Here is a 60,948-nt window from a genome sequence, read left to right on the forward strand (position 1 = left end):
CTTGGTCCATCATTGATGAATAATTTCAAACCTAAGTTATTAGCATTTGAATGTTATTTCACAATAGAGAGAAATGTGTGTGATACACATAGGACCAATTAAGTTTTTATGTACTCCCACTAAACTTCTTATATATCTATAAGAGTCATGTACATTTTATGAAACTAAAATACTTATTAGCTTCACCAAAATACATTTCTAATTCCCAATTGCTTGCTTAAATCTGTACTTAGATTTCATAAGCTAGCTTTCCTTTTCAAGCATTTATTTGGATCCACAAATCCTATGACATACCATGCACATAGTTTATTCCAACATTTGATTGAGGAATACGTTTTGTCATCCAATTGCCATATTTACCAATATGCAATCATTGCTTGAATTATAGACTTGAGCATTACGATTATGTATGAGGTTTCAACACAATCCACGCCGTGAATTTGCTTGTAACCTTTAGCAACTAATCTAGCTTTGTGTTTGATGGTTTTTATCCTTAAAACCAATTTGCAACCAATTGGTGTAAACCATTCTTGCAAATCAACAAATTTCAATTTTGTCATCAAAACATTGGTTATGTTTTATGGCCTTTAACCATATAAAACATTTGAGTCTATATATGGCCTTTAACCATTTTAGGGAATCTAGGTTTCGTCATAGCTTTCTTACAGGTCACAAACTCATTAATCTACATGATAATAGTTTGACTGCAAGTTGTAGGTTTCTTCACTATCTAATAGAAGAATCGCATAGCTTCAGTGACCTGAACTCCATGATTCTTCACTATCTAATAGAAGAATCTCATAGTTTCAGTGACTTGAACTCTATGCCTACTTGGGTATAGAACATCGATCAAACAATAGAATATCAACAGCCACTTGAAAGTCCTTTGGATATTCTGTTCTCCTTGAAGCACTTATAAAGTCTTCTAAGAGATGTCTATTCTTTAAAAGCCACTTCTAAAGTCCTTAAAGAATACGTGTTCGAATTTTCTAAAGAACTTCGAAAAGCCTCCGGAATGTCCGTTTATGTTTGTTGTTCGCCTCGAAGACTTTCGAGGTCTATTTTCTCCCACTTGTCATTTTGGAAACGAATCTCCAAAATGACATCATTTCGAGCAAACAAACATTATGTTCTCAAAAATTCGTGGTAGAAACAATACCCTTGTGTCTCATTTGAATAAATCACAATGAAACATATATCTATACTTGGGCCTTTGTTTGTTGAATAACAAACACTAAGCTCCCACTGAGTTTTGCAACTCCTTAGATATATATTATGAAAAGATATTCTGAAATTACTTTTCAATAGCTTTGACGAATTTGGTTTAGTTTGGTGGTAGTTGAGCATTTTGTTTTGAAATTATAGGAAAATTATTTATGATTCATCATTGATCGAATCAAGTACTAATTGACTTCGATCATTCCAACTTAGATATGCAATATCTTATGGAGCTAGATCGTGAATTTACAACACACAATCTTTGATGATCATTCTTGGTCTTAAGTAATCATCAACATGATCTAACCTAGATCTTTATGATTTCTTGCCAAGTGGATTTTATACTTCTGAATCTTTGAACTAGCCAAACAGATTCAAACTTATATCACATTGAGTTAATAAACCAATATGCACTCAAAATCATGTGAAATAATAGAGTCATAAAATCTTTCTTTAGCTTTGAACTCTATTGTCTAGGCGTTCTAACAATAGTTCATATCTTTTGTTACTTTCAACAAGTAAGACTAGCTTGTCTTGAATGATCTAGAAATCAATCAACTTTCAAAAGTCCATCAAAATAGAGCTTCTGAATGTTAACTTGTTGATATGGTCTAAGCAACAATGCCAAAGATTAGTGGAACTCAAATCGAGATTGATTTGAACCTAGTAAAGTTCTTATTGTTAAAGAGTTGTTTGTTTTAATCAAGCATATTGACTCAATCCGTAATTGACCATTTCATTCAAATAAACAAACAAACATTGTTTTTGTTTTTCTTGAATGTGAGTCTTTCTGTGTTTGAAAACAGAAATTTAGGTATGCTGATTATGGAACAGAATAGCCATTAAGTTCCAGCCTTTGAAAGGACTTAAAACAAACCAGATGACCCTACAACTAATGTAGCATTGCCATGCTTCATTTCCCACTTGCAGGCCATTAGTGTATCCTAGCTTTCATTGTTTGAGTTATTACTGAAGTAAGAACCTCAAGCGGTATATGATACCAAGGAAGTTTGATTGCTAGGTTACTTTTCTTTAAACATAAACTTATAGGCAGAAACGGAATCGTAGATTCCTTTCGTTTGTTCCTTGTTTTCCTATTTCTTGTACCCTTTCTTATAGTCATAAGAATTGAATTCTTTAGTGTTGACTTTTATACTTTGTTAGACATGTCCAATGTCACTCCGACAAGGTTCTTACCATTTATATTGAACATTTTTGTTTCAACTAGATGATCTTACCAGAAGCATCTAAAGTTCTCTAAGCATCGATCTATTCGAATGTCTAGGGACTAGACTCATTCGAGAAATAAATGGACAAAGATATTAGGTTGTTAACCATTGGTAAAGTTGAGCGTTTAAACTCAATGCTTTATGATCTCAAAACTACATTGTATTTTGAATTCACAAGCACCAATTGGTTCGCAATTCGATTTTGATACTCGAAAAACAACCATACAAGTCGCTAAAAGAAACGTACATTTTAAATTGCTCATTTTCTCTCATTTCCGTGAATAGTTCTTGGATACATTACCAATCGAGGAAATTTACTGTTACCTTTCTAAAAGGATTTACTGCAGTCCAAGATATTTAATTATAAAAAATAATTAAAACATACATTGAAGCATGCAAAGTCTAAACATTTATCATGAGTAATAACTTGAAAATTAAAGCAATCATGCAATTTAAACAAGTTATTAGCATTTTATTCGAATTTATTGTTCCGGCAGGTGTGAATAAAATGATTCCAAGACCCTAAAACCATTAAAGAATTAAGCACATTATGTATTTTGACTCAATTCTAAAACATTTTAGGTAAGCAAAAGCCTTTTGCTAATAGTCTAGAAACTACTCTTGGTTGATAGGTAAGTCTAAGAACTTATTAGGTAAACCTATCGATTTTGCCACGACATAAAAGGGCTCCTTACTTATATCGTTGAATTTCACCAAAACTAACATGTACTCACAATTATTTGTGTACCTTACCCCTTTAGTATCGATAAGTAACACCTCGCTATGGCGGAAACCTATTACTAAGATCGATGCAAAGGATATCCAAGTAAGTGTTATTTTGGCATGGCACCTTTTAACTCAATTTTTAAGTTTGGAACTTAAGGCTCTTACTATGTTGGTTAGATTTTAAGTGAACTAAAATCCTTAATCATGCAACATAATCAAGCCACAATCTCATGCATATTTAAGACATATTTAAAAGCACTAAAAAACTTAAAGCATGCATAAGATAAAATGTGATCTAGTATGGCCCGACTTCATCTTGAAGCTTCAACTTCAAAGTCCGTCACGAAAATGGATTGGAAACTCCGTCTTGAATTTCATTGTGGGAGGCGCCATTTTCTTCAAATAGGATCAGCTATAATTAAACTAATTACAACTATTTGATGGTATGCAGACCATATTTGAATTGAAAAACAAATTTGGTGCTTTAGACCAATTACATTCAAATTAATGGTACGCATACCATATTTTCTATCCTATTTGGGCCATACTAGTCACTTCATAACCTGCAAAACAGTACATATACAATATATACCATTCACCCATTCATTATCATGAATGGCCCACATAGATGGTTAGTAAAAACACGTTGTATGCATCACATAAATATTTGCAGAAATTAATCAAGGGCACCAATAATCTACCAATTATTCTGTCCTTATTAATTCTAATCAAGTTGTTTAACCTTAAAGTATTTGTAGACCTAATCAAGAGTTTATGACTAAAAATGCTCCCACTTCAACCAATAACTTTATATGCTTTACTAATTTTAAACATAAAAATGTATTTCTAGTCTAACCGGAAACATACAAGTTTAATTAAAATTTAAAACTCATATAAAATTATAATCGAATCCATTAATTTAATTTATTTCAGTTGAATTAAACGAATTTAAATTAATTCAAGGTTTAATTTTAGTAAAATAATTAGTATAATTTAAAATTTATAATAATTATAATAATCAAAATTAAATCCCGAAAAAACAATTTAAATTATTAATTTTAACGTTAATTAAAATTATTTCCGAACTGAAAAATTCAAATTAAAATTTAAAACGAACCAATCGGGTCAAGACAAGGCCATGGGCTTGCGCCCATACCTCGTCAAGTCCAACAAGCAACAAACCCCTTGTCACTCGATTGATCGTACTGCAAAGCCCAAGCAACAACGCACCAATGCGTCAGGCCCAGCGAGCCACGCTTGCGCGCAGCCCACTCACCCATCGCCTTGGCGCGCTGCTAGACAGCGCTTGCTGGACAGGCCAGCCAACGCTGCCCGCGTGCACGTTGTGCTGCGCTTGTCGCTGCCTTGGCTACTGCCTTGGCGTGCTGCTGAGCGAGGCAACGCATGTGTGGCGCAACATCCATCGCTGCCCACGCGTGCTTGCCTTGCTCGCTGCACTTGCTCGCCCGTTGCCCCATCGCCCACACGCGTAGCACACGCCCCTTAGGCTCATAGCCTTGCGCATGTCACGCTCGTTGCTCGCTTCATTCGTACCGCACGGGCGACGAGCTCCCTTGCTCGTCGTCTCGTGCCCGCACTATACAACACCCCTTAAGGGTAACACGTAGCTTCCATTGCTTTGTGCGTGCAACATTGATGGGCGTTTTCATAAAAATTTAAAATTTTTAATTTAAAATTAATGAAAAATTAATAAAACATATTAATTTCATAATTTTTAGGGCGAAAAATCGAAAATTTATTAATCTATTAATTTCCGATTAACATGGATTCAAATCTAGGTCATAAAAATTAAAAATTTAACATAAATTAACAATTTTTATGGTGTATTTTAATCATGGATACCTAATTAAATTATTAATTAATTATGAAAAACTAATCAATTCTAAATTATTCGAATTTCAACAAATTAATCATAATTACAAATTAGGTTGTATAATTAACAAGTCTAGGCATTCAAATTTGTTAAACATATACTGTAGGTCAATCAAAAACTCAAGATTTATCAACAAGAATCGCAAATATTCAATTTAACATCTTCAATTTACAAACTTTTGCGTTCGAAAAACTAAAACCTCCGAAAAGTCATAGTTAGGCTTCGAATTTGGGAATTCTGAGTTCGGCATGAAATATTTTTTTGTCAAAATTTTAGAATGCCTTTTACATGCGGAATTGACACAAAAATCACTTGATTTGGATGAGTAACGAAGAAACTGCCGAAAAACTGCGTACATATAATTAAATAAACGCAATTTGCAATTAATTACGAAAATTAATCACCCCTTTAATTCATTGCAAATTTGTAAAATTTAACCATGTTCATGCAATTTAGATTATGAAAATAATAAGAGGCTCGTGATACCACTGTTAGGTTATGATACATATGAATAAACATAAATCATGCGGAAACACCATAAAGCCATGAAACATATTATTTACACATAATCATTTAGCATAATTCAGATGCATACACTTTGTAGCGTGCCCTCCCTAGTTGCGCCCGAACCGAACAAGAACAAGTCTTTAGGACTCCAAGTGTCGTCCCTCCGTAGATAGTCCACAGCACGTCCGGATCCGCCTTAAGATTGACCAACTAGAATCGCCCTTAAGGTACTATATATTTTCGGCTAATAGGGCAAGAATATGGCTGATTTTTCTACTTAAAAATCTTAGCCTTTTTTTGTTTGAATACTTGAAATTATCTATATAAATTATGAGCCCTTAACTCATATTTATAGTCCATGGAATAAGTAATCGAATCCTACTAGGATACGAATTAATTAAATTAGAATCCTAGTAGAACTCTTATTTAATTAATTTATCTTTTAGGATTAGGAATTTAATCATTAAACAAATTCTATACACTTTAGGTTTCGTATGTGAACACAAACTCTACACGCGCATGACCTGCAAGTGTGCAGGCCATGCCCGCGCACAGCCCACACGGCCGCTCAGCCCACGTGAGCTACAAGCCCACGCGAGCGCAGCAGCATTGCTCGCAGCCCACTGCTCGCAACTGCGCGCGCAGCCACGGCCTGCTGGGCCTGGCCTTGCGCTGGGCCTGGCGTGGCCTTGGTTGTTCGTGTGGCGCGCTGGCTTGCTGGACGCGGGTCTGGCTTCGTGCTGGGCCTTCGTCTCGCAAGCTCGTCCGATGTTAATTCGCACGATGCGCTTCCGATTAATTTCCCGATTCCGGAATTCATTTCCGATACGAACAATATTTAATATTTTCGATTCCGGAATTAATTTCCGTTTCGAACAAATATTTAATATTTCCGTTTCCGGAATTATTTTCCGATTCCGATAATATTTCCGATTCTGACAATATTTCCGTTTCCGGCAATATTTCCGATTCCGGCAATATTTCCATTTCCGATAATATTTTCCAATACGTACCATGTTTCCGTTTCCGGCAACATCTACGACTTGGATAATATATATATTTCCGATACGATCCATATTTCTGTTTCCGGCAATATCATCGTTTCCGGACTATTCATTTCTTGCCTTTGACGATCTCAGCTCCCACTGGAACCAAGATCCGTCGATTCCGAATATCCATAGATGGAGTATTTAATGCCATTAAATACTTGATCCGTTTACGTACTATTTGTGTGACCCTACGGGTTCAGTCAAGAGTAAGCTGTGGATTAATATAATTAATTCCACTTGAACTGAAGCGGCCTCTAGCTAGGCATTCAACTCACTTGATCTCACTGAATTATTAACTTGTTAATTAATACTGAACCGCATTTATTAGACTTAATATTATATGCATACTTGGACCAAGGGCATTATTTCCTTCACGCGGAGCATGTACCTGATTCTGAATCTGAACTTTCTGATACTGGGTCAACCCCTGTCATGCCGGATATACCTCTGCCTCACCCAACTTACACGCACTTGAGTCAAGCGCGCCCACGGGCCACCCGACTAAGTCTTCAAACTCGCCGTCGTGAGTCCTCTCGGCGGGAGCCATACTCAAGGTACCAGGATCCCGTGTATCACATTCAAGAGGGAGTGTCCAACATGGCCCTAGGACATTCCACTCCTTTTGCAGATAATATCATGAGAGCGCCGAAGGAACCTAATGTTAAGCCGCCGAACATTGACGCCTATGATGGAACTACAGATCCAGACATGCATCTCCTAGTTTACCGACATCATATGTATGTTCAAGGAACAACCAAATCAACTTGGTGTAAGTATTTCCCAGGTACGCTGAAAGGAGTGGCGTCTAAGTGGTTTGAGAGTCTTCCGGCTGGAACCATTCGTTCTTTTTCTGAGCTCGAGCTACTATTTTTCACTCGGTTCATGGCTCACAAAGAAGAAAAGAAGACGAGCATGCATCTGAGTCGAATCCAGCAAGGCAAAGATGAGTCTCTGAGGAGTTATGTGAAAAGATTCAACTTAGAAGAAGGGCAAATCCCAGATTTGCCGGATGGGGTTGCATTTGATAACTTTATTAGGGGACTTAAGAAAGGCTCATTCAAGTTTGACTTGGTAAAGTGTGTGAACCATGGCAGAGGTACTAGATGAGGCCGAGGCCTTTATCCACGCAACAGAAATTCGCAGCGTCTCAAAAGAACCTTGGGGAAGTGATATCGCTGAGCCGGCAGCTAAGAAAGAAAAATTTGAGAAAAAGAGTCGGCCTAATGGGACTTGGGCTATTACAAAAGAGTCAGACAGGGCTTCCGGGGCGGCAGGTCAGAAGAGGTCCAGAACTTATGACCAGGAGCAATTTGAGTATAACACAGTCATGTACACAATCCTGATGGATGTTGGGTCTAAGTATAATATTGATCGGCTATTTCCCATGAAGTCGCCGCCAGAAAGTAGGGACCCCAAGCTGTATTGTCACTTTCATAGTGACATTAGACATGACACCAAAGAGTGTAAGAGCCTGAAAAGGGCACTGGACGTCCTAGCCGCTAAGGGATTCCTAAAGAGTTATATCAGCAGGAACACTGGAGGTTCTGGAAAACCGTTTTACAAAAAGAACAAATCACCTCCCTTGGAAGAGGATGGAAACCGTACTGATCCAGAGTTTGTGGCCGTCATATCAGGAGGGTTGGCCGCCGGGGGTCCAACCATGAGAGGTCAGAAAGATTGCCAAGTGGTTAGGGCAAGTGATGTTGTCAGGAAAGGCCACAGCCCACCCGTTCCCAAAAGTAGAGATCGGCGAGGCCGACCGTGGAAAGATAGCCACCGCACATGACGATCCATTGGTAATTTAGTTGAAGGTCGCCAATCTGAGGGTTAGGCGTATCCTGGTTGATACAGGGAGTTCGTCAAATATAATTAGTCTTGAGTGTTTTAACCGACTGTAGCATGATTCCTCAAAAGTAGAGAAAATCGAAATGTGTTAAAAAGGGGCAAATTTTAGCAGATGGACAGGGGGGATACGCATTACACCACGATTTTGAATCCGAAACGCGAGATGGACTAACTATAGCATCTGTTTGGAGCAAGCCTGCGCTTTCAAATGTAACATATTTTTTTCGGCCCAAAATTCAAATTTTGCGGAGACAGGATTTGAACCCGTGACCTCGGTGACCATTGAATAAGTTTCTTCAGCTTGGGTTGCGGCATTTCTAACTATTCGGTTAGCGTCTTTCATTTAATGAATCACGCACCTCTTATCTCCTTCTACGACATGCTGTTGTCGTTGCCCGACCGTAGTAATGTTAATTGTGGTTACATTCATAAGTAGCTTGGTCCAATTACAGGGGGGATGTTCAGTACCGATTCTTATAGTACTGTTCTCGGAGGTAGTGTCATCCACCCAGTTGGCATCATTTCTCTCCCTCTGCGGATGGGAAATAAGAAAGAATCTCGTCAAATGGACGTCCGTTTCCTCATAGTGAAAGATCTGACTGACTATAATATTATTTTGGGGCGTCCTACTTTGAACAGGGCAAAGACTGTTATTGTTACTCACTTGATGCTTCTAAAGTTTGTATGTGATGATGGGAGCGTCGGCACCATACATGGTGATCAGCAGCAAGCTAGAGACTGCTATTTAACCACCTTGAGTCCAAAGGCATGGGGGTAAGGTGAAGAGAAAGATGTGTTAGGTAACAAACAAAAGTGCGGCGGCACACAATCCAAATCCCTGAAAGAAACACTAACTATATCAGCGGCGCATATGGAAGAACGACGACCAGAGCCTGTTGGGGCTCATTACAATGTGGTGTTGAATACAGACAAGCTAGACAGAGTAGTGCCCATTGGAATTCCTCTTGACGACCAGCTGGCGGCAGAGTTGGTCCACCTATTGAGAGAATTTGAAGATATCTTTGCTTTTACTGTTGAAGAAATGCCAGGCATTGACCCTGCTGTGGCCGTCCATAAGCTAAATGTGGACCCAAATTTCAAACCGGTCCGTCAGAAGAAAAGGAACCATGGGGAAGATAGAAATCAGGCGGCAGCGGCAGAAGTAAAGAAGTTGATGGATGCAGGGTTTGTTCGACCTAGCCAATATCCGGACTTGGTTGCTAATGTGGTCCTCGTCCCAAAACCAAACGGCACCTGGAGGATGTGTGTTGACTACACCAACCTCAACAAATCTTGTCCCAAAGACAGCTTCCCATTGCCAAAGATCGACCAGCTTGTTGACTCCACGGCGGGGCATGCCATGATGAGCTTCATGGATGCATACTCGAGGTTTCATCAAATTCCCCTGTGGCCTAACGACCAGGAAAAGACGTCATTTGTTACAGATAAGCTCTATACTGCTACAAAGTAATGCCGTTTGGGTTAAAGAACGCGTCAGCCACCTTTCAGCGTCTCATTAACACTGTGTTCAGCAAACAGCTAGGCAGAAACATTGAAGCTTACATTGATGATATGATAGTAAAAAGTAAGCAGCGGGCGACACATATAGTAGATTTGAGGGAAACATTTGAGACTATTCGAGCTTACAACATGAGGCTGAATCCTAAGAAGTGTGTGTTTGGGGTAACGTCGGGCAAATTCTTAGGTTTCTTGATTGACGAAAGAGGAATTGAAGCCAACCGAAACAAGATCCAGGCAGTAATTGATATGAGCCCACCAAAGACGGTAAAAGAAGTCCAGCGGCTCACAGGTTGTCTGGCCGCCCTGGTCAGATTCCTTTCCAGAGCCGGTGACAAATGTCACTACTTTTTTAGAGCAATCAGAATGAAGGCTAAGTTTGAATGGTCGGATGAAGCCGAGGCGGCACTGGTAATATTAAAAGATCATTTGTACACCTTACCTCGTCTTGTTAGCCCTTTGCAGGGAGAGACTTTATACATGTATCTTGCTGTATCTGAACACTCGCTGAGTGCCAATCTGCTGACAGAGAGGGAAGGAATACAGATGCCAGTGTACTTTGTTAGTCATGTACTTCAAAATGCTGAAATTAGATACCCAATAGTGGAAAAGTTTGGTTTAGCCTTGTTCATGGCCAGCAAAAAGCTTCGTCCTTATTTCCTAGCCCACAGGTTAGTGGTCTACACTGACCAACCGCTTAAACTACCTTTCACAAAGCTGGAGGAGTCAGGTCGAATGCTGAATTGGGCTATCGAGCTGAATGCCTTTGATATCACTTATGAACCCAGGAAAGCCGTCGAGGGGCAGACTTGTGCAGATTTTATTGTTGAAATGACGAGGCCTGCCTTTGCCAATAATACGAAGACGGTGTGGACACTGTATGTAGACGGTTCGTCCACGCAGAACGGATGTGGAGCTGGAATAATCTGTCAATCGCCAGAAGGGGATACTTTCGAGTATGCTATGCGGTTTGACTTTCAGGCGTCCAACAATGAGGCCGAGTATGAGGCCCTGCTTTGTGGAATTAAAATGTGTAAAGCGGCCGGCGCCGAGGAGATCTTAGCACTATCTGACTCTCAACTGATTGTGAGCCAAGTCAATGGAACCTACGAGGCTAGGTGTAGACACCTACTTTTGTCCCCATTCCCGAAAGGGAAAGGTTCGATGATGAAAGCGTAAATCTCCACTTGACAACGCATCTCCTATAAAATAACGAATCTCAATTCCCCTTTTCATTTCACCCGAAATCTGCTATTTATGGAAACCTGCTAAAAATAGTAACTGCCGTAAAGGGTAGCTTCTAAAAGTGGAAAGTCATAAAAGATAGAAACCTGTCAGAATTAGGTAAAGCACTCCAACATAAATCCTAAATGAGATAGAAAACTGCGAGAATCCTATTCCTAATATGATTCGGAAATAAGAGTCACGTATTGATTGAAATCCTAACTAACCTAGAGTTCGTAACGGGCCCAGACGCATTCCGTCATAAAATTAATACACACTAAAAGACTCGATTAAGTCTCATACACTCCAGATTCTAAGAGTCCGAATCTGACAAAGAAACGGCCCAAACATCAATTTCAACGCCCAGCCCTGGGCGCTGAAATTGCATGGATCCTATTTTCAACGCCCAGAGCTGGGCGCCGAAATCTTTGACGCCCAGGCCTTGGCGATGAAAATACCTGCGTACGTGTTTTTTTCCTAATTCTTTGTGGATTAGAACTCTGCAATTCTATCTTTCCACGAACTCTTCCCTATAAATACAGCCCCAAATTCGACGTGAAAAGAACACACACAATTATATTCTGAGTATTGACTCCAACCCTTAGCCTAAGCCTCACGCTGCGAAACTGTTCACGCGTTCTGTCGCAATCGATCCATAAATCGAACAGAACGTATCCTGTCCCACAATTTGAGATTCGTTAAATAAAAAGGAGAAATAGCAAAGTCAAAGTGGTTAGTTTTCTGAGAACCGTGACGCACCTCTCAAGGGTGCGTCGTAATGTGTCCCTTTGCGATGATTTAATTGCTTTCCTCGCCCTTTTTATGAATTGATAAACTAACTAAATCTGATTGTTCTACCACGCCTAACAAATATAATATTTTTGGGAAATTGGATTATCATGCTAGGTCCCTTAATGCAATCTAAATCAGATAATCGCGATCGATCTAGTATTATATGTTGCATATTGCTAAAATCAACTCAGATTAGTTTAATAGTTAACGCATGTCCCTTCAATTATTTATGCTGAGCTAGTAAGGATATCCTGCCTCTGGAGTTATCGACGAGCGAGTACTCCTCTCGGTAGTTACAGTCCCCCGAACCCTCAATCTCTACCTTGCGGGTGTATATTGAGAGATCCCCACACCAGGGATCACAAGGGAACCTACGGCCGTCGTGGTCAAACATAATTGCACTCCCTTTATGTCACGATAACCGGGTTTTGTCAGTTTTTCTCATTGTTGTTAAAAACTGAATGGCGACTCCTATATTACTAGTCAGTTGGGTGTAAACTCACAGGAAATCCAATTACACTTGATTGAATAAAAAAGAACCGTCACACCCACGAGGGACGAGGTCACGCATTAGCCTCGCGCTTTTTCGACCCCCTCACACTAGGGATCCGACGATGATTAAGTATATGTTGGCCGTCCACCAAGAGGTGGAGCAACTGAAAAGCTTTAAAGTAAGGCAAGTCCCTCGCTCAGAAAACAATCAAGCCGATGCCTTGTCAAAATTGGCCAGTTCTGCATCTTGTGATACCCCTCGTCACGTGTTCTGGGAGGTAAAGGAGCATAAAAGCGTTGAGCAAGTGGAGGTAGCAACTCTGGACAGGACCTCCACGTGGATGGATGACATAATTAACTTCAAAATGAATGGAGTCTTGCCAGAAGACTCAAGGCAAGCGGCAAAACTTCAGAAAAAATGCACCTGGTTTGAAATGTGGAACGACACACTTTACAAAAAGGCCTACTCCCGCCCTTTGTTGAGATGTGTGACGCCTGAGAAGGGGTAGGAAATTCTAGAAGACCTTCATCAGGGACTATGTAGCTTGCATATTGGGGGAAGGGCTTTGGCAGAAAAGGCACTTCGAACAGGCTACTACTAGCCGACCCTTAAGGATGATGCAATCTCATTGGTGAAGAAGTGTGACAAATGTCAACGCTTTGCTCACTTAATACATCGACCGGCTCGAATTCTGACACCCATCACGAGTCCAATTCCTTTTTCTAAGTGGGGAATGGATCTCCTAGGCCCGTATACTGCCGCTCCCGGAGGGAGGCGTTATGTCATTGTTGCTGTAGATTACTTCACTAAGTGGGTGGAAGCAGAAGCACTCAAGAATATAAGGGCCAGCGATGTAAGAGTGTTCATTTGGAAAAATATCATGACTCGTTTCGGAATCCCCCAGGCTATCGTCTTTGATAATGGGCCTCAGTTTGAGACACTTAAGCTGAAAGAATGGTTAGCATACCATGGCATACACAGCTGTTTTGCCTCTGTCGGACGTCCCCAAGCCAATGGCCAGGTTGAGGAGTTCAACAAAATAATCTCTGAAGGGATTAAAAAGAAACTTGACGAAGCCAAGGGTCTGTGGGCTGATGAATTGCCAAATGTCTTATGGTCAATCCGCACCACGGCTAAGAACTCCACCGGCGAAACCCCCTTCCTACTAGCTTATGGTGCCGAGGCCGTCCTACCCATAGAGATGTGTGAACCGACCTTGAGGGTCATGCTATACGACGAGAATGCTAATTGGGAAATGATGAAGGTGGCCTTGGATTTCTTGCCTGAGGTTAAAGGAAATGCAGCCCTAAGGCAACAGTTGTACAAGATAAGAATGGCGAGGGAATACAACAAGAGAGTCTCTAACAGAGTGCTCAAAGTGGGAGATTTTATCCTCCGAAAAATGGAATCCACAGGCCGAGCCAATGAGCAGGGTAAGTTGACGCCCACCTGGGAAGGACCCTATGAGATCTATGATGAAGTCAGGGATGGAACTTACCGCATCAAAGACATGCAAGGCCGACCTATTCTGCGCATATGTGAAGGAAATATGTCCTTCACCCAAGGTGCATTAAGTCTAATACCAAGGTTCAGATTAATTGCGAACAATTAATTCAGTAAGATCAAGTGATCGGAACAGCTAGCTGGAGCAATGCTTCCGATCAGTGAGTTCTAATGCATATTTGAACTCACAACTTACTCTTGACTGAACCTACAAGGTCACACCAATGACACGTAACAGATCACCAGATTAAATGAATCGGAAATTCATTTAATAGCTTTTCGGGAATTAGTTGGAAAACGTATTATACGATACGACCTTGCATCGGAATCGTATATCGTATCGCGAATATTCGCAAGCTAGGCGAAACGGATAAATCGTATCGTACGACGGTGATTCGTCGTACACGAAACGATAAATAATATATCGGAAATATATAATTAATCGCGGATACGGAAAGGGGCAACGCTGCCAGCCCAACGAGCCAAGGCGCGCAAGCGCGCAAGGCCCACTGGGTGTAGCAGCGAGCCAGCGCGCAAGGCCCAAGCCTTGGCTGGGCGCGCGCGCGCATGCGAGGAACAGCAGCAGCAGCGCACACAGCGCGGCCCAAGGCCCAGCGCCTGTGTGGCTGTGCGCGTGTGGGCTTGCACGGACGGGGCTGGCTGGCGCATGGCCTATGTGCCTTGGCCGGTTGATATTATAACCTAAGGGTTATAATATTAATCCATCTCATGTTTTCCAATAACCTAATGCAAAAATCAGATTACACATCAAACCCTAAGGAGGAGAGAGAAACCCTAATTCTCTCTAGCCTCCATGGATGTGTTCTTCCCAAAAGCACAAACTCTTGAATGATTGTCTAAGCTACGATTATCAAGACGGATCTGATCGTGTCGGTGAACCAAGTAGAGGAACGACAAGTGGAGTTCTTTGTTCGTGTTCGTTGACAGATTATTGTGGAAAACACGCTTCGAATGTAAGTTTGCTTAATCTGTGCTTTATACATGTTTCCTGGCTTTGGGGATTGTTCCGCACATGTTATTATGTTTAACTGTATTCCCCTACAGTGGTATCATGAGCCTTATGTATTCAGAGCATGAATTAGCATGATTATTATTGTTTTGCATTGTCGAAATTTTTGGAATTTTTGTTGATTTTTCGGAATTTTTTCGAATTATGGGATTAATTGCGAAATTGGCAGTTCCGAAATCAAAAATATTCGTTTTTTCGATTTTTAAAACCCTAATCTGATGGAAAACGATTTTCTAAGATCTACTCATGAGAATAGAATTGCGAAAACAGGCCTCGAAGTATCGTTTTTTGGGCGTTTTTGTTAATTTTTCATTAAAAATTAAAAGTGTCGGACAGTAATTCAATTAAAAGGTCGACCTAAACTACTCATAATTGCTTGAAATTTTGACACAATGTTTCTGGGTACATTTTCTATCTATGGTAAAATTTTCAGATTTTTCCGATAAGTATAAACCCTAATTTTGCCTTTCCCCAATTCGTAAAATTTGCAACCCTAATTGAATTTTAATTAATTTTGGTTTAATAATTCGGTTAATTGGGGAAGGGGGTATAATTTCATGGGTCAGTGGCTAATTTTAAAAATTATTGGATTAAAATTTTGAATGGTTTCGTTAATTTTAATCGCACTTAAACCAAATTATTAATAATCTGAAATTTAATTGTTTATGAACGATATAAAGTTTCGGATTTTATTAATTAAAAGTTCAAAGTTTAAAGTTGATTCGATCGTTCTTGAAAGTTTGAATATTGTTAGCCCTTGATTTATTAATTTTACGAAATTGGATTGTCGTTAAAGTTTATTAAATCGTTAAAAATCGTTGTTTTTCGAAAATTAAAATCGTAACTTTTTTTTGAAAAATAAAATTAATGCAAGTTCGTGAATTAAATTTAATTTTATTTAAGTTGGTCCGTTTTACGAACCAACACGAACATGGGCATGATGGAAGTATGGCTCGTCGAGCCATACGAGGCCATTATGCTCGCCGAGCCATCCGACACGGGCAGCAGCAGCAAGGTTGCGTGCCTCGTGCGCGCTAGGCAAGGAAGGGGCAGGTGAGCACGCTTGCGGGGCTGCGACGAAGCAAGGGCAAGCCTTGCGACGTCCAGCACACTCGATGCACAACACACGCAACGCAGGGGCAGCATGGCTGCGGGTACGCGATGCGCATGCGGTGGGATGGGCCTGGGGCGCGCGGGCATTGCTCGTGTGCTCTTGGGCCGCACGCACGATGGGGTTGGGGGTGCGCGGGCAACGCTCGTGTGCTCTTGGGCTTCACGCAAGGCGGGGCTGGGCGCAAGCCTAGCCCGATTAGGCAATTGAACTTTTTTTTAAATCGTTTAATTTGTTGGGCTTCGTATATTTGCATTAATTTGGGCTAACGGGATATTTAATTTAATATTTTATTTGATTGGGCCGGGCCGCGAGTTTTAATTTAATATTTCATAATTAATTATCCGGAATAATTATTGGTTTGAGTGGGAGCCACTAAATGAAATTAAAATGAAATAATTATTTTAATTATTTCGTAGGTCGCATTATTTTAATTAAATTCATTTTAATTAGAATAAAGTCTAAGGATTAATAATTTGGAAATTTATTAATCTTTTAGGACGCGTTTATGTGAACGTGAATTTTAATTAATTCACGTAAATACTTGCATATTAATATGGGCCATTCGTTCTAGCATACGAATGGGTGAATGCATAGAATATCTATTTTATGTAATGCAGGTACTCCAAGTGACTAGTATGGCCAATTTAGGATAGTTAAATACGGTCTGCGCACCGTTCTATCTTTGAATATAAAGTTTTAAATATGGTCTGCGTACCATGGAAATTTTGATGTAATTTATTATTTTCAAGTATTTCTAAGTTTAGAACTTTAAGTTAGCATTTGAGCGAAGATTCAAGACGATGCCAAGCTAACAAGGAGGTGATGAAGATTGGATGCTTCAAGACAAGAAGTTTTGGGCCATACTAGATCACCAATTATTTATGCAATTTAATATATATATATATATATATATATATATATATATATATATATATATATATATATATATATATATATATATATATATATATATATATATATATATATATATATATATATATATATATTATGCGTGAATGTATGAATGTATGTATGCTTTGCATGAACATGTTGTTTCCTATGAATCGATTAGTTTTAAGTTCACTAAATAATCGAACCAACATAGAAACAACTAGGTCCAAGTAATATTGAGTTTTAAAAATTGCCTTCCAAATCAAGCACTTACAAAAATCTAGGGATCTAAGATAGTAGTTTTACGCTAAAGCGAGGTGCTATTTTAGTTGACTTAGGTGGTAAGGCGTCCTAAAGGAGCACGTTGATTGTGGTTACAACTCAAACAACAATGGCATTATGTTGTGGCAATGGGATAAATTATGGCATTAATTTATTAACAAAGAGTAATTTGGAGATTACTAGCAATAGGTTTTGCTTACCTAAAATCTTAAACTACTTAAGACATGCTAAAGCTGCTTAAGGATTTAGGACTTTTGGGGTCTTGGAATCGTTTCATTCATTTTGGACCATGTGTTATTTTTGCATGAATGAAATGTTTAATAGCTTTGATGATTGCGTGAATGCTTTTATTTCAAGTTATTAAAGTATGATAAATGTTTTCTTTGCTAGTTCATTTTGTAGAATAGTCAATCTTCAACCTTATTACGTTCGGACAATAGAACTGCAATATTTCCTCGATCGATTGGTAACTATTTTTGAGAGCGATTCTCAAACAAAAGGAGAATGAGAGCGTATCTTGAATGCTATTTTCTTATAGTGATCTTCATGGTTGTTTTCAAACTAAAATTTGAATGGTAGACCAATTGGACCTCATATATTCAGAATACTGGGTACTTTTGAAATAATGAAGTATTGAGTTAAAGACTCATGTATAACCAATGGTTAACAACCAATTTTCTTTTGATTCGATAATGAACTAGACTCATTGGATGCGGTCATTCAAAGTGAATAAAAGAAAGGGACTTTGTACGCATAACAAAGTAAGAAGATCAAGCAAAGAGTAAAATCTTTAGGACTATAAGAAAACATGCTAGAAAGGATAGGAAAGGGGAACAAAAGAAATGAATTCAATATTCAATTTCTACCTAAAAGTTTGTGTTAAAGAGAAACGACTTAGCAAATAAACTCCTATGGTATTAGATTACCGCTTGAGGTTCTAAACTCTTGTTAAGAACTCAAATTCCGGGAGCTAAGTCTGGTTACTTGACCTACAAGTGGGAAATGAAGCAAGGTTTTGCTACATTAATTGTAGGGTCATCATGTTTGTTTTAAAGTCCTTCTAAAGGCTGAAACTTAATGGTATTATGTTCCATTAATCATCATAATCAATTTCTGTTTGGACAACGGAAAGACTCACATTTAAAGTAAACAAAAACATTCGTTGAGTGTTTATTTGAATGAAATGGTCACTTAAGGGTTGAGTCATATGATTGATTAATAAACAAACGAATCTCTTCACACTCAAACTTCAGAAGGTTCAAATCAAACATTTTGATTTGTGTTCCACATATCTTTGGCAATGTCATACGACCATATCAACAAGACAACATTCTAAGATTCCATGGCATGGATTTCTGAAAGTTGTTTAATTTAAGACACATGGGTCTTGCTTGTTGAACATGACATAGAAATGGACTATTGTTTGAAGTTTCTAGACAATAAAGTTCATGGGCCAAAGATGGATTTTATGACTTACCTATTTCACAAGAAGTTGAGAAAATATGGCTATATTTACTCAAAGTGAAATGTGTGAAATGCTTCAATGTAATTCACAAAAGGGTATAAAATCAACTTGGCAAGAATTTTGGAACATCTAGGCTGGGTCAAGGTGATGTTTGCATGAGCCAAGAAGGATTATCTATATTGTTTATATGGCAATATGACAATTGAATCTCCATAAGAATATGGTATGTCCAAATGGAGAAATCGGAATCTATTTCGATTAACGATAAATACGACTATTTTCCTATATAGTTTCTAAATGATACTCTCAAGTGACTTTCACACTAAACAAAGTTGTCAAAGCTAAGGATAAGATGTCATAAGGATTGAACTTCGGTTCAGTACATCTTTTCAGTACATATATATCTAGGGTTGTCAAACCCAGTGGGAGTTAGTGTTTACATCAAACAAACTCAAGGATAGATATATGTTTCTTTATGAGAGACTCATAGAAACAAAAGGTATTGATTCTACCACAAATCTGAGAACATATGGTTGTTGCTTAAGATAATGTCTTTTAGAAAACCATCATATTTCCAAAAAGGCAAGTGGGAGAAAAATGACCTCGAATGGACTTCGAGTCAAGCAACAAACAAATGTAGGATACTTAGGAGTCTTTGGAAAAGCTCCGTACTTAGAAGCCTTTGGAAGAGCTTCAGGAAGACTTTGGAAGTGCTTCAAGAGAATCCTAAAACTCAAAGGACTTGAGTAATGTCTTATAGACACTAACGTTTGATGTTCAATACCTAGGTAAATCGTATAAAAAATAGAATTCAACCAAGATAGATACATAGATATCTTGAGGAATGAAAACTATGAAGACTTTGGAAAGTGCTTCAAAAACATACGACTTACAGGTTAGCTACGATGAATTAAAAATTCCCAAGTATGGTTTGAGTCCATCAGAAACATAAAGTATGGTTCGAGGCCATACAAAATGGTTTGAGGCCATTTCATCCAAAGTACCTTCATCTTGAAGAATCAAATCTATGATTTGGTTGATTTGCATAAAGGATTCACTCCCATTAGTTGCAAACATGTTTGTTAAACATAGAACGTTGATTTGCATAACGGGTTCACTTCCATTGGTTGCAAACATGTTTTCTAAACATACAACGTTGATTTGCATAAAGGGTTTACTCCCAATGGTTGCAAACATGTTTTCAAAACATACAGAGATGATATTGTATACTCATACAAAAGAGAAGCTAGATTGGTGGTTAAAGATTGTAAACAACTTCACGGCGTTGATAATGTTGAAATCTTTTTCACCAAGTCGGAATGCTTGAAATATTTTGGATAAATCTAGCAATCATTGCATATGGCAATATGGCAATTGGAAAACGAAACACCTTACTCAATTGGACTTGTAGAAAGGAATTGTGTACATCACACAATGTAAAAGTTTTGGATGCTAGATAAAAGAGAAAGCTTAAGAAATCTATTCATAGATTAAAGCATGCAAGTGGGAATTAGACCATATTTGTCTAAAAGGCTATTGAGCAATCATAGCTTTATGAAAACATGGATCATCTTATAGATGAGGAGTTTAGTGGGAGCCAAGTCAAGTTTATTGGTTCTATATATGAGATACATATATCTGTATTGAAAATGACATTCAAATTCTAAATGGTTAGATTTGAAAGTATTTGTCAATATTAGAACCATGGCGAAACTTAGAACATATTGGGTTAAAGATCTATTGGATAGGATCTAAAGCGTTGTTTGGATTCTGTAAAAGTAATTACTAAATCAAACACAATGGAGAGACTCAAAAGAGACTCTCAACCCATATGAGTAAGTCCAAGTTATGAATGCTTTAACTAAGTATAAAGCTAGGATGTTATCACTAAAGTTAAGCATGAAGGACCTTGAAGAGGTACCTTCACCTTATATCACATGACAATGCCAAGATTTTAGCAAGATTCAGTATCTCTTGAAACAGAATAAAGCTAAAAGTCACATGGATGGATTTTAAAATGCGAATGGTCTTTGCATTACAATCAATCATGTATAATGTGATATATAGATCGCCAAGATAACTCGTGAACATTGGATCGTGACGAGTTTATACCAATCTCTATTGATCTGTATCAAAGATCGTTGGAACAGTATCAAGAACATCCAATACATTTGGAGATGTAGGATGAGCACTTGATAAGAGGAAGTGAAGATAACTAAAGTTTTGATGCTACATGCATTTGCCTAAGCAAAAGTTGAATCTTGTTGTTAGGCAAACCACAAACATACACGGGCAATTGGGCGTCGTAATTAAAAGGTGGTTACATAGGTTCTAAACCATATGTGATGCATGGCAAACTGAATCAATGATTAGTTTCCAAGTTCTCAGTTGAAAGATGTATCTCCCACATCTCTGTGAACTGGTTGGAGTATTCCAAAAGGATGGCATCATTTGAAATTCTACATAATTGAAATGAATTCATTGTTGCCTAAGAAGCAATGAAAGGGAATTGTTTTTAGTGGGAGTTCTTCAATGAACTCAGGTTGATCACAGGTCTGCTACCTGGATGATTTTCTATTTTAGATATGATTATCATTCTAAACAGCAACGAAAGACTAGATCATTCTAGAAACATATTCAAAGATCTTTTCATCTTACATCGAAAGGCTTTCGATTGAAAAGATGCTAAGGATAGCAAAGTATGATAAACTAAACCTCTGCATTGAATGATACACAACATTCATATGCAGATATAAAATCAAATTTGAGTTCCTTGAATGTTTTAAGTATTGGGTGAAAGGCCTATATCTGTAAAACATTAAATGCTTGATTTTGGGTTAGAGGCCCACAAATTGGTAAGCATTTGGTTTAAACATTTATCATTTATGAAATTATATTTCATAGTTCATTTAATCTTGGTTTAGTATTAAATGATAAGTCCGTGTGATTCAAATCATTCAAATGGGATGTCAAGATGGATTCTTTGACAAAAAAATACCCATAAGTGAACTTGAATATTGAAGTCACAAAGGATCCCTAATCCAGGTCATTGAAAGGTGGACGACCAATGACTAATGAAGATTAGATTGCAAGTAGATTACTTAGTTCTGTTTCTTGAACTAGAGCGACTGGATGTCAGAATCTTTTGCATAGATACTTATTGGATCTTGTATCGGATTGACCATGAGAACGCTTTAAGAGATTAAAGTCATGTCATAGGTAGTTCTCATTAATGGTGATTAGAAGCCGTTCCTCAGAACATGAGCGATTATGTCTGCTCGTTTGAGAATTAGTTCGCTTTGATACTAGCTAAACGTCGCACCGTAAAAGGAGGCTATAAAGAAGTTATTGGGCGTACTATGAATCAAAGTGAGTGTTCATAGATTGCAAGAATGGATTGTCCTCCTATCTTTAATAGGATATATATGGTGTTGTTGTGTAACAAGGCCTCTCGGAGAGTTAGATACTGTAAATTGGATGGCCGTGCTCAGAATGGTTAGGCTTAACCTTCTGCAAAAGTTTGACAGTTGAACTCTGTAACCCGAGAAACACTTCTGGACCTAATAAGGATGGCTTGGATCTTACCTTATGTTCAGTAAGTAACACTAAGTGACAAAGGAATGTGGATGCACACTTGTCTGAATGACAAGTGGGAGATTGAAGGAAATATGTCCTTCACCCAAGGTGCATTAAGTCTAATACCAAGGTTCAGATTAATTGCGAACAATTAATTCAGTGAGATCAAGTGATTGGAACAGCTAGCTGGAGCAATGCTTCCGATCAGTGAGTTCTAATGCATATTTGAACTCACAACTTACTCTTGACTGAACCTACAAGGTCACACCAATAACACGTAACAGATCACCGGATTAAATGAATCGGAAATTCATTTAATAGCTTTTCGGGAATTAGTTGGAAAACGTATTATACGATACGACCTTGCATCGGAATCGTATATCGTATCGCGAATATTCGTAAGCTAGGCAAAACGAATAAATCGTATCGTACGACGGTGATTCATCGTATACGAAACGATAAATAATATATCGGAAATATATTAATCGCGGATACGGAAAGGGGCAACGCTGCCAGCCCAACGAGCCAAGGCGCGCAAGCGCGCAAGGCCCACTGGGCGTAGCAGCGAGCCAGCGCGCAAGGCCCAAGCCTTGGTTGGGCGCGCGCGCGCATGCGAGGAACAGCAGCAGCAGCGCACACAGCGCGGCCCAAGGCCCAGCGCCTGTGTGGCTGTGCGCGTGTGGGCTTGCACGGACGGGGCTGGCTGGCGCATGGCCTATGTGCCTTGGCCGGTTGATATATAACCTAAGGGTTATAATATTAATCCATCTCATGTTTTCCAATAACCTAATGCAAAAATCAGATTACACATCAAACCCTAAGGAGGAGAGAGAAACCCTAATTCTCTCTAGCCTCCATGGATGTGTTCTTCCCAAAAGCACAAACTCTTGAATGATTGTCTAAGCTACGATTATCAAGACGGATATGATCGTGTCGGTGAACCAAGTAGAGGAATGACAAGTGGAGTTCTTTGTTCGTGTTCGTTGACAGATTATTGTGGAAAACACGCTTCGAATGTAAGTTTGCTTAATCTGTGCTTTATACATGTTTCCTGGCTTTGGGGATTGTTCCGCACATGTTATTATGTTTAACTGTATTCCCTTACAATGTGGAATGCCGACAATCTCAAGAAATATTTCTTCTAGATGGGTGCTAGCTTCGTCTTACATAGAAGGATTTGTTGCTCAAGGGGCGACCTCTAATGGTCCTGATAGGGTAGTAATCACTCTTGTAACCGGCTAAATTTGCCTTGCAAAGTTATAAATAATACTACTCTACTGTTTCATATTATTTATTACTCGCACGCCGAATACAAAATTATTCAATACATGCATACCAAAACCTAATTGAATGAAGGCTTAAGAAGTGGCCCAGATTAGCACCTATTCATAACAAGACTAATTGTTTAAAGCCTAAGAAGTGGCCTAGATTAGCACTAAGTTGTAGGCTGATCACCTATCCAACTTTCACCACAGCGGCACAACATGCCACTGGTATACTATATGCAAAAGCAAGGTTTTTCTTGCTAACCGCCTAACGGCACACTAGCATGCATATTAAGTCTCTAATTCACATACAGCATAATTAGTTGCCCGCGGCAAGGATGACCTTGGAACAAAGGTTTTTTGCCCAAAAGTTCAGCGGCACGTACGACCTTGAAACAAAGGTAGTTTGCCCAAAAGTTCAGCGGCACGTACGACCTTGAAACAAAGTTTGTCTGCCCAAAAGTTCAGCGGCAAGAATAACCTTGGAACAAAGGTTGTTTGCCCAAAATTTCGACGGCACGAATGTCCTTGGAACAAAGGTAGTTTGTATCCGTTCCTTGGTCGTCCACTTCATTTGACGAGCATGCCTAGCGGCAATCATACCTATTGATTGACTTGCGTCAATCAATATCATTGTAGACACGCTCGTCAAAGAACGCGACGACCACAAAAGTGCCTAGCGCATACTTGTTTGCCCAAAAGTTCAGCGGCAAGAATAACCTTGGAACAAAGGTTGTTTGCCAAAAGTTCGACGGCACGAATGTCCTTGGAACAAAGGTTGTTTGTGTCCGTTCCTTGATCGTCCACTTCATTTGACGAGCATGTCTAGCTGCAATTATACCTATTGATTGACTTGCGTCAATCAATATCATTGTAGACATGCTCGTCAAAGAACGTGACGACCACAGAAGTGCCTGGAGCATACTTGTTTTCCCAAATGTTCAGCGGCAAGAATAACCTGGAACAAAGGTTGTTGCCCAAAATTTCGGCGGCACGAATGTCCTTGGAACAAAGGTTGTTTGTGTCCGTTCCTTGGTCGTCCACTTCATTTGACGAACATGTCTAGCGGCAATCATACCTATTGATTGACTTGCGTCAATCAATATCATTGTGGACATGCTCGTCAAAGAACGTGACGACTACAAAAGTGCCTAGAGCATACTTGTTTGCCCAAAAGTTCAGCGGCACGTACGACCTTGAAACAAAGGTTGTTTGCCCAAAAGTTCGACTTCACGAATGTCCCTGGAACAAAGGTTGTTTGTGTCCGTTCCTTGGTCGTCCACTTCATTTGATGAGCATGTCTAGCGGCAATCATACCTATTGATTGACTTGCGTCAATCAATATCATTGTAGACACGCTCGTCAAAGAACGAGACGACCACAAAAGTGCCTAGTGCATACTTAGTTGCCCGCGGCAAGAATGTCCTTGGAAAAAAGGTTGTTTGTGTCCATTCCTTGGTCGTCCACTTCATTTGACGAGCATGTTATACCTAGTTATTAGCTTGTGTCAACCAATTCCACTTTAGACATGATCGTCGGATGAAGTGACGACCATACCTATTGATTGGAAGCACCGTTGATAAGAAAAACCAAAGTGTGAAACAAATAAACACGAGATAAAGAAGCAACGAACGACCCTACTCATAAAACAACGCCCATAGTTAGGCGTGCAAAAGTAGAAAAAGAAAATGAAATTGTTGTGTGCTCAGCAGGCACAATAGTACAGACGCCAGCGGCGCAAAATACAGAGATAGAAATTGTTTTTGCCCTTAGGCATAAGAACACTAAAACAGAATTTTTTATAAAAGCAGGAGGCAGCAAATCAGGGGGTGGCAACATCGTCCTCATCATCGGAAGGCACAAACTCCGGGGGCGGCTGCCCGAGACGCTCAGCAGCCAACACAGCAGCACTGTGCTCTAAACGCCGCTGAAACCACGCGAGGTCATACTCCTCCATGTGGTTCTCCTAGGCATGCTTGACGGCATCCTTCACAGCCTGCTCCCCTTGCTCATAGGACTCGTGGAGACGCTCTCTCAAGGTGCGAACTTGCGACCTAGCAGTTTCCAGCTCTCCCTAAAGTCGCTCAGCATGGCCGGCTGCTTCCTTGACTTGAGGATACTCTTGAAGTTGGTCTTGGAGCGTCTATATTTTCTTCGCGGCCTTCTTGCCTTCCTCCACCATCTCCATTATGTCCGTGTCCTGCTTCAAGATCTTTTTCAGCAGCTCCGCCTTGTTGGATTTTAACGACGCCAACTCCTTCGCCTGGAGATCTATGGTCGTCTGCATTTCCAAGCGGACCTCCTCAATTGACTTGAAAGCATAATCACAATGATGAACGGACTCAACCACCTGAGCTTTGAGCTCCTCAGCCGTGTTGATCTTCCAACTCTTGCAAAACTCCATGCGGCATAACAACTACAAAAAGATATATACGTTAGTAAACAGTCCAAAAAACATTTACATACAGGTGAATTTATTGATCAATGCAGACAAACCCACGTCAAGTAGGCTGGCTTGGATGGCACCAAATTGAGCGTTTGTCCGACGACCAGGAAGAGAAGCGACATATTCTTTTGGGACGGCCTTAAAAACCTTGCGGCATATAGCCGCCCTTTCCCTTGACGAATAGTGAGGAGTAGCGGGGATATTCTCGTCCTCTGCCAGAGCTGCTTCCTTCCCTTTGTCTTCTTTAGCTATAGGAAAAACAATGGCCTTAGGATGACGCGGAGAGTAAGAAGAACCGCCAGATGAGGCTCGATACGTCTGTACGATGTTCGAGTAAAACTTACCACCGGATGACCTAGCTTGGCGGGCCACCTCAGCAGGGATTTTAGAACGGACGTTAACCGGAATTCCAGCTAAAGGATCCGCCGGCTCAGTTTGGTGCCCACCCGACTTTGATTTGGACACCAAGTCCACAACCGAGGAGGGCTTATCCACTGCTTGCTCGTCCTCAGCAGGGTGACCACCCTCGGCGGCCTATGATTCCTCCTTCTTTGCTAGACGACGGGGTTTGGGCCGAGGCTTCTTAAAACTGCTCGGTGTCTCCAAATTAGCCGGCACTGACCTCTTCTTCAGCTGCGAAAGAGTGGTCCCTTTCGCTCTCGCTGCCGCCTTGGCCGCATCCTTCGCTTGCTAACAAAGAATACAAGGCAAAGTCAGAAAATTGATGGATCACAAGCCTCAAAGTGGGGGCACGTCACCAAAAGAGACGCTCGTCTAACATTAGTGACAAGGCGTATCTTTATGATCACAAGCCACTCTCAAAGAGGTGGCTCGTCACCAAAAGAGACGCTCGTCTAACGTTAGTGACGAGGCATATCTTTGTGATCACAAGCCATTCTCAAAGAGGTGGCTCGTCACCAAAAGCGACGCTCGTCTAAAATTAATGACGAGGCGTATCTTTGTGATCACAAGCCATTCTGAAAGCAGTGACTCGTCACCAAAAGAGACGCTTGTCCAAGCATTAGTGACGAGGCGTATCTTTGTGATCACAATCCACTCTCAAAGAAGTGGCTCGTCACCAAAAGAGACACTCGTCCAAACAGTAGTGACGAGGCGTATCTTTGTGATCACAAGCCACTCTCAAAGAGGTGGCTCGTCACCAAAATAGACGCTCGTCCATACATTAGTGACGAGGCGTATCTTTGTGATCACAAGCCACTCTCAAAGAGGTGGCTCGTCACCAAAAGAGACGCTCGTCCATACATTAGTGACGAGGCGTATCTTTGTGATCAGAAGCCACTCTCAAAGAGGTGGCTCGTCACCCAAAGAGACGCTCGTCCAAACATTAGTGACGAGGTGTATCTTTGTGATCACAAGCCACTCTGAAAGAGGTGGCTCTTCACCAAAAGAGACGCTCGTCCAAGTATTAGTGATGAGGTGTATCTTTGTGATCACAATCCACTCTCAAAGAAGTGGCTCGTCACCAAAAGAGACGCTCGTCCAAGCATTAGTGACGAGGCGTATATTCGTGATCACCATCCACTCTCAAAGAAGTGGCTCGTCACCAAAAGAGACGCTCGTCCAAACATTAGTGACGAGGCGTATCTTTGTGATCACAAGCCTCTCAAAGAAGTGGCTTGTCACCAAAAGAAACGCTCGTCATTAACTTTGGACGAGGCGTATCCTAGTAATCACAAGCCACTCACAGTAATGGCTTGTCACTAAAAAAATAACGCTCGTCATTAATGAATGACGAAGCGTACTTCAGCAAACACAAACCATAATTTATCATAGTGACTCGTCCACCCGAAAGACGCAGGTACTTTACTCGATCCTTGTAAAAAAGAACAAAGTGGAAAGAAATCAAAAGGATTGTTACTCACCTTCTCCTCCAACTCGGGCTTGGCCTTCTTCATTTTGGCCTTGTAGATGTCGGCCATCCAGTCAGTCATATCGCCTTTGCCTTTATCTACTTCAGACAGCTTACTCATTCCTTCTTCTGCACACAAAAAGGAGTAATGGTTAGAGAAAGAATGGAACAAAGTCAGACGGCATATAACCTAACATTCTACCTTGGGTCATAGAATACCCTAAACCCACAGCAGCCAAAAACGCTTCATCCCGTAACTGGCTTATGTGCGGCAACCACTCGGCCGGCACATGAAATGTCTTATCAGCAGTCAGATGGTGGGTGTTGGCCCTAAACAACACCATTATGTGATCCCACTCGTCCGCGGTGAGGGGCGGGAGAGCCTCGTCATGCTCCATGTAATTGGTCGTGCGACTCCAGCGGCTCATTCTATCATACATCTCCTCGTCGTCAGTATGAAACACGACCCATATCTTCCTCCACTTGTGCCATTTGTTGAGCTTACCCACCACATTTTGGTAGGTGCCTCGGCTGCTTAGGTTGAACCACCCCTCGGTGGCCTTAGGAGAACGGGAGATAGAAACCAGATGCAAGAAAGCATTGAAAGACGGATGCACATTGTTCAGCGCGCATTTGGCAATGTAGTCGAATATGTCCGCCCAGGAATTTGGGGTCAGTTGAGCCACCCCAATGTTGAACCCATCTAGCACCTCCACAACAAATGGATGTGGAGGGAACCTCATGCCTAGCTTAATGGTGGCGGCATAAACGGGAAACTCTCCCTCGGCCAACAGGCTGACCGTTGAGTCTAAGCCAGCCGACACCCGCATCTCATACCCCTCACCGACGCAGAGGCCGTCTCTCATTTCGACCCCTTTCTTCTCCAGCCACCTCATCCAGCTAACGTCTAGATGAATCTCCGAAGGAAGAAGCCGAGATTCTTCTCGGCCCCTCGGCCTAACTATTGTTTGAGCAGCCTCCTGCTCCTCGGCAACCAAAGGCAGTAGAGCTACGCTCGGCTCCCCGACTGCCCGGCTCGCTGTATGCTCGGAAGAGCTTGCTGTTTGATCCCCCTCAGCCTCGGCATATTCATCGATCTCTTGAAAGAGATCGGCATACTCCTCGTCTACTGCCGGGTCAGTGGAAGAATACCTCTCCATAGGAGGTGTAGCCGACCCCTCTCGCAAACGTAGACGAGTAGGATCTGCCGTCTGCTTAGTTCTTGCCATGCTCTCTGCATAGTGAACAGATCACGGCTTAGGGGTGACTAACAATGAAGAAAAAGGCGTGACTGGGCGTCCGCTCCGACAAAGAATGAGCGGCTTAAATGCCTCATTTAACCCAGTGAATCCTTACCTAATACTAAGGTGCCGACTACCAACGAAGATAAAAAACGACGACCGTATGACCAAAAACATGCAAAATAGGTAAAAACTAACCTTAAAAGATCTAAGAAGAAATTGGTGAAGAACAGATTGAGTCTGGCGAAGAACAGGTTGAATCTGATGAAGAACAGGTTGAGTCTCACGGCGGCCGGAAATCGCCTACTGGTGGTTGATCTACGCCGGAAATCGCTTGTCTGGAACTCTGTGAAAATGAAACGTAAAAAATGAAAATTTACCTCCCCCTATATATAGAGAGGGGCAAAAAAAGAGAAAAAGTGACACTTGTCACTATCTCAACACTTGTCCAAAAATGTATCTGAATATCAAGGGTCAAGAAGCGATATCTGAAAGATTGTTTCCAGAAATGCCCTTCTTGAGGGGAAAATGTTGTGGGCAAAATTACCATGCCAACTTGTACCGATAAAGATACGACATGTGGCACGTATTATACCCCATAAGCAAATCATACGCCATTTTATCTGGAGTGTAGGTACTTATCTAAGTATCTACGGAGTATACGTATTTGTATTTATATACGGATAAATATATGTATTCATGTCCATACATAAGTGGAATACTTGGCAAATACCTTATGATGGCACAAAAGCCCAAAAAGCCCACTTATGTCCTAAAAGGCCAATAACTGCAAAAGGGAAAGGACACTTGTCCTCTCCTCCTACCTCAGCCAATCATATGAGGGAATATTAGGTCATTCTCCCCAAAACCTAGTACTATATAAAGCCTCATTTCCCAAGAAAAAAGGGTTACAATCACAACACAATCAAATATATTAATTGCTCTACCTCCTCTCTACTTTCTCTCTCTACAAACACATACTTACTTAAGCATCAGAGGGAATATTCCGAGAGGAATATTCTTGTTTTGCAGGTAGGAGCGGAGATCGTATCGCAGGCTACCGGAAACCTCCAAGTCATCAGCTTACCGGAAAAACTCCACAACACTATCAGTTCTGGTCTGGATATATAATGGTTCTGATCTATAAAAATCAGTTCTAATATGGACATGACCTGATCATATCGTTTCTGATCTGGACTTAATGGTTTTAATTTGGACATGATGGATTTGAATGTTTTGTTAATGTTTTTTTATGCCTTAAATAATAGATTTTAATTACACCTACAACAACATTATTTTTTATTAAAGCAATAATAGTAATAAAATATTAAATATAATAACAATGATATAAACATATACCAATAATAATAATAATAATAATAATAATAATAATAATAATCTGGTCTGATCTGATCTGAACTTATTTTTTCTGATCTGTCTGATCTGATCTGGTATGGTCTGATCTGATCTGATCTGATCTGATCTGATTAAATCTAAAATAATAAATAATAAGGTCCTGAAATAAGGTGAACTAAACAGGGCCTTAAGGAGTAAGAGACCCTTAACCACTCATGTCAATCTCAAATGATACGGGATAAGTGATATTAGTATATTACACATATGACGGTCACATAATCGAAAAAAATTCCCCTAAAAAACGAAAAATAAGAAAAGAAAAAGAAAAAGCAAAAGCAAAAAGTAAAAGGCGAAAAACTCACTCTCTAAATAGACTAATGACTATAGGGTGTCTTGTTGCCCAAGTTCTGAAAAAGCATTTCGATTAACACCGGAGAGATCAACTCACTGCAGACTCCATCGATTTCGATCCCAGAAGAGAGAGAAAGAAGAGAGAGAACACTGATAGTTGAAGGAGACGAATAGGAGAGAGAGAAATGGCGAGATACGACAGAGCAATTACAGTATTTTCACCTGACGGCCATCTCTTTCAAGTCGAGTACGCGCTTGAAGCCGTCCGTAAGGGTAACGCCGCCGTCGGAGTTCGAGGTACCGACACCGTCGTTCTCGGTGTCGAGAAGAAATCCGCCGCCAAACTTCAAGATTCTAGGTTTCCTTTCTCTTTCTTCTGATCTCATTTTCTGTTTTCCGCTTTACTTTTTTGATTTAGGGTTTCCGATTTGTGGTGAAAGTGAATGATTTAGAGTTTTAACGAAGATTTGACGAATTCAGATTAGAGAAACTCGTGGAGTCTATGTTGCTAGGTTGTATGATTTTTAATCGTGGAATCTATGTTGCTAGGTTGTACTGGAAATGTTTTGTTGTATGTGTTCAAAATTGGGGAGTAACCGGATATCTTCACTGAAACCATTTAGCAATGAGAATCTGCCTAATTGGGGTTTACTTGATTGATTTTTTATTAATTAACAAAGGTCAGCCCTTGTTACCCAAACTTGTGTTGTAAGACCAACTACGTGTGCAAATTGTAACTAAAGAAGGTCTTCCCAGCAGTTTCGAGTAAGTAATTCGGATTGTTCGGGGATGACAAAAGCATTATCTTCAATTTTAGTTTACTTTAGCTACATGCTGTCAATAAGATAACCCATATATTGGTTTATGTTTTCTTCTTCATATGTGCTAGAGCATCGATTCAGGGTGCCTGGAATATTAGGTCATTACAGAGCTCGGTTCTGTTGATATGGAGCGATCTATGTAAATGGATTTGATACTGTAGCTAGCAGTTCTGCAGGTTATATTTGTGTAATGTGCAATAGGGCTCTCACAGAAAACAAAAAATATGAGCTATGCAACCTTCAATCCCATGTACACGATAACTATTATATCCAGCATCTTGCTTTCTTACTTTTCATATGAGTATATTGTCCTTTTCACTCCAATATTTTCTGCGTTTTGCATTCCTGGCTTCTGTTTTATGATCCAAAGCGATAGTGTATCTGGGAAGCCTGTGCTTTACGTAGGTTTTTTTTTCTTGTCTCTTAGCTGTAAAGTTCTTAAGTTCATCCTTGAGGTGTCTACTTTATGTGAATCGTGGACTTCGGAAGTATGAAGAGAGCTGTTTGCATCAAGAGTTGAATGCTTCACTAGCGTTTTCCTCTAGTTTAAGTTGTATGAAGTTATCATGTCTTACCTTATCACACTATGTGTAAAGCGTAATCAGTCCAGTGTATTAGAGCTGTTTTACTTGTTCCATTATCAGATGTCAGGCCTCTATTCCTTCTTTTCTTTTGAAAGTGAGAGATGCATAGTTTTATGCCGTTCAATGTCATAGATAGTGTTTTCAGTCTTTTCACTGTGTTTTTCTCTTTTTCAGGTCGGTTAGGAAAATTGTAAACCTCGACAATCATATTGCTTTAGCATGTGCTGGGCTCAAAGCAGATGCTCGTGTTCTAATAAACAAGGCACGTATTGAGTGTCAAAGCCACAAGCTGACCTTGGAGGATCCAGTAACAGTTGAGTATATAACTCGCTACATTGCTGGACTTCAGCAGAAATACACACAAAGTGGTGGTGTTAGACCATTTGGGCTCTCAACTTTGATTGTGGGATTCGACCCATACACTGATGTACCAGCACTGTACCAGACAGATCCATCTGGCACATTTTCAGCTTGGAAGGCTAATGCAACTGGAAGAAACTCTAACTCCATAAGAGAGTTTCTGGAGAAGAATTACAAAGAAACTTCTGGGCAAGAAACTGTCAAGCTGGCTATTCGTGCATTACTTGAAGTAAGTCGTCTTGGAATTTATTTTTTTATGAACTTCGGCTTGTGCAGGTCTTGCTTCATCTTAGCTGTTTAAATTCTTGTATCTTTATGCCCCATTAGTTAAAGGCATTCCTTAGAATTTATTTGTCAAATATTTGGAAAAGCCACTCGAAACGTCTTTCTCATGACTAGAAAACGGGGGAATTGAAGCATGAAATATGTTATGATAACAGGTTGATCATTATGGTGGTCAATCTTGTTTCCAAATAATCTAGTATTTCTAAATGCTTAGAGGCATTAACACTGTAAATATTGAAATATGTATTACTGAAGCCTGTGTCACGATGACATAATCCATAGCTTAACCCCCATTTTGTACCATCTGCTTAAAGGTTGATGGTGGCTATGATAATTGATATTTTGTTTTGAGTCTGTGGAGGCCTGTACCAAGTTAGCAACTGACTTAGTGCAAAATATTTATCAGGTTGTTGAAAGTGGAGGAAAGAACTTGGAAGTTGCTGTGATGAGGAAAGAAGGTTTGCATCAGCTTGAGGAATCTGAGATTGATGCCATTGTTGCAGAAATTGAAGCAGAAAAGGCAGCTGCTGAGGCTGCAAAGAAGGGTCCTGCTAGTTCTTAACTTACAAGCTTCTGAATTAGGCTGTTCCTTAGAGTCTTATTCCAATTTCTGCTTTTGTTATAGCTCTTAACTTTGAAGTGTTAACAAGTCAGACTTTGATTTCATTTGCATGCTGTTAGCTGGCTTATTATCACCGTGGTATCATCTGAAAAGCTAGTAATCAGTGAGAAATTTGTCGAATCCTTTGGGTCTTTTGCTTCATTATCAGATTCATAAACTACCATCTTGAGTCTAATTGTGATTAGATTCTAATACATGGATCATGGATGGTGTAAAATCGAGTATTGATGAAATCATCTTGTCTATTATTGAAACATTGTTTGCATGGATACAATTGATGGACACTTCATATTCAATTTTAATAGGGATTGCATGCTCCAGAGTATTATGACAAGAAGTAATGGGGAGTTAAGACAAGATTCCAATGTTCATTTCATTCTTTTTATTTGGGGCTGTTGAATAAATCAAATTGGCCTTTTCCAAACATACGTCGTATATTCTTTGAATAGCCATTAGCCGATCATACTATATCTTTTTGGTGGATCATATTATGGATTTATACAAAATTTTATATAATGCGGTCGTACATAAAAGACCACATTGGTGTTATATAAGTTAATCACTGAAACTAATTAGTTAAATACTGAAATCAAATAGTTAAGCAATGCAATTAACTAGTTAAGCACTAAAACTAGTTAGTTAAGCAATGTAACAAATTAGTTAAGTAGTGGAACCAATTAGTTAACCAATCAAAGTGGTCTTTCCGATAAGGCGGTCTTACACAAAAGTTGTCGGATTTATCTCTTTGGTGGATCATACTATGGATTTACTTGTTTCAAAGAGGGGCAAAATTTAGGGGGAAGGTTCAAGTGCTCATAGTCTTCTAAACGATGTCCCCAATTACAAGGTCAAGATTTTAAATAAGGCAACACATAGGGGGGAAAGTTTAAGTGCTTATACTTGTCTTCTAAAAGATATTCCGAATCACGAGACAAAATCAAATAAAATTTTGTATGAGACGGATTCGAAGAGAAAATCTAATATATATATATATAAAAAGGAGGCATATTTGCTGAAATATTAGAGCGCCACATAGGATTACTAATGGTTTCGGCCAATGAAAAATAAGATTTCTAATTTATTTTTGAATTAAAAAAATCGATTGCCACGTAGATAATTAATTAGGTGCCACGTAGATATTCTAATTAATTAATTACTAATATATACAACTCCATCCAAAATCAAACACTCTAAAAATTTTATAAAAAAATCTAAAATAAAATTCATCCAAAATCAAACACTAATCAAAAGTAAAATAAATAAAATTCAATTTAAAATCAAACATTAATCCAATATTAGAGCGCCACGTAGGAAATTAATGGTTTCGGCCAATGAAAAATAAGATTTCAAAATTAATTTTGAATTAAAAAAGTTGAGTGCTACATAGATAAATAATTAAGTGTCACGTAGATATTTTTATTAATTAATTATTAATATTACGCATGTACAATTTCATCCAAAAACAAACAACGCTCATAATTAAAAAATAAATCTAAAATAAAATTCAACGCAAAATAAAAAACTAATCTAATCTAACCTAATATATAAAATCAGTATATACATAGGAGTTCTACTTAAACATAACAATCTAATAGAATCCGTGCATCGCACGGGCTAAAATTATTAGAGCGCCACCTAGGATTACTAATGGTTTCGGCCAATGAAAAATAAGATTTCTAATTTATTTTTGAATTAAAAAGATCGAGTGCTACGTAGATAATTAATTAGGTGTCACATGGATATTTTAATTAATTAATTACTAATATATACAACTCTATCCAAAATCAAACACTCTAATAATTTAAAAAAATCTAAATTAAAATTCATCCAATTAAAATCAAACACTAATCTAAAATAAAATTCAATCCAAAATCAAACACGAATCCAATATTAGAGCGCCACGTAAAAAATCTATGGTTTCGGCCAATGAAAAATAAGATTTCGAAATTATTTTTGAATTAAAAATGTCGAGTGTCACGTAGATAAATAATTAGGTGACACGTAGATATGTTTATTAATTAATTACCAATATTACGTATATACAACTTCATCCAAAATCAAACACTTTAACAATTTATCTAAAATAAAAAATTTAATTTAATCTAATATATAAAACATAGCCGTTGGTATTTTATTTTAATTTAGCAATTTTATAAAATCCGTGCATCGCACGGGCTAAAATCTAGTCTTAACTATTTTGAGAAAACTTTCAATACCCATAATACACGTATAATGACAACTAAAATTCAGATAAGAAAAGTTGAAATCGTGTGAATAGAACATATGGCTATTCTTCCAAAAATGAAAATAATAAAAATTGGCCTATGCAGGTCTCGAACCTGCGACCTTCGCGTTATTAGCACGACTCTCTAACCAGCTGAGCTAATAGGCCTTTTTGCTTAAAACATACTTAATTAGTTTAAGGAAAACAAAACATTATAGTACTAAGAGTTCCAGGACAACTGAAAACTGCAAAGAGTAATCAAAGAAAGAAAGAAAGAGAAGTAGAGGGTGTTTGTTTCGTGGGAATTGGAGAAGACGAAAGAAGATTACGAGGTACAGCTCTTCAATCTTAAAACTTCCTGTTAATTTTCGTACGAAGTGTTCTTTGAAATTATTTAATCGATCCCTAATTATAGTCATGTCATAATTATTCTGCAATTTTCTTCAATCTCAAAACCCTAATTCTGCTATGTAATCATCCTGTTAATTCATTTAGTCTGTGCTAAATTCACAATGAACTTGTTCAATTGCAATGCTTTCTGTAGTAATCGAAGTCATTTCATTTTTATATTGGTATTTTGCAGACTGAAGAGAGGAAACAAGCTGCTGCAGATGTTTTGTTCAATTACTCCAATTTGTGGTGGCCTGTATTGGAAGTCGTGTTCGTCCTTGTGATTTGAGAATGCATCTTATGAAGGTAATTTATAACCTATTTTTTTTAATTTTTTTTTTTGTTTTTCTTGTTGTTGTTGCTAACTATGGTAGTTGGCATCTACATAATTTTGTTATTGCTTGAATATTTTTGTGTTGAAATGAATAGTGGATTGATGTAATAATTATTAATTTGTACCGTGATTTTGGGGCCTTTAGGATTAGTTTCAGCAGCTGATCGATTGAGTTTTAGTGAAGTGACTTATTATTACAGAAATAGGTTAGCATATCTACTACGGAGTATGGAAGTATGAAGCCAGGAACTACTTTCATAGTAAATGTAAAACTCCAGCAAGCTTTCTTTCTTGTTCAGATTTCATATTGGGTCGAACATATGGTCAGTTAATAGGGGGAGGTTGTTGCAATGCCATCTAGGTTTTAATTTTAAATAAAAAAAGTATGCACCATCCGTGTACTGGTGATATTACCGAGCCTTTTAATGCTGATCTTCCACGGATTGTATATTTCTCAAATATGAATATTAGAGTTAAAAATGTGTGTTCGCTCTCTGTCCCTTTATGAAAACCTTGCATATTATTGGTTAAAAGGACTTTCAAGCCATTTATGTCCTTGTTGGAGTTTTAAGTACTTGGCACGGGTATTTAAGATGACATTAAGGGTCTGAGTAAAGGTCCAGATACAGATGATCACCACGCCGGGATGAGATACCGCTCGGAATCCCACTGGGGGCTGCAGTGGGGAATCTTTGACATATTATTACTGATCTAGAAAAGAGTAAATACACATTAAGGCAAATCCCAAACACTAGAACAATTAATTAGAACCATAAAGCTTGAACCTAACTTCCCCACCTTATATAGGAAAGGTTGAGAAGAAAACCTCGTGAGTAAAGCTAATTACACAAATGTAACAAGTAACATCAGAGCTACGACAAGCCACTATAGAGCCTAAACATACTAATTCTGAAAACAGCCCTAGGATCTTTGGAGCTATCTGTAACAATTTTCTTGTGTCTCTGCAAACACATTCTGCACTGGATATTTTTTCTTCTCTCCTATAAGCTTTGGCAGCTTGCTGCACTTCAAGATCGTGAGGAAGGTAACCTCTTACAAGCTTAAGAATCTGCAAAATCTTAGGCCAGAAAAGACCAAAGAAGGAATATTCTCCATGATTTTGAATACTCCACTACATCATTCTGTCTTTGGTAGAAAAGTTGTGCAGGATAGTCAACCATTTGACAAATATTCCTTTTGGGCTAGCCAGTTTATTATAGAAGATCTTTTCAAGGAACAAAAGTAACAGGAATCTGCATACTTTTGTATAGCTTTGGAAATTATCGTCCTTAACAAAACTATCGTCCTTAACATAACTTTGGAAAACAAACCAAACCATTTGGTACAGCCATACTGGCATTTTCCAAATTTCATTTAAACTGATATTATAAGAATGATGTCATCCTATCCAAACCTTATTTCGTTTAATTGCAACAGCCTATAGCTGCTTTATTCCAAACAGATTGATCTAACAGTTCCCAACCTCCTGGACTTCTATAGACTCAGGAAGACAATGTTGATCCCTAGCCACCAAAGCTCTCTTGGACTGATCAGTAGTGAGATAAGTCCTACAAAATCTCTGAACTTCTTTTAGCACCTTAGGAGTAGAAAGATCTGGCTCTCACATCTAAATGGTAGTGCTTACAGTTTCTAGAAGCCACATATGTAAAACTGCTTTTGTTTGTCCAATTCAAGTCCCTTATGCTTTAGAGTTTAGAGAACTTCATGAAGCTGAAAATAACAACCTCACGGAAACAGTATTACCACTATAGAAAACCATCAGATCATCCACAAACATTAAATTAGTAATCTGAACTTTTTCACGCACAGTATGAAAATTAAATCCGGATTTTCACTCATTTCAATCTTGAATCTTGATAGAGAATCCATTCCAAGAGCAGACAGAAAAGGAGAAAAGGGATCCCCATGTCTAAGACCCTGTTTAGCTTGAAAGGAAGCACCAGGGTTTTCATTTAACAAAATGAAATAAAACAACACATTCTCTAATCCAACTCACGGAGGTATAAGGAAAGTGGAAAATCCATTTCATTAGTACATTTCTCTAATGGAGTTATAGAGTTTCTTCAAGTGTGCTCTAATCATGACCCTAGGAGAAAGAGTCCTGGTATAGTTTTTCACCAATTCGGTTGCCATAAGGATGTCATCAGAAATGTGTCTCTGAGTTTTAGATGGAGCAACATTGACTACTTCTCCCACCACCTTTTTGCATTATACTAGTTAATCCCTTAGTAATATTTGAATTAACCAAAGAGCAGTAAGAAACAGGTCTGCAATCTTAATAGTTACAGTATTAGTAGATTTTGGAACTATAGTAATCGATGCACAATCAAATTCTTAAAGAGCAGCATATTCCTCAGCTTTAATATGATGCCAAGATTTTTTAAAGAAAAGTGTTTTAAAACCATCCAGGAGCTTTTTCTGTCCTCAATACCTTTAAGGCTTTAAGAGCCAGGTCAATTTCTTCAGTAGAAACAGGTTTAACTAGTAGAAAACCAGCTTCAGAATTCGGATGAAAGCCTCTTATCAGTTATCAACCCCAGGAATCACCTCAGCAAAAGATCCCAGCAAATAATGGTAGAAGCTATAACTTCCTTCTAAATGTCATGAGCAACGGATGTTGACCAGTTAGATACTTCAATATGCCAATACGTTTTCCATTTCTCCTTTCCTTCAAGGTTGTAAAGAAGTAGTAAGAATCACCTAATTGGATCAACCAACAACAAGAGTTGATAAGCGACCCCAAAAAGGTGTCTAATGTTCACGAAATGCAATCCATGGACAACAGAAACTGAGATTGAGCAATAAGTTATTTCATAGTATCAGTGAATCACTTGTTCATTTAATAAAAGAGAGTTTGATTAAAGTAACATTTTGATGCTTCCACCTAAGTACCTAACCCAAATCCCCCCTTCAGGAGAAAGTCATACTTAGGTAACCATACGTCTAATTTCTCAAAAATAGGAGCAGACTACTTCATTAAATATTGGCTAAGTTTTAAATGGTGATTATCATCAATACAACCATATCTTAGTAGGTTTCCTCTTAACCTTCTTCTTACTTCACTAAATTATATTGTTCTAGTGAGAATATATAAGAATCATTCTGTTTGATAGCATCCCTGCGTTCATCATCTTAAGGGGAATAAAGATGTATTTAGAGGCAGCCACTCCGGATTCAAGAAGGGGAAAAGAGGCAATGGAGAAGTCCCAAGATGAGAACACAATACAATATTACAATCACTCAAAAACTAAGGCATGTTCATAGACCCAAGGCCGCCCAATCGTCAAACCAAAAAGAAAGAGAGTCACCCTTCCCAACTGCCCACTGAATGGACTGACAGAATAAGGGCTACTCCTTCCGAACCCCTTCTTTAAAGATTCATTTGTTCTTTTGGCTGTTAGATGTAATGAACTAAATCAAAATGGCTCTTAAAACCTCTTCGCTTCCTTTCCATGAAGTAGAATATGGTCGTCCCGTTATCGGCTTATCGCTTTTGGGTCAATTGAAAACAACCTCTCTGCAATTGCAGGGGTAAGGTTGCGCACACCCGACCCTCCCTTACTCCGCTTCTTGCGGGAGCCTCTTTGAGGCAATGGGGTAATGATAAAGATGAATGACTTCTTTAACAACAAGATTGTGCTCCTATCCACCAAATTTTTAAGAGGCGAGCATCATTCGGAGCTTTGACACACCTTATACCAGCCCTCCATGGCCCTTTGGTCTTGTTATCCTATCCAAACCTACTAAGTGCAGCCGTATGGAATTGTCCCCCGTTCCCCGTAGGAAGTTTCTCATGCATTTATTTATTTCCTCCTTATAGGAAGGCTCATGGCTTGCATATAGTAATTGGGAATAGTGTCTAGGGTGGAGGAAACGAGGCACGACCTACTAGCCATAGAAACCTTAACCTTTTCTAAATTGAAGTTCACTTTTGCTTTACCAGGTCTATTGAGGGATATGGGAAAGCGTAAGTAAGGGCTAAGATCCGTAGTCTCCTTGAAGCTAATAAGCACATCAAAGAATAGGCTCCTATCTTCCATAGTGGTATCAACAGAGAAAAGAACTCTACTTTTTACCTCATAAAAAACTTCCCATTTCCCTTGAGCATATAGTTTTATAATAGTATTACGGGTGGTGTTTTTTTAGTTTAAGTGAATAAAGAATAAGGCAGTGGAGGAATAAAAGGGAAAAAGGAGGGGAAGGAAGACATTACTATATTAAGTGGATTCAACCTTAAGGTAAAATGAGAAGTATTTTATGGGAAAAGAGTATAGGGAGAAATGGGAAGTGCAATTTTTTTGGCAGAGGATGGAGGGAGTAAATATATTGGAAATGGTCATGCAGTGAAGAGTACTACTTTCAACTAAAGTTTGATGTATTTTTTTTTTTTGGGGGGGGGGGGGGGGGGGGGGGGGGGGTGGGGGAGAGGGGGGGGGGGGGGGGAGAGTAAATGTATTGGAAATGGTCATCCACATATTGTTTGCCAATCATCAAAGATGTAGAAAAGGATAGAGCGGAATTTCAACACTTCATATAGTTTATGACTTTATTCTTCATCTCAAAAGCTTCTATAACATATTTGTGTGAATAAAGAACAATATTTACTGTCTACTCAACTCGTGCAACACACGTACCCTTTCACTAGTGGTAATAAAAAAAAATTGCAGAAAAACCTTGCTTGTTGTTTATTACTCCTCTTCCTTTGATATCCGCTACATACTTTCTCTTTCTCCCCTTCCTCTGTTCAACATTCATCCACAAATATTAGATTATTGTTGATAAGATTTCTGAAGTTATTGCTTGAAGATTGCTGAAGTCCAGAGGTTTTCTGCCCGGTATCTTTATTTTTCTGGTCTTTCTGTGTGTGTAAAATTAGGTCATGGCAAGGATAAATTCTCAACGGTTTAAGTTTAAGGAAATTTGGAGCATTTTTCTTTTGCCAGCAAGAAAAAATGTTGGAGTTAAGAAAGTCAAAGAATTAGGGTTTAGGAAATAGGTTGTTGTACGACCTGACTGACAAGTGTTACCTTTGAAGATGAAACCGAGTAATTAGATATTGCTGGGAAGAAACTTTGATCTGAATTTTAGTAGCTGAAAATTGTCATTGATGGCTGTACTATCTGATGGTATTTTAAAATTTTGAACTTCTCTTGTTCTCTAATGTGAAAACCTGCAATTCAGTCAAGTCCTGTGTTTTGGGCTTCGGTCATTAGCTATAAATCTGCTAGGAGGACAGGGGTTGTTCTTGCTACTGTTACTTTTGATTTGCAGAATTGCATCTCATTTAATTTCTAAGTCTATCTGTTCAGTAGGACTACCTATGTGATATGAGATTGTTTGGTTGATTTTATGTCTACTTGTCTCACATTGAAATCTGATGAATTCGATGTCCAATCTTGAATGCATATTATGATTTGCTCATGTCAACTTAGAACCAGATGAAGAAGTTTTTCCAGTTATTAACTTGGTTAACAGAAGTCACAAATTCATAGCTTCATCGGGAAGATGTTTTATGTTAAGAAATGGTTATGCATTTTTGAGGTGTATACATCACGTACGATGTGTCGTTGATTCCTTTCAAAGAATCAAAATCCAGGCAGAGTCTGGTTTAATACTGAGCTTAGCCATATTGTTGATGTGATGGTCTCTTTCAGATTGTTATAGTAAAAAACATGTCAATGTCAGGTTCTGGATATATTTTTCGCCTTTCTTTTAATTATTTATCAATTATGCCTTTTTAATTGAATTGTAAAGAGCCCAAAGTTGAATGAATGTATTGAGCAGTAATGCAATTATGTTTTATGAACTATTTGATAGCTAAAGATTTAGTTTGTGATGCTCTTTTAGATTATTATAGATAAAAAGAATGTCAAGTTCAGGATCAGCAACTGGAAATTTGTCCTTCTTTTAACTATGTTACCTTTTTGCTATTCTGCTCAAGTTTGTGGTGCGGAAAGTTTCAAAATGTATTTGTTCAGTGTTGCAATTATAATTAATGTGGACTATTTAGTAGTACATAATGAGTTTGCAAAGCTCTTGAACTAAAAATTTGAATAATCTATCATATTGGAGATGTTGTGTCTTAATTATATTTATATAACTTGTAGAATCATCCTATGCTGTGTAACTATTGTGAAGATTTCTCACGAGCTAATAACATTCTGATCAGGCGAAACTTGGTTGAATCATAAGGGGACCCATATAAGTTCTTTTTTATGAGGTCTTAACAATTTCTAATTTTGTTTAATACTTCCTTCGATTTTTAATACTCGCAATGTTTGTGATTTCTACACTATTCACATATTATACTTTGACCATTGTTGGTGATTTATACATAAGATAAAACATAGTTATGTTGGGATCTTGTTAGATTTGTCTTAATATGTATTTTCAAAATATTAACTTTTTATAATTTTTGCTTAAAGAGAAATAAAGATATTAATGATCAATATTATGCATTGGTATGCGTGAAAGTGACAAATGTTGCGAGTAAAAATGAACGGAGGAAGTATAAGTTTTGAAATTGGGAAATGGAAGTGAAAGTTTTCCTTTGCTTTTCATGCTTTCAAAATTGTGTGGAAGTTACTTTGAATTTGAACTATCGGCAGTTTTTGATAAAATTATCAATTCTTTTCGTACCGGTGTAGTGCTCATTGTTGTGAATGAACCTTGAATATCTTATGGAGTATGGACTATGTCGCTCAACTCCTAAGTAGTCCTAAGGGATGTGTTGCCCATCTATGTTAAAGGTAGTTTCGAAAGTGTTGAACCAAGGTTTTTGACTTTAGGCTAGCATAGTAGCATATGCATTTTATTGGGTGTTTGGGAACTTGACAAGGGGCTGTTCTCTGTTGTTTGGGTGAGAGAAACTGAGTCAGAGAGAGAGGAGAGGGGTGGGTAGGGGAGTTGAAATTTGATCAGTTCTTTATCTACTTAGTGCTTACAATAGACACCTTTTTATTTACTCCCCGGAATTATGCTATTTGAATTGCTTTTGTAAATTTTGTAATTGTAGACTTTGTAGTGTTACAAGTGAAATAAAGATATTTAGTACTATTGTTGCAGATCACGAGTACAAAGGTGGAGCCGCCACCATCGCTGCCTAAATTGATGACACTTACTAAGGGTTTAAAATTGGTAAGCATTTTGACTGCTTTCTGTAAACCGTGTGCGTCATACAGAGACAGGTTTCACTTCACATTGTCTAATACTGTCACTGTGCTGCTTATGTGTAGGCTGAGCAGTGGGTGAAGAATATGCCTGGAGATGTGGAGGAAGCAGTGGAAATTGAAACGGAATGTAGACCTTCTAGGTTAGCTTTTTGGCCCCCTTGTAACGCCACATCTTAGATTATTGCCTGTTGAAGAGGAAACTTATTAGAGTTAGGTTTTGTGTGTTTATAGGCTTGGTCTTGGGGCAAAAGTTCCTCGAAGATCCCAAGTTGGACCTTTAACTGATCCTGTAGAAAGAAGATTGCATAACAAGTTTGGTCTGAGCAGAAAGAAAACGGCTGGTGATGAGGTTTCCAATCCACCTCCAAAGAATGAAATAGATAATGATAATGATGATGATGACGACGATGAAAATATAGATAGCAGAACTAATTCTTTTTCCAAGAAGAGAGTTGCTCCTCTCTCCAGAATACAGCAAGCAAAGAAGAAATTCAAGTAACTATCTTTCTCGTTTGTCCTTGAATCTTTTTGATGTATTAATTATCCCGATGATAATTGTTAAATTTTTTATTTAATGCTAACTCTTTGGAGATCTTGTATGACTCTGTGAATTGAATTAACTGGTCCAACCTCAGAAATGTTCCCAGAGGGATCTTATGCCAATTCCAGTTTCAAGTTCCTTTCTTGCCCTCATTTCCTCAGAAATGTTCCCAGAGGGATCTTATGCCAATTCCAGTTTCAAGTTCCTTTCTTGCCCTCATTTCCTTCCTTGATTGTATGATTTTATCTCTAGTCCCTGTAAAGCACATATGAAATCGATGGTAAAATTCTGGCAATCCATCTAGTCTGAACTTGGACTATAACTTTCAAACCTCTCCCGGTACGATTGTTTACTTGGTTTCAAGCTCAATGTTAGAGAACTTATATAAACAATGCCTAAAAGCGAGATCATATGGCTTAATTTCTTTGAACACAAATGGGAGCTTCTGTCATCTTAAGTACAAAGTATAAACTAGCAGCCTAATAGATTTAAGTTGTACAATACTGGTGTCCACTTGTAAAATTATCCTATTTCATCTTAGTCTTGTATATCTTACTCATTAAAAGCTATTTTTTTGTTGATCATTTAATCTAAGTTCATGATGTAGTATAAATCATATGGCTTTTAAATCATAAAATCAAAAACTGAAAGCTGATAGTGATACTAAACAAACCCTAAGGGCTCGTCGGTTTTTAGATTTTGGTTTTTTAGTTTAGTAAGTCCTACTCCCTCCATATTTATTTAAAATATATACTTTAATCGTCACGTAGTTTTAGGAGGGTGAGTTGAATTTGTTAAGATAAGATAAAAGTGAGGTATTGAGTTATTATTTATTGTAAGAAATTGATAGTGGCTGAATTATTCAATGTAATAAAAAGAGTATGTGAGTAAGTGTGGGACCACAGGAGGGACATACTGATTAATATAATTGAATGTGGAGACTATGATATGCCAAAATAGAAAGTGCATCTTTTAATAAAATACGACCGAATAAAAAAAAGTGTACTCCCTCCGTCCCTTAATATTCGACCTGTTTTGGCTTTTTGCACTATTCACATAATTCACTTTGACTCTATTTTATTTATAGTGTATGAAAACAAATGTTAGTATATAATATATTGTTGGATTCATCTTAATATATATTTTCAAATATTAATATTTTTGTAACTTTTTATAATATGTAGTTAAAGAAATTGATGGTCAAAGTTGTGCATTGGCAAGCGTGTCCGGTCAAAACAGGTCGAGTATTAAGGGACAGAGGGAGTATCTTTTAAATAAATACATAGGGAGTATGATTTATATTGAATCATGAACTAAAATAAATATAGTTATAGTAATTATGTTAATTTTGAAAACTGACAAAAATACTTTTTATGTTTTTCATATTTTTGTTTTTAGTCTTGTATAAAATAGAAAACAGGAAATAAAAAACGATACCAAACAGACCCTAAATTATCACAGATGTTTCTATAATGCTTTTCACCATTTTTAGTTGGGATTTTCTTGACGCAAATGTAAAGTTGGAGTTTCGAGTTCTATGCATCATCATCAAGTAGATCAAGAGTGAAAGTCTTTTGTACCATTTTAAAATAATCCTTGATGACATAATATCTCAATTTCACAATACTTGCATCATTTTTTTTTTGCACAAATGGTTGAAATAGATAAATGGTTGAAGTAGAACAATTTTGCTCATTTGATTGCAGGAAAGAGAAAATGTAATTTATAAAAGGAAAAAAGAAATGCTGATTGAGGCATAAGGTCGTCAAAGATATGTTGTCTAATTGAGTGATATCTTTAGACTGTATAAAGTCTCAAATGAATAATGCGGATCCGTTTATGAAAGACCTATTTAAAAACTAGTTATGAAAACATCGAAACAGATGAGCTTGAGGCCTATTGGGTGGATTTTAAACAATGAACTCCTAATTTCTTTTTTAACGCAAACTACAGAGAATATATTAAATAAAGTTAGCATGTTACATAGTTTTTAAACAGTGAAATCGGGATACTACGTCCAATATTATCTAGATTGGAAGTAGACCAGAACTTAGCCCACCAAAAACCAACAAAATTCCTTAGCATGACAACTAGAGTTATAATACATTCAAAAGATAACACCTACTATAAACACGATCTCTTGTAGACCAGATATAGAATAGAAGAAGCTCATTAAATCAATCAACAAGTTAGTTTCCATTTCCTCCTGTAGCATGTGCCCGTATCATCATTGCAGATTTCCTGTCATTCTCATAGTCAGTTTGTACTGATGCCGGTGGATCAAAATGGGATTTATGACCAACTGCCATATCCATAGCAATAACAACAAGTACATGGGCCACAAGATTTTTATGACGCGGGATGTGCCTGACCTCAAGCTCCCAATTCCCATTCATCAGCTTCCTCACTTCCTCAATGACAACCACCAACTCATGATGAGGGTAAGGATTCATAGTCAAAGTATCAAGCATGAAGATCAGAGAGTTAGCATCTGTCTCCACCTCTAGCACTACAAGAAATTGATTAATTACCAACCGCTAAAATTGGTTGGTAAAACGCGAAAAACGGTTGGTAAAAGATTTTGCGACCGCCAACGCTCGCAAAAAGGCGGTCAGTTTTCACTTGGACGGTAATTTAGTAAACTCCGACTGGAAGGCGGTCGCTAAAATTTACCGACAGGATTAGCGACCGCAATACACAGTCACTAAATTTACCGACAGGATTAGCGACCGCAATACACAGTCAATTAGTGACCGCCAAAGCAGTTGCTAATTTAGTGACCGCTAAGGCAGTCGCTAATTTAGCGACCGTCTTGACGGTCACTAAATTAGCGACTGCTTTAGCGGTCACTAATTTAGTGACTGCCTAGGCGGACACTAAATTAGTGACTGCCATGGTAGCGGTCACTAAATTAGTGACTGCCCAAGCGGTCACTAAATTAGTGACTGCTATGGTGGCGGTCACTAATTTAGTGACTGCTTTGGTGGCGGTCACTAAATTAGTGACTGCTTTTGTGGCGGTCACTAAATTAGTGACTGCCTTTGCGGTCGGTAATTATGCAAATATCATTTGCAGCCAATTTTGTAAAATCGCATATATACCTGTATTATATGCCTGTATAAATATTATATATATACCTGTGAATATTATATATGCCTGTATATATACGAATTTATATAAATTCTGTAAAATTGTATGAAACCTGCTCGATGTTATAATATTAAACCTGTTCAAAGTCATACAACAAAGATTCATAATACACATAATGTTGTTCAAACATGTTAATACGAAAAGTTGCCACTAGTTCAAACTAATACAAGAATACTAACTACCTAACACAAAGGTGTCCCGCCGCCGGTTGGATCTCGAGGGTCCTGCGACTGCGAGAAAGGAAAACCAGTACACTGACTGAACATCCGCTTGTAAGACTCCATTGCCTTTTTCATCTGGGTGGCATGTTCTTCTCTTTCTTGTCTCTCCCTTTCTCTCTCTTGTCTCTCCCTTTCCATCTCCCTTTGGTGCTCTAGTCGCTCTGCTTCTCTTTCTTGTCTCTCCCTTTGCCTCAAAAGTAGATCGTCCTCCATAGGCTTTAACATCTGATTTTTTGTTGTTTCAAGCTCAATGGATTTTTGGGTCAACTGTTGTTGAGTCTCTTCCAATCGAGATGACATTTGAGAATAAATAGATGGGGTGTATGAGCTAGAAGAACTACCACCCCTTCTAGATGGTGCAAAGTATAGAGAGTCTCCCTTCTTTCTCCCACCTACTGTCTCAAAGTAGATTTGGTTGGGATCTTTAGCAATGCCTTTTTCAACACATTCAGCAACATTTTTTTCATAGTTTTCCTACAAGAATTAAAATGATTATCACCCATGCATAACAAATATATTAAATTGAGCACATTTAAACTTAAAACATATTTCATAAGGTTAGTTTAAACTTGCTAAGTCACATTCAAACGTAGTTACTCACATCTAAGGTCTATTTGGTCGTTATAGGTCATATTTTGCCTAAAATATTATTTTCTCGCCCAACTTTGAACTAAGGAACCAAACTTGTCATTTCAAACCATTTACATGTTTTATGTGGCATATTCAAGGTTTCTAAAACCGATTCTAAGCAATTTAAGCACATCTAAGGCCTATTTGGTCGATATAGGTCATATATTAGCTAAATAAGGTGTTTTCGGTCCCATTTTTCAACTAAATCACGTAGGGGCTGATTTTAAACTTAAAACATGTTTCATAAGTTTAGTTTAAACTTGCTAAGTCACATTCAAAGGTATTTACTCACATCTAAGTCTTATTTAGTCGTTATAGGTCATATTTTGCCTAAAATGTCATTTTCTCGCCCAACTTTGAACTAAGGAACCAAACTTGTCATTTCAAACCATTTACATGTTTTATGTGGCATATTCAAGGTTTCTAAAACCGATTCTAAGCAATTTAAGCACATCTAAGGCCTATTTGGTCGATATAGGTCATATATTAGCTAAATAAGGCGTTTTCGGTCCCATTTTTCAACTAAATCACGTAGGGGCTGATTTTAAACTTAAAACATATTTCATAAGGTTAGTTTAAACTTGCTAAGTCACATTCAAAGGTATTTACTCACATCTAAGGCCTATTTGGTCGTTATAGGTCATATTTTGCCTAAAATGTCATTTTCTCGCCCAACTTTGATCTAAGGAACCAAACTTGTCATTTCAAACCATTTCATGTTTTATGTGGCATATTCAAGGTTTCTAAAACCGATTCTAAGCAATTTAAGCACATTTAAGGCCTATTTGGTCGATATATGTCATATATTGGCTAAATAAGGCGTTTCCGGTCCCATTTTTCAACTAAATCACGTAGGGGCTGATTTTAAACTTTGAACATGTTTCATAAGGTTAGTTTTAACTTGCTAAGTCACATTCAAAGGTATTTACTCACATCTAAGGCGTATTTGGTCGTTATAGGTCATATTTTGCCTAAAATGTCATTTTCTCGCCCAACTTTGAACTAAGGAACCAAACTTGTCATTTCAAACCATTTACATGTTTTATGTGGCATATTCAAGTTTTCTAAAACCGATTCTAAGCAATTTAAGCACATTTAAGGCCTATTTGGTCGATATAGGTCATATATTGGCTAAATAAGGCGTTTTCGGTCCCATTTTTCAACTAAATCACGTAGGGGCTGATTTTAAACTTTGAACATGTTTCATAAGGTTATTTTAAACTTGCTAAGTCACATTCAAACGTAGTTACTCACATCTAAGTCTTATTTGGTCGTTATAGGTCATATTTTGCCTAAAATGTCATTTTCTCGCCCAACTTTGAACTAAGGAACCAAACTTGTCATTTCAAACCATTTACATGTTTTATGTGGCATATTCAAGGTTTCTAAGTAATTTAAGCACATTTAAGTCATATTTGGTCGATATAGGTCATATATCGACCAAATAAGGCATTTTCGCTCCCATTTTTCAACTAAATCACGTAGGGGCTGGTTTTAGACTTTGAACATGTTTCATAAGGTTAGTTTAAACTTGCTAAGTCACATTCAAAGGTATTTACTCACATCTAAGTCTTATTTGGTCGTTATAGTTCATATTTTGCCTAAAATGTCATTTTCTCGCCCAACTTTGAACTAAGGAACCAAACTTGTCATTTCAAACCATTTACATGTTTTATGTGGCATATTCAAGGTTTTTAAAACCGATTCTAAGCAATTTAAGCACATTTAAGGCCTATTTGGTCGATATAGGTCATATATTGGCTAAATAAGGCGTTTTCGGTCCCATTTTTCAACTAAATCACGTAGGGGCTGATTTTAAACTTTGAACATGTTTCATAAGGTTATTTTAAACTTGTTAAGTCACATTCAAAGGTATTTACTCACATCTAAGTCTTATTTGGTCGTTATAGGTCATATTTTGCTTAAAATGTCATTTTCTCGCCCAACTTTGAACTAAGGAACCAAACATGTCATTTCAAACCATTTACATGTTTTATGTGGCATATTCAAGGTTTCTAAAACCTATTCTAAGCAATTTAAGCACATTTAAGTCATATTTGGTCGATATAGGTCATATATCGACCCAATAAGGCATTTTCGCTCCCATTTTTCAACTAAAAGAACTAAGGGCTGATTTTAAAACTTAAAACATGTTTCATAAGCTTTGTTTTAACATAGTAAGTTACCTTGATTTTCTTTGCTTTGCTACTACAAGGGACTTTCCCTTTACCCGGTACTTCCTTGGTGTGTGTCTTCAAATATAAGTCACCGGCTGTAGGCATCACACCTCCACTTTCCTTTGCCTAATTATACAAGTAATTTTTGTAAATAATCAAATTAGTAACAACGTTAAATGAAATTAAGTTACATTATTAAACTTACCATTTTCTTTGCAGCCTCAGTTGTGGAAATGGAACCTTGGAAATGTGATGGTTCAACTTTTTTGGTTAATGAACCCCTTCTTCTATTTTTCTTAGCCTGCTCAGATCTTTTCTTGAATTCATCATCATCCACGTACTTCATCATTTCTGCATGCACTTCCTCAGGCATCCAATCTGGCTTCTTTCCATTACTCTTTCTTGTTATTTGGTAGTGGATGTACTTAACCCGTTTATATGCATTTGCATGGTAATCATGCACAGCAAGGTGATCAAACTCAGGCAACCATTTATAGGTCCTCTACACAAAAGAAAAGAAGGGATATTTTGTTATGTTACAATTATAGCAAGTTGATGAATAAAAAGTGATACATTACATGATATAAAATCGAATATACCTTGAACAGAGTGAACCAATGTTCTTTTGTATCCTTATCAACTTTGGTATAACACGTCCAAGGGCTCTTGAAATATTTCTGGATGACGTTAGTAATATCCCGCGAAATGGAACTGTGATCAAACCTTACATGGTGGAATAGGAAAAAGCACAAGTAACGTTAGTTTACAAAATTCATACATGAGATAAAATAATTAAAATGTAACTCTAAGTCTTACCAAAGTTCACCCGGTGCCATCCAAATCACTCCAGAATCCTCAGCTTCTTCATTTGCTTGTGAATCAGGTACCACCTCTTCAGAGTATTGACCTTGAGTTTCGTCATCATCAAAGTAGGTATCAAGTGAGGGTTGGGTCACCCGTGTAGTACCTCCACGGCCAGCTCCATGGCCACCTCCATGGCCACCACAATGGCCACCTCCACGACCACCTTCACGACCACCTCCACGTGCACCTAAACGACTGTGGATGGCTGAATTTTCTCCTCGATTGGACATCTGTTTATTTAGTAGAACACAAACCAAGTTTAAATAATTCAAATTTCAATCATAAGTTTACCAAACAACTACATAATTCCTCGATTGGACATCTGTTTATTTAGTAGAACACAAACTAAGCATTAACATTAATAAACTTACACTACATATATAATTACCTAATAACAAGTAACAAACAACTACATAATTCAAAGTTCAATCATAAGTTCAATAAACAACTACATAATTCAAAGTTCAATCATAAAAGACAACACACATAGTATTTCTTAAACCTAAAATTAAACAACCAAATAGAATCAAAATCAGCCATCGTCATCATCAGCGTCATCATCATCGTCATCATCATCATCAACGTCATCATCAACGTCATCATCACCATCATCTTCATCCTCATCTTCATCATCCTCATCCTCGTCCTCATCACTCATACTATCAGCATCACCATCATTAATATCGTCATTATCATCATCATTTTCTTGATCTTCATAATCTGGGATCTCATCTGGAGCACAAAGAGCTGAAGAAACCTCATTTGCATCTTCTTGCAGAAAGTCTAAGTCAACCGGAGCATCAATCACAGACCTTGCCTTAGTTTTAAACACAGCCCACCATTGGGCTTTATCCTTCTTCAAACTGGGGTAATGTGCAAAGTATACTTGACTAACTTGATAAGACAATATAAACGGGTCATACTTTGGGTATCTCTTAGAATGATTGACCTCAACAAGTTTGTATTGTTCATGAATGTTCATACCCTTCACATAATCCATCCAGCTGCACTTAAACAAGATTGTCTTGTACTCTTGAAGCTTACCACAATAAGAAACTTCAATCACCTCCTCCAAAAGGCCAAAGTAGTCAACTTCATCAGGACTTTGTACACACACTCCATAATTCATAGTTGACTTGTGTTGGCCGTAGTCATGAGTTTGAAAATTATATCCATTCACATAGAACCGACTCCATGTCCTTACTTGTCTAGAGGGGCCCATCGCAAGCGCCCGTGTCACATCATTAGGACTCAAAGAGCGGAGAACCTAATTCGTAGAATTAGTCAGTAATTTTTTTTTCTTTCAATGACTAGTGTAAGTAATTAATATTGTATATGAATAAAAGCAAAATACAATTAATCTCACATGTGACTTAAACCATCCAGGGAACTGGGCTTCGCATTTACTCCAAATATCCTCCATTACTATGTGAGGTTGAGTTTGGAGAATGTGCTCCTCAAATTTCCTATGGTAATTAAGGAAATAAAGGTTAAATACGTCTTCAGAAGAGTTTACAATAATTAAATTATAGTTTATTACCTTTCATATTCACCTAAGATACCACTGTTTGCAAGCACATAAAGATGTGCTCGATCATACTCCATGTCTTGCAAGAAGCGCAAACGGACATTAGTAGGTGCACGACCACAATCAACCCTGAACATCTCGGGGATATTAACGTCATATTGGTTATCAACAACCGAATGGACGTTTCTTCCTAGATCCCTTGCTTTGGTGTCAACCTCGGGTTGAAAATAGTGGGAACAAAAGTTCGAAATCTCCTCCATTAGGTAAGCATTGCATATGGAGCCTTCTACACGTGCCTTATTTCCAACCTTACGCTTCAAATGGTTAAGAAACCTATAAATTATGTAAGTGTGATTAATAGTTACTAGTTAACATATAAGATATTTAAAGTAATAATTTATTTACGCTTATTTGTATTACTTTGATTACCTTTCAAATGGGTACATCCACCTGTACTGGACGGGACCACCAACCTTTGCCTCATGTGGAAGATGAACTGGCAAGTGTTCCATGGAGTTGAAAAATGCAGGTGGAAAAATCTTCTCTAGCTTGCACAAGATCTCAGCTATATTCTTATCCAAGCGATCTATGTCACTCGCTTTGATAGTGGGGGCGCATAAGTCTCGGAAGAATTGACTAATCTCTGTAATTGCCTTCCAAACATGCAAGGGAAGCAACTCCTTCAAAGCAACCGGAAGTAACCTCTCCATGAAGACATGAAAATTGTGGCTCTTCATTCCATACAGCTTGCATGATTGAAGATTAACACACCTGCTCAAGTTTGAAGCATAAGCATCCGGGAATTTCAAGTCTCAGACCCATTCACATAACACCTTCTTTTGAGCCTTGTCAAGTGCAAAAGGTGCTTTGGGCATGGTTTGATTTCCATTTTCAAGCTCTAACTGGCGACGTTTACAATACTTAGCCATATCTTTCCTTGCATTAGTGGTGTCCGAGGTGCTGCCTTTCACATCCATCACAGTGTTTATGAGTTGGTCAAAAAAGTTCTTTTCAATGTGCATGACATCCAAGTTGTGACGAATAAGCAAATCCTTCCAATATGGGAGTTCCCATAGAATACTTTGTTTGAACCAACCCTTTTTGGCACTCTTCAACTTCTTAAGAGCTTCAGGACCATCAGTTGCTTTTGGAAAGTCCTTCACACATTGCCACAATTCTTCTCCACATATTATATGTGGACCCATGCCATGTTCAACTTTGTTTTTGCAGAAAGCTGTTTCATTCTTTCGAAAAGGGTGATCATGTGGAAGGAATTGTCGATGGCAATCAAACCATGAAACTTTACCTCCATGTTCAAGCCAAAATGACTTGCTTTTATCCATACAATAAGGGCAAGCCTTCTTTCCAGCAGTGGACCATCCAGATAGCATGCCATATGCAGGGAAATCACTAATAGTCCACAAATCGGTTGCGCGGAGGTTGAAATTCTGCTTGCTTGAGATGTCATAAGTCATAGCCCCAACCTCCCATAACTGTTTCAACTCTTCAATGAGTGGTTGCATGTACACATCCAAGTTTCCTTTAGGATTTTTAGGACCGGGAACGAGCAAAGAAAGGAACATGAATAGTCTTTTCATACACATCGATGGAGGCAAGTTGTATGGTGTAAGAATAACCGGCCAACATGAATATTGGGATCCAAATTTACCATGGGGGGAAAATCCATCCGTGCACAAACCAAGCCTGACATTTCGTGGCTCTGATGCGAAATTAGGAAAGGTTGTATCCAAGTGCTTCCACGCTTCACTATCACTAGGATGTGCGACGGTGTTTTGAACTCGGGGATTCTTGGCATGCCAAGTCATATCCTCTGAAATGTTCTTGGTAGCATACAACCTTTGCAACCTCGGTGTGATTGGAAAATAGATTAGAACTTTTGCTGGAATAAGCTTGCCCTTTTTAGTCTTCTTATACCGATCACTTCCACATACTCTACATTTATCTAAATGTGCATCGCCTTTCCAGAAGAGCAAACAACCTTTAGGACATGTGTGGATCCTCTCATGAGGAAGTTCCAAGCCCTCAAGAACCTTCTTTGTGCTATTGAAAGTTCTACCAATTTGGTTGTTATATGGAATCGCATCATTGAACAAAGATGCAAACCCATCCACACACCTGTGTTGTAAGTTGAATTCACATTTCAAACTTGCAATTCTTGATGCCATCTCCAACACAGATAGTTTGCTCCCTTCACATAATGGATCTCCAGCTGCCTTTAGAAGGTCAATAAACTTCTTAGCTTCATCATTTGGTTCTTCTTCAACTGAATTACTCTCTTCATTCAACAAATGCTCTTGATTATTTCCAAGAGCATCAATAACCATATCCCGATATGGATTTGGCTGAACACGCGAGGACTCTACTAAGCTTTCCCCTTGACATATCCATTGATAGTAATTACGAACAAACCCCTTCTTGTACAAATGTACTCTAACTGTTTCAGTATCATGGAAACGTCTATTATCACACAGGGGGCATGGGCATCTTATTTTGTCACCATCATTGCAGGTTGGATGCTCTTTGCAAAACTCAATGAACTCTCCAACCCCCTTGAGAAAGTCGGGCTTAAGATTGCGCCTATCAAGTCTATCATACATCCAACTACGCTCTCTTCTTTTCATGATACCAAATTCTACACATCTCACAAAAAACATGTTACTAACCGAATTCCATACAATTACTTACTACTCAAATTCATTCTCTAAATTATTCGTTGTTTCTCTAAAAACCAGAAGCATACAAGCTAAATTTATATAGTCATAGTTACTCTACGTTGCTACCAGCATAGCCTCAATGATAAATTATGCAGTCAATGATATATTGGTATATGCTAGTTTTTTTATAATCATTTTCATTCATCTCTAATAATCATTAAGTTATCACTATTTTAAACTTTTTTTTTAATTTCCTGGTTTTGCATCATTACTTTTTTTTACAGTGCCCTCAGGTTAAAGTTATCATTAATAGAATAAAGTAAAAGTGAGTATAACTTAAAAAAAGAGTATGAAAACATAAAGGGAGTAGAACTCAGAAAAACAAATGTAGTTTATAACACGTGGTTGTAATTTGTAAACATGTAGTTGGATTTGGGTACGTAGCATATTGAGTAAACTTCTTGTTAATTACTCCCTCAATTTCATATTCATATTCATAGCCACGATTATAATATCTCTCCCAGAGTAATTGATTATCACATATTTCAAATGTATATATGCGGTAAAAGTAAAATCTTAAAAAATATTTTTTAAACCAACAAAAAGTCACAGTGAAGCCCCAACTTGGGTGTTCCAATGAAAACTATAACATCTACATTCAACCAAGAGGATTGCAAAACTTTTAGTAATCCATTTTACAAACAGAACTACAAAACACAAAATCATATCATATTAAGTTCCACAAAGCATTGTCAGAACATTCATTATCTCGACATATTATAGGCTTATTGGATATATTTTCGCTTTCCAACAACAATAATATGCGTGTATCAATAACAATATTAACATTGCCGTAAAAAATTATAAATTTACTAATCTACCACGGATGATAAAATTTAGAATGAATCAATCAACACAAACAAATTTTATACAATTCCTATTACTATCAAATGATTTCTAAAACCAAATCAAGCCTACAAATTAATTAGGATGGGATTTAACACCAATTACAAAAGTCTCGAGATAGGATAGTTAAAAACAAACACTAAATGGTTAGATTTTAACCCAAACAATTAGAAGAGAAAAAAGAATACTTACCCTTAAAAGATCGAAGAGTTTACAGAGGCGGAGATTTACGATGAATAAACTACATTTGATATAAACAACAAAATTAGGGTTTGAAAATTTGAACCATTATACCATGAAAAATTAAGAACAAAGGTTACCTGAGGTAAGAAATTCGGTAATCCGGTGGTCATCTGGTCCGGCTGTTGGTAGCTGAGGTATGAAATTCGGCCCAAATCACCGGTAGCTGGATGGGTGGCCTGGACAGCGGGACAACGCGCGGCTTGGGGGAAGGTACCGCGGCTGCCTGGGTGGGTGACGGTGCGGTTGTGTGGCGCGGGTGGGCGGTGAGCCTGGGTGGCGCGGGTGGGCAGCTTCTTCTCCTTCTCCTTCTAGCGTATTTAATTTTTTTTTTGGAATGTTAACGACTGCTTCTCCTTCTAGCAATTAGGAATTGAGTTGTTGGTAAGGCATTAATTGTTTGACCGCTCTTTTTTTTTTTTTTAAAAAAAAAAAAAACAAATACCGACCGCTAATTGGTGGGAGATCATAAATAAGCGGTTACTAAAAATTTAAATGGCTTTTGGAATTATTCGGATATTTAGCGACTGCTACGTAGTCGGAACACAGGAAAAAGAGGTCACTAATTTACCGACTGCTGTACAAGCGGACGGTAAATTTATAAAATAGCGACCGCTAGTAATTCAGTTGGTAAATTAGCGACTGTTTTTTTAGCGGTTGGTAAATTTTGTTTTACTGACCATTTTTTTGGCGGTTGGTAAATTCAGTTGGTAATCAACCGCTTCCTTGTAGTGTAGCTTGTCCACATCAAAGGCCTTTGCAACAAAGCTAGAAGTTCAGCTGCCAGATGAGTCTTTGCATTAAACTTGCTAGAGTATCCCAGGAACCAATCACCTGTTTCCTTTCTCAGAACTCCTCCACCTCCAGCATTATCAATTCCTTTCAAAGCACCATCTGTGGTTAATTTCATAAATTCTCTTACTGGTGGAACCCAGGTTGGGGATGGAGGAACAAAATCACCAACTTTCTCCTTGCCTTTTCCCTGTAGGACAGAAACTGTTATTTTCCAATCTAAGTAAAAGGCATTGTAAAAAGAAAAGGCACTTCCCATTTTTTGTTAAAAAACTGAAGTATTCCTATGCTTCCACAAATGCCAAAAAGCCACAACAAAAATAACTTTTCATGAATCATTTAAACCAAGATTGTAATCAATCCAATTAGACCAAGTTGTGTTTTAGAAATTGTTGAAATTAAAACCATCTGAAGTTGAAATCCTTTGGAAAATAAAATTCCATAAGATTGAAGAAGACGAACAATCCCGGAATATATGTATATGATTCTCCTCCTGTAGATTGTATCTGAAACAAGTAGGAGAAATTTGATTAATAAACCTGTTTAGTTCCGAGCACATGGTAAAATTTCATGCACACAATTCCACAACAACATTTTGTATTTAAAAGGAGTTTTTAACTTCCAAAGACTTTTCCAAGGAAAAGGATGGGTACTCACAGAACTGGAGTGTGGATGATTCTCTGAAGAGGAGGAAAGAAGCATATTGCATGCAAATTTTATAGTAAAGGACCCTTCTTTAGATGGGGTCCATCGAATAAAAATCCTATATGTCAGAGGATTGAGGGATGGGAATAGCTAAAATTTGCTTCTTCAACTCATTGGATATTAAATGATCAATATCTGCTAAATTCCATTTTTCATTTTTAATAATCTGACTCACGAACCAATGGGCCTTGCTACCTGGAACATCCCTATCCATGTTTTTGTAAATTAGGCCTGAGCCCACCCAAGGATGATAACATAAAGAAGTTGTATTCCCATTACCAAAGCCCACAATTAAACATTTTTCCTGTAGACTACGACCTTTCAAAATATCCCTCCACATCGGAGAATTATAAGGTTTTGCAGTAGCATTGAAGGTACCTATCATTCATAATTTTGACCCAAAGTTTATTCGGTTGAGTTAGCATGGTCCAACCTAGCTTGGCCATAAATTTCAAATTCCAATCCTTTAATTTTCTAATTCTCAATCCTCCTGCCTGCATAGGTTTCAGAATATTATGCCAACCCGTGCATGGCACATACCTAGATTGATCTACTTTATTCCAAAGAAACTTCTCACAGTTTTTCTCAATTGAACTAAGAAAACTAGATGGTAAAAGAGAGGTTTGCATAGCATAAACTGGATAAGAATTAAGAACCGATTTGATTAAAGTACATCTGCCAGCCATATTAAGCAGTTTTGCTTGCCAACCCCTAATCATGTCCGTAGTTTTTTGAAGGAGGTCAGAGTAATTACTCAGTTTAAGTCTATTAGAACTTAAAGTTTAAGTCTATTAGAACTTATTTGAACTCCCAAGTATTTCCCAAAAGAAGAGGTAGTCTTTAGATTATATCTAGAAGACAAATCTAACCTTAAAGTATGGTTCATTTTGGAAGGAAATATGAGACTAGATTTGCTTAAACTTATACGTAAACCAGACTCATTCCCAAAGATATTTAAAACTTCCATAATTGCTTCTAAGTTCTCTACACTTGCTGTCCCAAAAAGGAAAACGTCATCAGCGTAAAAAATGTGTGAAAGAGAAATATTCCTAGAAAGCTTAAGGGGCTCCCATTATTTCCGTTTCACATAATCCTCAATCATTATAGACAATCTCTCTAGACATAGCACAAAGAGATAAGACGACAGCGGATCACCCTATCGAATACCCCTTGTTGGCCTAAACTCTTTTGTAATCTCCTCATTCCAAAGGACTGAAATAATGGGACTAGAAACACAATTCATAATCAACTCAACCATTGAATCTGAAAATTTGAATCCAAGAAGAGTATCCCTAATGAAACTCACTCCAAACTATCATACGCTTTTGTAATGTCAAGTTTTAAGGCCATAATCCTCTTTCCTTTCCTAGCCTTATTAAAGAAGTGAGCAAGTTCCTTAACGATCATAATATTCTCTTCAATACCCCTGTTAGGCACAAAACTAGATTGTAGAGGGCTAATTAGATCCCCTAAAACTGGAGTAATACGCTAGACTAAAATTTTCGTAATTAATTTATACATGGTGTTACAAAGACCAATGGGTCTGAAATCCGAAATGTATGTCGGACAATATGTTTCGGAATCAAAGATATGTAAGACATATTAATCTCTTCGGGTATTCGACATTTCTTAAAACAGTCTACTACAAAATCAGTAATTGTTCCACATAAATCCCCCCCCCCCCAAACGCTTGTAAAAAACAGTTTGAATACCATCTGGACCTGGGAATTTCATGGACTCCATCCTAGTGAGGTTAAGTTTAATTTCATCCCTAGTAGGAAACAACTTCATTTGAGTAATAGAATCATCATCCAGTTTGACTAGAGGATTGAAATTTGAAATTCTGTTACTGGTTAGTTGAGAAGTAGTAACTCCTACTTTCAAAGAGTTTAAAGGGGAACATTATGTAACAATTTGGAAGCAGAAAAATATATTTTTTGTCCCTCCCTAGATGTTTGTTATATGCTTGCTACTACTGGAAAGAGGATGAGCATACGACTCTTAATGAACCCATATCCATATTTTTTTGTGGTGTGATGTAGCTCACACTTGATGGGGATTCACCTACTTAGGTGTGGAAGTATGGTGGTTCCCTATGAGAATTGCAATATGGGCTATCTCTAGAGCACCTATGAGCATCAAGGTTTTGGACGTATGGTCAGTATTATATATGTTCAATTGTATGCTTTGACTGATGGGTTTCTAACCTCCTATTAAGTGAAGGAAATAATGCCCTTGGTCCAAGTATGCATTCTATGTTAAGTCTAATAAGTGCGGTTCAGTATTAATTAACAAGTTAATAATTCAGTGAGATCAAGTGAGCTGAATGCCTAGCTAGAGGCCGCTTCAGTTCAAGTGGAATTAATGATATTAATCCACAGCTTACTCTTGACTGAACCCGTAGGGTCACACAAATAGTACGTAAACGGATCAAGTATTTAATGGCATTAAATACTCCATCTATGGATATTCGGAATCGACGGATCTTGGTTTCAGTGGGAGCTGAGATCGTCACAGGCAAGAAATGAATGCTCCGGAAACGATGATATTGCCGGAAACGGAAATATGGATCGTATCGGAAATATAAATATTATCCAAGTCGTAGATGTTGCCGGAAACGGAAACATGGTACGTATCGGAAAATATTATCGGAAATGGAAATATTGCGGGAATCGGAAATATTGCCGGAAACGGAAATATTGTCAGAATCGGAAATATTGCCGGAATCGGAAAATAATTCCGGAAACGGAAATATTAAATATTTGTTCGAAACGGAAATTAATTCCGGAATCGGAAATATTAAATATTGTTCGTATCGGAA

At 38.1% G+C, this 60,948-nt stretch overlaps 3 protein-coding genes and 1 non-coding gene across 4 annotated transcripts; 2 read left to right on the forward strand and 2 right to left on the reverse strand.

Moving 5' to 3' along the window:
• The first annotated feature begins 30,876 nt into the window (after positions 1-30,876).
• LOC110790625 (proteasome subunit alpha type-7) lies at positions 30,877-33,811 on the forward strand. The gene is made up of 3 exons (XM_021995415.2): positions 30,877-31,243; positions 32,465-32,879; positions 33,342-33,811. The coding sequence occupies exons 1-3, from the start codon at positions 31,071-31,073 to the stop codon at positions 33,495-33,497; spliced, it is 744 nt and encodes a 247-aa protein (XP_021851107.1). The 5' UTR covers positions 30,877-31,070; the 3' UTR covers positions 33,498-33,811.
• Positions 33,812-35,875: 2,064 nt separating this feature from the next.
• TRNAI-AAU (transfer RNA isoleucine (anticodon AAU)) lies at positions 35,876-35,949 on the reverse strand. Its single transcript has one exon. It is a non-coding gene; the product is annotated as a tRNA-Ile (tRNA).
• A 46-nt stretch (positions 35,950-35,995) lies between these two features.
• Positions 35,996-44,377, forward strand: LOC110790614 (uncharacterized). Its single transcript, XM_021995408.2, has 5 exons — positions 35,996-36,113; positions 36,365-36,477; positions 43,592-43,663; positions 43,762-43,838; positions 43,930-44,377. The coding sequence occupies exons 2-5, from the start codon at positions 36,463-36,465 to the stop codon at positions 44,195-44,197; spliced, it is 432 nt and encodes a 143-aa protein (XP_021851100.1). The 5' UTR covers positions 35,996-36,113; positions 36,365-36,462; the 3' UTR covers positions 44,198-44,377.
• A 9,244-nt stretch (positions 44,378-53,621) lies between these two features.
• Positions 53,622-55,451, reverse strand: LOC110790619 (uncharacterized). Its single transcript, XM_021995409.2, has one exon. The coding sequence runs from the start codon at positions 55,449-55,451 to the stop codon at positions 53,622-53,624; it is 1,830 nt and encodes a 609-aa protein (XP_021851101.2).
• Positions 55,452-60,948: the final 5,497 nt, after the last annotated feature.

Source organism: Spinacia oleracea, chromosome 3 (genome assembly GCF_020520425.1).
Source record: "Spinacia oleracea cultivar Varoflay chromosome 3, BTI_SOV_V1, whole genome shotgun sequence".
NCBI classification, from domain to species: Eukaryota; Viridiplantae; Streptophyta; class Magnoliopsida; order Caryophyllales; family Amaranthaceae; genus Spinacia; species Spinacia oleracea.

Coding starts and splice junctions, on each gene's coding strand:
- LOC110790614 (XM_021995408.2), top strand. Junction 43,664..43,761: donor TTACTAAGGGTTTAAAATTG/GTAAGCATTTTG, acceptor GCTTATGTGTAG/GCTGAGCAGTGGGTGAAGAA. Junction 43,839..43,929: donor ACGGAATGTAGACCTTCTAG/GTTAGCTTTTTG, acceptor GTGTGTTTATAG/GCTTGGTCTTGGGGCAAAAG.
- LOC110790625 (XM_021995415.2), top strand. CDS start 31,071: ATGGCGAGATACGACAGAGCAATTACAGTATTTTCACCTGACGGCCAT. Junction 31,244..32,464: donor GCCAAACTTCAAGATTCTAG/GTTTCCTTTCTC, acceptor TCTCTTTTTCAG/GTCGGTTAGGAAAATTGTAA. Junction 32,880..33,341: donor CTATTCGTGCATTACTTGAA/GTAAGTCGTCTT, acceptor AATATTTATCAG/GTTGTTGAAAGTGGAGGAAA.
- LOC110790619 (XM_021995409.2), bottom strand. CDS start 55,451: ATGAAAAGAAGAGAGCGTAGTTGGATGTATGATAGACTTGATAGGCGC.